Source organism: Rattus norvegicus, chromosome 14, assembly GCF_021556685.1.
Source record: "Rattus norvegicus strain SHRSP/BbbUtx chromosome 14, alternate assembly SHRSP_T2T, whole genome shotgun sequence".
NCBI lineage: Eukaryota > Metazoa > Chordata > Mammalia > Rodentia > Muridae > Rattus > Rattus norvegicus.
The window spans coordinates 20,043,723-20,105,379 of record NC_141547.1 but is presented as its reverse complement, the minus strand read 5'-3'; the positions used below and the strand labels follow the sequence as shown (position 1 = coordinate 20,105,379).

The 61,657-nt window shown below is 38.4% G+C and overlaps 2 protein-coding genes across 2 annotated transcripts; both read left to right on the top strand.

Moving 5' to 3' along the window:
* The first annotated feature begins 2,412 nt into the window (after nt 1-2,412).
* Csn3 (casein kappa) lies at nt 2,413-8,985 on the top strand. Its single transcript, NM_031562.2, is given in 5 exon segments — nt 2,413-2,454; nt 4,362-4,423; nt 5,047-5,076; nt 6,287-6,770; nt 8,807-8,985. Coding segments are annotated over 3 exon segments (537 nt in total). The 5' UTR covers nt 2,413-2,454; nt 4,362-4,366; the 3' UTR covers nt 6,737-6,770; nt 8,807-8,985.
* A 26,455-nt stretch (nt 8,986-35,440) lies between these two features.
* LOC134481833 (mucin-5AC-like) lies at nt 35,441-45,172 on the top strand. The gene is made up of 2 exons (XM_087584523.1): nt 35,441-35,559; nt 40,981-45,172. The coding sequence occupies exons 1-2, from the start codon at nt 35,506-35,508 to the stop codon at nt 42,562-42,564; spliced, it is 1,638 nt and encodes a 545-aa protein (XP_087440649.1). The 5' UTR covers nt 35,441-35,505; the 3' UTR covers nt 42,565-45,172.
* The last annotated feature ends 16,485 nt before the right edge of the window (nt 45,173-61,657 follow it).

The window sequence follows — 61,657 nt, the reverse complement described above, 5'->3', positions numbered from 1 at the left end:
TGATTCAGTCTAGTCCTTACTGACTCCTACACTCTTCCTGCCTCCCCTTTCCTGGTGGTGGCTAAGTCTGAGGGTAGGGGTGAAAAAGACAAAAGGAACTAGTTCTGCCTGAATTAGGAAAGGCCCCATGGGTAACTTTAACTGAACCTTAGTGGATAAATTCCTTATCTTCTCACTTACTTCAAACTGTTTTTCATATTGCTTGAAATAGGATCCTCATAGCAGCCTCTTCCCAACCCCTCTAAGTGAACAGCTAGATGGTTATACACTCTCAGGATCCATAGGAAAGAGTGCTGCGAGCAGACTGAGAAGCTTCCGGGCTCGCCTCTCAGAGTATGAGGTTGCTTTGCATTCAGAGCTTGAGTAGATCGCATACTCACAAACCAAAGGTGGTGAATCTGTTTCAGACTACTAAATATCTACAACTGGGGTCTTACTCAGCAACGTGCTGTTCTCTTCAGAGATTTAAGGATGTGGGCGTTTTATATCCCTTTTACTTTTCATTGAAGAACGATAGAATATCTAGAGAGCTAGCTACACAGTTGAGTTTACTTAGTTCAACTCAGCGATGACAGCTCAAAGCTACTCAGACTTAGATTGCCTGCACATCTTCTCATTTGCTGGGACTGTCCCATGCCAATAGCATTTGTGTACGTGCTGGACTTGACTAGGCGTTGCATAGTAGCAGACGGGACTGGATTTGTTTGAGTTAGCTTTTTCATTCAAACTGCCTGAAACGGGAACATTGAATAATCCATGTGGATCAGAGGATACAGTTGAGCTCTCCAAGCCCCTCCACTTGGAGTGAGTGGACGATCTACTTTAGAAATGCTGTTCTTCCAAGACTGGACCCCCAGTGAACAGGATTGTTGGAGGGAGGGCGGTAATGGGGGGAGGATGGGGAGGGGAACACCCATAGAGAAGGGTAGGGGGAGGGGTTAGGGGGATGTTGGCCCGGAAACCGGGAAAGGGAATAACAATCGAAATGTAAATAAGAAATACCCAAGTTAATAAGGATGGAGAAGAAAAAAAAAGAAATGCTGTTCTAAAGAGAAAGCTTCCCACAATTCACAGGTATTTTGGACACATTCCCCTTCTGAAGTGACTTTTTTTTTAATGTTTGAGTCCCTTTTTGATTATTTTTTAACAAAATAATGAAACAACTTAAAACTTTTATTCTTAATTGATGGTTGAAAAATGACAGAGTGGAATAAAGCGTCTTCAGAATCTGGGGACTGATCAGACCATAAACTTCCACCTTTATCCCCTGACATCCTGAGGCAATAGGATGATTTAGCCATCAACATACACAGGCTGCCAGGAACAAAGAAGAACAGAAACAAACTTCTAAGAAATAGAAAGTCTGGACGGATTGTGGAGACGCTGCACAAGTATCCTCTGGATCAGAACAATGTTCCCAGCTTTCCAAGACATGTAATTGTTCTAAGAAACTGAGGAATACATAAAAATTCTACAATGCTGATGTTATTTCTGACCTACATTCTGGCAGTTCTACATGTGTTCCAGTAAATACCTACCTCCATCTAATGAGGTTTTCACAAAGTGAAGTCATTGCTAACGTTACCCCGGGAGTGTGGGGTGGGCAGGGAAAGCAGGATACCATTTAGGCAAAGTACATGTTTGGCTACATTTTACTAAAACTTTTACAACATTAGCAGTTTTACAATCCACGTTCTAAATCAGAGGGATCTGACCTTAAAACAGAACAATGATTCCTAACTCAATCCCTTAATGTGGTGCATCCAAAATGGGACCCATTAAAGGTCCCATAAAAGCATTCAGTGTCTGAACTGTTGAGGAATCCATACTGAAGCGAAAATGCGAATGCCCAGCCTCCACAGTGATGAAAATTTTCCATGCATGAATTTAATTTACAAAAGGTGCTCATAATTAAGATTGTTAATTTTTTTTATTTTTAAAATAGTTGTGAATTTGGAAGAAAAATGACCAACATGGACCGTACTAAATATAAAGTCATGTAAAAATCATAGTTCTTCATTAAAAATACTTAAAACGTGAAAAATCATTGTGACTATTGGTTTTTATTTTATATTAGCAATAGCTTTAGCATCAGCGAGATGAAATGTGTAGGCTGAGAATGTAATCGGTACATTTTTATACGTGTTCTTATATTTCTATAAAGCACAGAACATACGTTCTTTAAGGAGTTTGGTTGTTTTCCATACATGTGCCTGATTTGCGTCTGTTTCCGGTCTGCAGTGTGCTGACTAAGACTGACCTGCAGGTGACCCTGGTGACCTCAAGTCTTTCCTTTCTGTCATCACCCTATTGGGTGAAAAGTAGGAGGGAAATGGGATCTGACTCCTGCTACTAATACCCTGTAATTAGTCCCGGTTATTTATCTTGGGTCTTCTCTGCCGCTAAAGGGCCAAGCAAACCCTACTGCCAAGCGAGAACTGACTCCGTGTGAAGGTAACTAACGTCTGCCCCGGGCAGTGAGGACGTGGAGTAGCCATTGGGAAACCACCATGGTTATTTTGGAATCACACTTTCTTTCTTTTATCCTTGATTACTAAGCTTAAATACATCTAGGTATCATTTCAATATGAATGTGTAACTTAGACATTAGTCTTTAGATACTGTTGCGATAAAATAATTAACTATGCTTTGTCTTAAAGTCTAGGCTTGATACTGTCAAATTATAAGAGACATTGTTAATTCTAATATTTATAATAAGCCTTACTACTGCTATAGAGAAACAGAGAGGGCTAATTTCCTCAGGAAGCTAGAACTATATGGTGTACTTATATATTATATTATATTATATTATATTATATTATATTATATTATGGAATGTCTTTCAAAGCTGACTTAATCCATAGTTTCAAAAATAATGTCTCCTTAGAAAGCGACAGTAACAAACACAAGTATATACCAGTATGTATCTGATACATAAAGTAAAATATTAGCTTTCTACTGAAAAGGAGCTATTATCATTTAATGTTAATGTATATAATATTAAATATTTATATACTACATAACATGCAATATTATATCTATAACAAATGTTAACATAAAAATAAAATAAATATAAAAATATATTCTTTAATTATTGAAGAGGAGTCTATGATTTAAGCAAAGATATTATTTTTCAAGTAATGATTTGGAAAGGTAATGAGAGGATAATGAATTTAACAAGGAATTCTGGCCTCTCAAGGGAACATTTGCTTACGTTGTTCAAACTTGATTACACATGAGATATTTGCAATTCAGTGATTTCTTAGAAGTGGCTCTGAAGTCAGTTTAGCAAACAGCCTTTCTAATCACTGAGGTTCACATCAGGAGAGGTAAATGGGGTTTGATATGCATTCCTTTTCCCTCCTGCAGAGTGGGGCCATACAGGTGTTGATTCTGTGACACTTATAAAGTTTGCTTTTCCATAACTCACATTTACACAAGTGTATCAGAAATAATAGCTTCAGTAAGACACAGTGTTCACATGACAATACAATATATAGAAGCTTGAAGTGCTGTGTTGCTATCCAAGAACTATTAAAATTAAATGGGCAGATGAGCATTGTGATTCTGTTAGGAAAAGACTAACTGGTGTCTTTAACCAGCTCAAAGTTGTTTAAATTGCCATATCTACAATACATTAAAGCAGCAAAATTAATCATATTTCTATTACTGGAAAAGTAAATTTATATTATGACAAATGCTGCCTCCCAGAAGTTCCATCCCATAGCTGATATATTAATTAAGGGTCACAGAATGTTTGACAAGACCCAGTTTGAGGTCCTGTAACAAATGTAAGGTGTAGAAGGAGGAAATTATTTCCTGTTACACTGCCATGGTAGAGCCTGGGTTTGAACCCTTGTCTTCTCACACTGTATGATTTTCAGTTTACAGAGCCACACCTTGTTCTGTTACACAGAACAGCAAGATCTGTACATTTTAGGCTCTAAACTTTCAAGCTTTATCTTCCTCAGACAGCACTCAGTCAGAGTGTCCATGGATGTTCTCAAAGCTTTGTGTGTAGTGCAAATCGCTCATCCATGAGAGCCCATGTGGTTGGTTGCCAAGGGCAAGCTCTACCCTTACAATCTCAAAGTTTGGCAAAGCACTTAATCCCAGTAGATTTGTATCGGATAAATGAATAATTATGTTTTAATGATGCTTTCATAGTCAAAAATTAGCTTCAAACTAATTTTTACTTCAAGTTCCATGTTTCTTTTATTTTGAGGAGATAGATTTCCTGCACTGGCTAAATCTACCCATAAATTCAGATTTTCCCCACCTCCCCAAGGAAAACATTATATGCAATTACTTCTAACTTGTTATCCAAAGAGTCTTAATTTAATTTTTCAATTTACTTTTAGGTGCAATGATGAGGAATTTTATCGTAGTTATGAATATCCTGGCACTAACTCTGCCCTTTTTGGTGAGTTAATTTCACTTAAATTTTATTGGTAGATGTCAAATAAATTTTATTTAAGAATTCTAGTTATATGAATATTAAAATATAGGTAGTTCAAAAAGCACAACAGCTGGTTACTAGTCTGTTTATTTGTATTATAAGAATAAATAATCTTCTAGGTATTCATTTAGTTACCATAATACATACTTTATTATTAGAGAAATCCTTTCAAAAAGTCTAGAAATTTATATTTAAGTTAGAAAATATAGCCTGGTCTGGCCTCACTGAGAGAAGATACACCTAACTCTGGAGAGAATTGAGGCCCCAGGAAGTGGGAAGGGCTGGCAGGGGTGGGGCAGCCTTTTGGAGACAGGGAGAGAGGAGGAATGGGATGAGGGACTGTGAGAGGGTAGACCAGGAAGTGGGCAATGAAAAAATAAAAGTAATAATATTTTTTTAAAAAGACAGAAAATACTGTAAATAAAATTCATAAACATTAAGTACAGGAATCCTAGTCTAAGATTAGAAATCCTTCTGATGAAATTTCTATTCCTCCGATGCTCCAGTTTCCTTAGGTATTAAATATTTGAAGACTTTAAATAGTTAATTAAATATTTCTCATGATTTCTTTTTCGATAACTCCTTAGGCTGCAGAGGTGCAAAACCCAGACTCAAACGTAAGTTGATATTGTCTCTCTTAGAGACATGAACTCCAAGCACGATATTGTGAAAAACTCAATCGTATCAGAATGCCTCTTGTTTTAAAGCTGAATAAATATTTAAATGTTTCAACAAGTTTAAAAGACCTGCAGGCTTTTTTAGTATTCGAATTCCTATCTTTTGTGATCCTTCGTCCTGTGTGAGCTAGCCAACTCCTTCCCAGGTATCCATGTCCATAATTAGTCCCATGGCTGGTAGACACAGAATTGCATTTTATGTTAAAAAGGTGACCATGTGGAAGGTTCTGTTTCTTTTAAGCTGGTTTTCATTGCAGTTTAGGCTATGCGTATGCTTGGTTTTCATGCTCATTCTGAAATTCCAGGAACTTCATCTGCCAGCAGCAAAATAAAAATATAAACTAAAATAAAAAAGGAGTCAATCTAGAGAGTAGCGTGTACTCTCTTGTCATTGTGATTATAAAATTTTGCAGTGCTGAGCATTTGTTTAATTATTAAATGTAAACAGGTGTCTATTAGGCAATTCTTTAGAGTAAATTCTTGGGATCAAAATTGCCTTTAAAATTACAATGAGTTTTACATTTAGTTACTTTTATTTACTTGCTAATATTATACTGCCTGCTAACTGCATGTTAACTTGGATTTTCTCTTTGAGTAATAGGAAGTAATTTTAAAAACTATAATGAATCCCTCCCTGCTCTTTGAGCCTACTTTATAACAAACGTTCCTTCTTTTTTTATTAAAAATTTTAATTAGCAAATATCAATTATACATAATAATGTAGTTCATGACAGCATTGATACATCCATATGAGTTGTGCACACTATGCGTGTTTGTGTATAGCAGGACAATACTGTCTATTAGACTTTTCTAGGTGCTGTAATTAAATACGTAATGTCTAGTTAGTACTTTCCATATATGCTATATTTCCATATGGGGAAACATATTTTACATTATTAATGACCTAATTTCTTCAAAACAAACAAATATTAGTTCTATGTTGTTACAAGCAATGTTCCATAAGATGAAAATCATACATGAAGTGGGAAATGTGTACATCCAAATTTGATAAAATAATGATGCAGGATTTTGTTCTTTCAACATTCCATTTGCTCAAGACAAAATACTGCACCCTTCCAAAAGCTGCTGATGTTGTTTTGTACCATGCTCAACAATCAGAACCTTTCTATGCAAACTTCTCTTTCTGCAGTGCCGTGAGAAGAACGAAGTAGTGTACGATGTGCAAAGAGTCCTGTACACACCTGTCAGCTCTGTCCTGAACCGCAATCATTATGAACCTATTTACTACCACTACAGGACCTCTGTGCCTGTTAGCCCATACGCGTATTTCCCAGTTGGTCTAAAACTACTTCTACTTCGGTCTCCAGCCCAAATCCTCAAATGGCAACCAATGCCAAATTTCCCCCAGCCTGTCGGAGTACCTCATCCCATTCCAAACCCATCCTTTCTTGCCATTCCCACAAATGAAAAGCATGATAACACCGCCATTCCAGCCAGCAATACCATTGCTCCCATTGTGTCCACACCAGTTTCTACCACAGAGTCAGTGGTAAATACTGTGGCCAATACCGAAGCTGCCACAGTGCCTATCAGTACCCCGGAGACTGCCACAGTCCCAGTGACCTCACCTGCAGCATAAAAGCGCAAAGGAAACATTGAAGAAGACAGTCAAGGTAAGTGAGTATAAGTAAAATGAACAATCCAGGTAACAAGCGTGGACTTAGTCACACGATCACAAATTCTGAGCTGGTACAAGCAATAACTCATATTAAGGAAAAGGAAAGCAGTTAAGTAGAATTGTAACTTAGAATAAATATAGCATTGACAAATGAATTTTTGTTTCAATAAGACATGAAAACAGTTTGCTTTCACAAAATGAAGAAACACTGAGCTTTTATGAAGCATTTTCCTGAAGACTATGACTCTTCTTTAATCTATTAGTTTTATTTCATCCATACTTAGGCAAGCAGTGAAGTAAAATACTTTGTACACTCTCATGTTCTGAGTCTAAAATTACCAAAATGGCATTTCTTTTCTTTTATTTTCATCTTTATCAACTTGAGTATTTCTTATTTACATTCGGATTGTTATTCCCTTTCCCAGTTTCCGGGCCAACATCCCCCTAGCCCCTCACCCTCCCCTCCTCTATGGGTGTTCCCCTCCCCATCCTCCCCCCATTACAGCAAAATGGCATTTCTTTAATCAGGTTGTATACTAGAGTCACATGTAGTTGTGGGCCTATAATCCTAGCTGCTAGAGGGATTGAGGCAGGAAAATCGTAAGTTCACAACCAGCCTAGTCTACACGGAGAATAGGCCAGTCTAAGAAACTTAGGAATATCTTGTTTCAAAATTTAAAAATAAAAAGAGGAAGGGCTGAGGGTATAATTAAGTGTAAAATTGTTGCTTAACATACAGGAGGACCTAGGTACAATTCCCTGTATAGACGGAAGGATGGATGGAAGGAAGGAAGGGAGGAAGGAAGGAAGGGGAACAAAACAGAGAGGCACAGACTGATAATAAGGAGGAACATTAAATCTAAAACAGTATTGCTCACACTCTAATATTTATAGGGTAAAAGAAATTATATATTTTCCATGTAGTTCGTTACTTCAGATACTATTCCTGTAAAGATCCATGAAGTTGAACCTCATAAGTATATTTTTAGTTAAATCATGAAAGAAGAAGATAAGTGCTTAGCTTTGAAAACAAGTGAATATTGACTGGATACTTTCAGAATATTAAACACAAAACAAACAGCTATTGATTACTTGAGTAGGTTACTAAAGCTTAAAATAATTTGAAAACTTCTAGGAAGTTAAATAATAAGAAATATTAATGGTCTTTTTAAAAACTCACAAAGTATGAAACAATTGAGGTACAAAATTATGAATGCTGAGTTCTATTATAAGAAGCATTTTTATCCATAAAACTGAGTGCATGTTCTATGGTCGAAGCTACCACTCAATAAATATAGCTATATATTTATTTTATGCTATATTTATCCTAAGTTGTGATCTGAGAAATTGCTACAGGCAGGAAGAGGAATCGTCTACCTTTTCAGCAACGACCTTAGACCGGTTAATGTTCTCTTCGGATTTTGATTTTGTTGTTACTTTGAGCTCACACTCAAGTACAAATGTGGGTAGAATATATGACGTTAGAGCCTGTTCAGATTCAAATGGGGGCTTACTACTACACTGTGTCTACATCAGGACTAATTCAGAGAACAGAAACCACCTGTGACTTCTTTAGACTATCATCCGCAAACATCTTGGATTTGTTATCTAGTAACATATGCTGAGAAAGAGACGATTCCCAAAGAGAGCTTGAGAATAGAAAATAGGAAAAGGATGAAAACAAGTATCATTTGATATGGAAGTATATGTTTTATTGATCCAAAATCATTGTAAGATTATGCTTTTAATGAAGTAATCAGTGTTCAATAGTATGTTTGTTCGTACTTCATGAATCTAGAATCTTGAATTAACATCGTTATATATCATTTATAATGAAACTAAATGAAGAATAATGTTTTTGTATAAAGCTTACCTCAATTACGCTGCGTGCTATAAGCCAATTTTATGTGTTTGAATTGAAACATTTAATTTATGGGCATAAAAGAACCCCTGAAAAGAAAGAAAATCTTAAATGTAAAAACTGTTAGCATGCTATGCATGAAATTCCTAAACTATCTTTATTTTTTACAGGTCTGAAACCAAATTCCAACTTCAAACTCTTCTTCAGGGATTTGTCTACCACCATTCAAGAGAAAATGCAATTTTCACAGATTCAGATCTTTTTCTTCTTCCTATACATTTTACATTGAAGCCACAGTTAATTTTGTTTTTTTTTTTTTGATTCTTGAAGAATAAAGTTAATGAAATGCAATTAATATGTTTTTTAAACATTATGGTGTGTGTGTGTGTGTGTGTGTGTGTGTGTGTGTATGTGTGTGTGTGTTGCATTTGCATGCATGGCATGGTTGTGGAGGTCAGAGGATAACTTGCATAAGACCCAGTGATGAAAGTCAGAGGTCAAGCTAGGTAGAATGTGCCTTTTCTCACAGAGCCATCTCACAAGCCAATAATGAAATGTCATAAGTGGAGTATATGGACACCCCCAGGGAGCACTGCAGACTTAATGTCCTGAGGCAAATTCAGTGTGACTTGGGGTTTACAGTAGAATTCACAGAGGTCCATGATCTGACACTAAGAACTGCCATACTAGGATAACACTGAAATATTTAAACTATGACAGTGGAACCAGAGAATATCTAACCCATGATGCTTGATTCAGGGGACAACTAAGTGACTTTTCTGGGCATTAAATGCATATGCTCAAACAAAAGTCTAGAGCATACCCCAGGGCACAGGTGTGCTGTAGGCAATCACAACTAAAATCACAGCTACATCATTAAATTCCAGAACTTGATAGACACACTAGATATGCAAGATTCATTTCACCCATGATTCATTCAAAACATTCATGACCAAACACACACACACACACACACACACACACACACACACTACAATAGGATGCTTTAGGATTTCACAATTTTTTCACCCTTCACAATAGACACAAATAATATAAAATATCTTGGTGTAACTCTAACCAAACAAGTGAAAGATCTGTATGACAAGAACTTCAAATCTCTCAAAAAAAAAAAAAAGAAATCAAAGGAGAGCTAAGAGAATGGAGAGATCTCCCATGCTCATGAATTGGTAGGATTAACAGAGTAAAAATCGTCATCCTACCAAAAGCAATATACAGATTCAATGCCATCCCCAACAATATTCCAACACAATTCTTCACAGACACAGAAAGGGCAATTCTCGATTTCATATGGCAAAACAAAAACACCAGAATAGCGAAAATTGAAGACCCAGAAATAAAGCCACACACTTATGGACACTTGATCTTTGACCAAGAAGTCAACAGTATATAATGGGGAAAAAAGCATTTCCAATAAATGGTGCTGGTCTAACTGGCAGTTGGTATGTCAAAAAATGAAAATAGATCCATATTTTTCACCTTGCACAAAGCTCAAGTCCAAATAGATCAAGGACCTCAACATACAACCAGATACACTGAATCTAATAGAAAGAAAAGTGGGGAAAGGGCCTCGAACTCATTGGCATCAGGGGAGGAGGGGGTATTTCCTAAACAGAACTCCAATGGCTCAGGCTCTAAGATCAAGAATCGATAAATGGGACCTCATGAAAAACTTCTGTAAGGCAAAGGACATAGTCAACCTACAGATTTGGAAAAATAATCTATACTAAGCCCACATCTGATAGACTGCTAATACCCAAAATATATAAAGAACTCAAGAAGCTAATCTCTAGGATGTCACATTCCTCTGAAAATATTTGATGAATAACCAGTGTTCGAAAATATAATATAGTTTTCCATTAAACAAATATTACTGAGCCTATATCTATCAGCAAAGTGCTTGCTGTGTAAGCATTGTGGACCTGGGTTCAATTCCCAAAACCTATGTAAAAGCCTGACATGGTGGTACACAGATTTTTTTTTCTATTAATGTATTTATTCACTTTAAATCCTAATCACAGCCCTCTCCCTCCTCGCCTTCCAGTTTTATCCTGCCACTGCCTTCTCCCATTACTCCCTCCTCTTACCTGTAACTCAGAGAAGGGGAGCACCCCCCCCCATGGATACAAACCCTTCCTGGCACATCAAGTGATATCAGAACTAGGTGCCTTCTCCTCCACTGAGGCCACACAATGCAGCCCAGCTTAGGTAAAGGGATACAGAGGCAGGCAACAGAGTCCATGTCAAAGATGGCCCCTGCTCCAGTTGTTAGGGGACCCACATGAAGACCAAGTTGCACATCTGTTATATATGTGTAGGGGGCCCAGACCATGCATGCTCTTTGGACAGTGTTTCAGTCTCAGCCCTCATAAGCCCAGGTTAGTTGGCCCTGGGCAAAAGCCCAGGTCTTTTTGTGGTGTCTTTGATCCCTCTGCCTAATGTTTGGTTCTCTGCATATTTTTTCATCAGCTGCTGAATGAAAAAATGAGCTACTGTCTGCAAGCATATCAGAGTATCATTAATAGTGTCAGGGGTTGGCTCTATGTCATGGGGTGGATCTCAAGTTGGGCCAATCATTGGTTGGCCATTCCCTCAATCTCTGCTCCACCTTTATCCCCGCACATCTTGTGGGCAGGGAAAACTTTGGGTCAAAGATTTTGTAGGTGGGTTGGTGTCCCACTCCCACCACTGGAAGTTTTACATGGTCCCAGGAATTTCGCTATCCCAGGTCCCTGCCTTGTCCCAGAGATGCTGCCCAATTCCTTTACCCTTCTCTTTCCCAGCCCTCTCATCCCCCACTCCCATTCTCCCCACACCTGATGCCTCACCTGTTCCCCTCTTCATCCCCTCCCCTGCCCAGTTCCTTTTCTCCATCCACTTCAGAGGTCTATTTTACTTCCCCTTCTGAGTGAGACTCAAGTGTCCTCCCCTGCACCCTCCTTGTTACTTCATTGTTTTCTTTGGGGAGGGGGGTTGTAGCATGGTTATCCTGTATATATGGCTAGTATCCACTTATCAGTGCGTACATACCATGCATGTCTTTCTGAGTCTGGGTTACCTCACTCAGGATGATATTTTTCTAGTTCCATCCATTTGCTAAGAAATTTCACAATGTCCTGTTTTTAGAAGCTGAGTAGCAATCCATTGTGTAAATGTAATACATTTTCTTTATCCATTCTCCAGCTGAGGGACGGTTTCTGACTATTATGAATAAAGCTGCTATGAACGTAATTGAGCAAATGACCTTGTGGTATGGCACTTAAAGAAATGTTCAATGTCCTTAGTCATCAGAGAAACGCAAGTCAAAATGACTCTGAGATTCTATCTTATAACCAGTCTAGATAGCTAATATCCAAAGCTCAAGTGACAGCACATGCTAGTGAGGATATGGAGCAAGAGGAACACTCCCCCATTGCTGTTGGGAGTGCAAACTTGTATAGCCACTTTGTAAATCAACCTGGCATTTTTTCAGAAAATTGGGAATAGTTCTACCTTAAGACCCTGCAATACCACTCCTGGGCACACCCAATAGATACTCCACCATACCACAAGGACATTTGCTCAACTATGTTCATAGCAACTTTATTCATAATAATAGGACACACTTTTAATCTAAGCAGTGGGGAGACAGACACAGGAAGATCCCTGATACCCACCAGCCAGACTGCTTAACCTAATGGGTGATTTTCAGACCAATGGAACACTGTCTCAAATGAGGTAGATAGCCTAAGGATGTAGGTAGATAGCCTAAGGATGATACCTGAAATTATCTTTGGGCATCTTCACATACATTTACATGACACATTCAGATATGATTGGTTCATCCTTATGACATCAGACCAGGAAACCATGAATTGTCTAGCAAAGTACTTACTGGTTACCATATAATCCATTGCTACAATATTTTCACATATGTTCTCTGATCAAGTCTCTCTGTGGCTTAGTTTTTTATATAATTTCATTTAACTCTGTATCATTCAATCAGTTGAACTTTAATTTTTAAAAATTATATTGTTAATTTCTTTTTAAGGAACAAAATAATAAACAGCAAAATTTTGCTTCATTAATTAAAAACCAAATTTTATATCATATTATATATTATGAATATAAATTATGAATATATATGAATGCATATTCATAAGAGCAGAAATGACGTAAAGAAAGCTACTTCACAAAGGCCACCCCAGCATGGGTGGCAGCTGACAGAAGGTGGAAACCTGTAGCACACCGCACAGCGTGCAGGCAGCTCAACTTGTTGGGGTAGTCATGGAGAGGGAAACTGGTCAGTTTCTGAGATTTCCTAATAATGTTTTATTTTGGGGGGAAGGAGGTACACAATTTTCATTTCTTTTTTATTTTTATTTTTATTTACTTTTACACTCCAGATTCTATTCCCCTCCCAGTCCACCCTCCAATTGTTGCATATCCCATATCTCACCCCAACCCTAGGCTCCACAAGGATGTCTCCACCCCACCCTCCCCACCAGACCTCTAAACTTTCTGGGGCCTCCAGTCTCTTGATGGTGCATCTTCTCTGACTGAACCCAGACCTGGTAGTTCTCTGTGTGGGAGTCCTCATATCAGCTGGTGTATGCTGCCTGCTTGGTGATCCAGTGTCTGAGAGATCTGGGGGATCCAGGTCAATTGAGACTGCTGGTCCTGGTACAGTCGCCCTCCTCTTCAGCTTCCTCCTGCTCTTCCCTCATTCAATGACAGGGGTCAGCAACTTCTGTTCATTGGTTTGGTGCACGTATCTGCATTTGACTCAGCTGCTTGTTGGGTTTTCTGGAGGGTAGTCATGATAGATCGTTTTTTATGAGCACCCCATAGCCTCAGTAATGGTGTCAGGTCTTGGGGTCTTCCCTTGAGCAGGATCCCACTTTGTGCCTGTTACTGGACCTTCTTTTCCTGGGGCTCTTCTCCATTTCCATTCCTTCATTTTTATCACACAGGAAGAACTATGGGTCGCAGTTTTGACTGTGGGATAGCAACCCCATCCCTCACTTGACGCCCTGTCTTTCTGCTGGAGGTGGGCTCAACAAGTTCCCTCTTCCCTCTATAGGGCATTTTATCTAGAGTTCTACCCTTTGAGTACTGAGAGTCTCTCACTTCCCAGGTCTCTGGTATATTCTGGAGGGTCCTCCCAGCCTCCTTCCTCCTGAGGGCACCTGTTTCCATTCTTTCTGCTTCAGTTCTTTTCCCCCACCTAACACCAGATCATGTTCCCCTCTCCCACCCCATTCCCACCCTCTTTCTCTCCCTCCCTCCTTCCCTCCCCCTTGTGGTTGCTTTCTTCTCACTCCTAAGGGGGACTGAGGCATCCTCACTTGGGCCCTTCAGCTTGTTGACCTTTTTGAGTTGTGCAAACGGTATCTTGGGTACTCGGTACTTTTTTGGCTAATATCCACTTACTACTGAGAACATACCATTCATGTCTCTTTGGGTGTGATTACCTCACTCAGGATGACATTTTCTAGTTCCATCCATTTGCCTGCACAACCCAGGATGTCCTCGTTCTTAATAGCTGAGTAGTATTCTCTTGGATTTTCTAATATCTTATGGTCATTTGGGTCATTCTTACATGTTTAAGAGATTTTTATAAACTGAGAATATTGTTCAAGCATATTTATGATATTCTATTTAGCTTCAGGCTGATTGAATATACTGGTTTTATTGCTTTCCTTTTTTTAACTTTTATTGGATATTTTCTTATTTATATTTCAAATGTTATTTGTTATTCCTTTTTCCGATTTCCTAGACATAGCCCCTTATCCCATCCCCTCCCCTTCTTCTATAAGAGTGTTCCCCCTCCCCAAACACCCACCCCGTCTCACCTCCCTGCCCTGACATTCCCATACACTGGGGGGGGGGGTACAGTCTTGGCAGGACAAAGGGCTTCTCTTTCCATTGGTGCCCAACAAGGTCATCCTCTGCTACAAATGCAGCTGGAGCCATGGGTCAGTCCATGTATAGTCTTTGGGTAGTGATTTAGTCCCTGGGAGCTCTGGTTGGTTGGCATTGTTGTTTTTATGGAATTGCAAGAGCCTTTAGCTCTTTCAATCCGTTAATTCCTCCAACAGGAATCCAGTTCTTAGTTCAATGGTTTGCTGCTAGCATTCACTTCTGTTTTTGACATGCTCTGGTTGTACCTCTCAGGAGACATCTATATCTAGTCCCGTCAGCATGCACTTCTTAGCTTCATCAATCTTACCTAGTTTTGGTGGATATATATATATATATATATATATATATATATATATATATATATATATATATGGAAGGCAGGCTCTGAATGGCCATTCTTTCAGTTTCTGCTCCAAACTTTGCCTCCATATCCCCTCGTATGAATATCTTTGTCCCCCTTGTAAGAAGGGGTGAAGCATCAGCACTTTGGTTGTCCTTCTTCCTTTGCTTTATGTGTTCTGTGGATTGTATCTTGGGTAATTCGAGCTTTTTGGGCTAATATTCACTTATCAATGAGTGCATACCATGTGTGTATATCTGTGACTGGATTACCTCACTCAGGATGATATTTTCTAGTTCAATCCATTTGCCTTTGAATTTCATTAAGACTTTTTTTTGATAACTGAGTAGTACTCCATTCTGTAAATCTACCACACTTTTTGTATCCATTCTTCTGTGGAAGGGCATCTGGATTTTTTCCAGCTTCTAGTTATTATACATGAGGCTGCTATGAACATAGTGGAGCAGGTGTCTTGGTTGTATACTGGAGCATCTTTTGAGTATATGCCCAGGAAAGGTATAGCTGCGTCCTCAGATAATGCAATATCCAACTTTCTGAAGAACCTCAAGACTGATTTACAGAGTGGTTATACCAGTTTCCAATCCCACCAAAAATGGAGGAGTGTTCCTCTCTCTCCACCTCCTCACTAGCATCTGTTGTCACCTTAGTTTTGATCTTAGCCATTCTGACTGGTGTGAGGTGGAATCTCATGGTTTTATTAATTTGCATTTCCCTGATGACTAAGTATGTTGAGCATTTCTTTAGGTACTTCTCAGCCATTCGATATTCCTCAGCTGAGAATTCTTTGTTTAGCTCTGTACCCCATTTTTAATAGGGATATTTGGCTCTCTGGAGTCTAACATCTTGAGTTCTTTGTATGTTTGGATATTAGCCCTCTATCAGATGTAGAATTGGTAAAGATCTTTTCCCAATCTGTTGGTTGCCTTTTTGTCCTAATGACAGTGTCCTTTGCCTTACAGAAGCTTTGCAGTTTTAAATTATTTGGGACTATTGTGAAGGGTGTCATTTCCCTAATTTCTTTCTCAGCCTGTTTATCCTTTGAGTAGAAGAAGGCTACTGGTTTGTTTGAGTTAATATTATACCCAGCCACTTTGCTGAATTTGTTTACCAGGATTAGTAGTTCCCTGGTGGAACTTGGGGGTCACTTAACTATACTATCCTATCATCTGCAAACAATGATATTTTGACTTCTTCCTTTCCAATCTGTATCCCTTTGATCTTTTTTCGCTGTCTGATTGCTCTGGCTAGGACTTTGAGAACTATATTGAATAAGTAGAGAGAGAGAGAGTGGGCAGCCTTGTCTAGTCCCTGATTGTAGTGGGATTGCTTCAAGTTTCTCTCCATTTAGTTTAATGTTAGCTATTGGTTTGCTATATATTGTTTTTACTATGTTTAGGTATGGACCTTGAATTCCTGATTTTTCAAGGAATCATGAAGGGGTGTTGAGGGTGGGGATTTAGCTCAGTGGTAGGGCGCTTGCCTAGCAAGCTCAAGGCCCTGGGTTCGGTCCCCAGCTCCGGAAAAAAAAAGGGGGGTGTTGAATTTTGTTAAATGCTTTCTCAGCAACTAATGAAATGATCATGTGGATTTTTTTCTTTGAGTTTGTTTACATAGTGGATTACATTGATGGATTTCCCTTGAAACATCCCTGCACCCCTGGAATGAAGCCTACTTGATCATGATGAATGATCATTTTGATGTGTTCTTGGATTCAGTTTGCATGAGTTTTATTGAGTATTTTTACATCAATATTCATAGGGGAAATTGGTCTGAAGTTCTTTTTGTTTTTTGGGTCATTGTGTGATTTAGGTATAAGCATAATTTGGCTTCATAGAAGGAATTTGGAGGTTGGGCATTTAGCTCAGTGGTAGAGCGCTTGCCTAGCAAGTGCAAGGCCCTGGGTTTGGTCCTCAGCTCAGAAAAAAAAAAAGAATTTGGTAGTGCTCTGGCAAATTCTATTTTGTGGAATAGTTTGGACACTATTGGTATGAGGTCTTCTATGAAGGTCTGATAGAATTCTGCACTAAACCCATCTAGTCCTGGGCTCTTTTTGGTTGGGAGACTTTTAATAACTGCTTCTATTTCTTTAGGAGTTATGGGATTGTTTAGATGGTTTATCTGTTCCTGATTTAACTTTGGTACCTGGTATTTGTCTAGAAAATTGTTCATTTCCTCCAGATTTTCAAGTCTTGTTGAATATAGGCTTTTTTAGTAGGATCTGATGATTTTTTTAATTTACTCAGTTTCTGTTGTTATGTCTCCCTTTTCATTTCTGATTTTGTTAATTTGGACACACTCTCCATACCCTCTGGTTAGTCTGGCTAAGGGTTTATCTATCTTGTTGATTTTTTTCAAAGAACCAGCTCCTGGTTTTGTTGATTCTTTGTGTAGTTCTTTTTGTTTCTCCTTGGTTGATATCAAGCCCGAGTTGGATTATTTCCTGCCTTCTACTCCTGTTAGTTGTATTTACTTCTTTTTGTTCTAGAGCTTTTAGGTGTGCTATCAAGCTGATAAAGTATGCTCTCTCCTGTTTCTTTTTGGAGGCAACAGAGCTATGAGTTTTCCTCTCAGCACTCCTTTCACTGTGTCCAATAAGTTTAGGTTAGGTATGTTGTGCCTTCATTATCATTAAATTCAAAAAGTCTTTCTTTCTTTATTTCTTCCTTGACCAAACTATCATTGAATAGAGAGTTGTTCAACTTTTATGTTTCTGTGCGTTTTCTGTCATTGTTGTTATTGAAGACCAGCCTTAGTCTGTGGTGATCTGATAGGACGCATGGGATTATTTCTATCTTCCTGTATCTGTTGAGGCCTATTTTGTGACTGATAATATGGTCAGTTTTGGAGAAGGTACCATGAGGTGCTAAGAAGAAGGTACATTCTTTTGCTTTAGGATGAAATGTTCAATAAATATCTGTTAAGTCCATTTGCTTCATTACTTCTATTAGTTTCTCTATGTCTCTGTTTAATTTTCTGATTTTTTTTATTAGGAGCTTTTTGCATTTTGCATTATCTTTGACAGTTGTGTTGATGTTTTCTATGGTATCTTCTGCCCCTGTGATTCTCTCTTCCATCTCTTGTATTCTCTTGGTGATGCTTGCATCTATGATTCCTGATCTCTTCCCTAGGTGTTCTATCTCAAGGGTTGTCTCCCTTTGTGATTTCTTTATTGTTTCTATTTCCATTTTTAAGTCTTGGATGGTTTTGTTCAACTCCTTTACCTGTTTGGTTGTGTTTTCCTGTAATTCTCTAAGTGATTTTTGTGCTTCCTCTTTAAGTGCTTCTACTTGTTTACATGTGTTGTCCTGTATTTCTTTAAGGGAGTTATTTATGCCCTTCTTAAAGTTGTCCATTATCATCATAAAATATGATTTTAAATCAAAATCTTGCTTTTCCGGTGTTTGCTTTGGTTGGACAACTGTGTTCTGATGATGCCAAGTAGTCTTTGTTTCCATTGCTTAGGTTCCTGTGCTTGTCTCTCACCATCAGTCTGTCTCTGGTGTTAGCTTGTCTTGCTGTCTCTGACAGTGACATGACCCTCCTGTAGGCCTGTGTGTCAGCACTCCTGTAGATCTGTTTTCTTTCAGCCAGATCTGGGAACAGAGAGCTGCTCCTGGATTTGTGTGACCTGAAGCCTCCAGGCCCGTTGCTTGGCACTGAAGAGTTGGTCTTACCTCTGCTCTCAGGTGTGTAGGTGCTCCTGGCTCTTGACACAGGCAGAAACCTGAAGGGTCCTGCCCCTGACTGCTCCTAGGTCCCTGTCCCCAGAGGGCACAGATGGTACTAGGCAATTTCCTCTTGGGTCAGGAATGTGGGCAGATAGTAGCTGTCTCCTCTGAGTTCTCAGGATTGTCCTCAATTCTGAGGGTCCAGCTCTCTCCCCTCTGGGATTTGAGTGCAGGGAGCTGTGGGATCGGTTTACTTCAGTTCAGGATGCAGGCAGAAACCAGCAGGTTCCTGGCACTGACTGCTCCTATATTCTTATATCCAGAGGCACTATGCAGTTTCCTCTTAAGCCAGGAATATAAGCAGAAGTGGGCAGAAGTGGCAGTCTCCCCTGAGGTGTCAGGATTGTCCGCACTTCCGGGAATTTAGCTCTCTCCACTACAGGATTTGGGTACAACAGATATACTGTTAATATGCTTACTTCAACACATATTGTGAGCATATGATCCATGTGCTAATTCCATATTGTTTATGAGACAACTTAGAGAAAACAGGTAACTTTTGTCGTCTAATAATTCACAAAGAAGGTGAGGAACATGATGTATTCCTGGAACTGGCCAACTAACTCCAAAAATAGAAGAGACAGTATTTATAGACTGAGAACCCCAGGGCAATATTTAACAGGGAAAATGTTGTAAAAAGGGTAATGCTTGAGTAATAAGTGGAATTTTCATTTTGTGGTTTGAACCATATAATTAGTCACCACTTTAATAGCTGAAAAATATTTTGTTTCCCTTAGCCAGTCTGGAGAAAGTCCTAAGTCCAAGAGCTCCCTCTTTAGGCAATTTTGAGCATAAAGATGTTGGAGCTCTGATTGCCTGCAGGTGTCAGACTATCATGTTACTTTAACACAGATTACAAATACATGAAAGTGGAAAAATCACACTGACATCATCAATAATACATAATAATAATAATGAATAAAAAGGCAAGGAAGAAAACTAAACATACATAGAATATTACCTTAACACAATTAATGAGAAGTTAGGAACAATATGTTAACTAGAAACTTGCCATGTAAAATGTTTTATAATGTGTAACATAATTGAATGCTTATATAAAACCATTCATTATCATAATTAAAGTGAATAATTAACTAACTTATTCCACTTTAAGGAAACAGCAAATTTATATACATTTTTACATATTTTTAATAGTTTTTGTTTTCTAATTTTCTATCAGAAACATGAAGTTCTATGCAAAACAGATAAGTTAACATGTAAAAACGTGTTACTTAATAAAATCTGTTAGATAAAAATAGCTAGAAACAGGATTCTCACGAGTTTTTAAAAAGTCAATGCAATTTTAATAATGTTCTACCTATTACAACAGTAGCCATGCTCACTAACAGTGGATTGAGAAAATATTGTTAGTACTGCAAGCATTGGAGCCATGTTGAGCCTGGTTTATTTTTATCTATAAGCCATATCATACCTTAAAAACATGGTGCTTTTGATGGTCTCTATTCTATCAAGCCTCATACCAAAAATATGATGGTTTAGTTCTGACTGCTTCATGACCTAGGTTTTCTACTCTCTATCAGTGATATATAATATATGTATAATTATGATTATATATACTAAAAGATATGTTTCAGAATCAGTCACATTTCCCAAAGAAATAATGCTATTTTCACATTTTTAATACAGAATTTAGCATCAAGGAAACAAAAGCTAATGCCAGCATAAATAGGCAAGTTCAATAGTTATGAGTACTGGCTGCTCTACCAGAGCCCCAAGTTCATTTCACAGCACGTACACTGGGTAGCTCACAGCTGCCAGTAACCCCGACTCCTGAGAATCCAACACCCTAATCTATTATCTGCAGGCACCTACATTCACATGCTCAAAATGCTACACAGATACATGCAAATATACAAAATTAAAAGAAAACAAAACTAAATCTATTTTTAAGTGTTAAATGGGGATCATAGAATGGTTTTTGAAAGAATCAAAAAATGGATATATGTAAAGGCTAACATTGTCAATGAATAAAAAAAATAAATAGGTTTGTGATTACATAGGCTGGAAAGTTGATAGAGATGCAAGAAATAACAAGCCACTTACTTCTTTAATTTTGGGCATAAATTATTAACTACCAAAGGATTCAGTCTATAACCTTGAAGATATTAATAACAGTCATTCAAACAATTGCTTATGTTTTCCTTATTATCTTAAAACCAAGAATTCGACTTTGAAGTTAAATTGACTAGTAGGTCCATGTACTTTTAGCTTATTTAAGATAGATGAACCTATTATTTATTAGAAATACTCAAGATCATAAATATTTATCATTTTTTTTAAAAACAAGGCTATTAAAGAGTCTAGTCACAGCATAGAGGTTTATAAAGGACATAATCATGAAGTTTAAAGAACACAAACTATAATACAATTATGTTACCTCAGAAATCGTCTTTGCTTTAATGCATTTGCAAGCTCAAGTGAGCATTTTTTATATTTGATAAGTATTTCTCAGAGGCTCATCAGAGCTGATCATCAAGTTGAATATATGATATGTGTAGAATCAGGCAAATTTTACCTTAATTTTGTCAAAATATTGAAGATTCTCAAGAGTAACCACAGTTCTTTATAAAACTTTATGAAAACTAACCTTTGAGTAAAGCAATTTTTAATAACTGGGCTAAATTAATACCATATTTAATAGCATTGGGGTTTACATATTAAACATGATATAAATTATATGTTAGAAAAGTGATCCAAGTTTGTCTTGAAATTTTTTGCAAAACAGAAGGAAATAATCGATCAACAGCAAAAGCACCCCGAATCACTGTTTTCTTCCCAACGAGGTAAAATTTGGTCTTGAATTCAAATAGATACACACCATGTTGTTATCTTCTTTTGTTGACTTAGAGAGATGGTGTATAAATCATTGAACTGTACCAAATACTAAGGCATCATGTTACGGTTCCTTTATAACTTATATAGCTGATTATGAATTGGTGGAATGTGTGTTTTCTTTAATTGTCTCCTTTTTTCTAAACAGATCTTACAGACATTATTCAGAGATCCAAATCTTTGCACAGGATAAATCCCTAGGTATGCAAGGAGTGAGGGTAAAGCAGCACTAAACACTCAGCTATCTGTCCGCAGCAACTTCACAGGGGACTGTGTAACCCGGCTTTGGAAAAATCAAAAAGGACAAGGATCAAATGTCGATCATAAAGCGGATGACACCCTTGCTATGAGGTTTATATAGTGGAGACCAGCGAGTCCCATTTAAATAGTCCATGTGAGAGACGACTGTTTGGAAGAAGGAGGACAAAAAGATAGAATCTTGAACGCTTTTAGAAGTCTCTGCTGTTTGTCAACCAAGCATAAAGGGTGAAAAGAAGAAGAGATAGGAGGTCAGATTGATTAAAGATTTCAGACAAAAGCTACACAAAAACCAAACAACGATAACAAACCCACTAAAGATGGCAAAAGGTGCAGCTAGTGATTTTAGTGAAACAAAAAATTTAGATTGTCTTTTAAGAATGTTAAGATTAGTACGCCTATTCATTCAGTAATGTAGCAGAAAGATCAAGTAAATTCTGGGATAAGTCAGCCTGAAGGGTAAAGCATATGTCAAGGTCAGCAAAACAATGTATTTAAGACATGGTACGATGGCATCTCACCTATATGAAAGATGTACCCAGTAATAACTCACAGTAATAACTGGTAGTGAAGAAGATCAAGCATCAAGCCCTGAACACCCCACTTTTTAGAACCACTCTTCTAAATAAAACCTTATTTGACATTTTTCATCACTTTAACCCAATTAAATATATTTATTCTCCTTGGCTAAAAGAGAAATGTCTTATATTCACATGAGAGAAGAAACAAAAGTATCAGCAAACATATACTGTGAACGAACATGGGTGACTGTGTTCCACAATCATTGTCAGCCATCCAGGCCCCAGGAGGAAGATTCCATATGAAGACAATGGCTAAACCAGAGAACCGGATGCTTCCCTCAGAAGGCCATGAAACTGAACACTTTTTTTCCTCGTGTCATAGGACAAAGAGCCTCTCACCCCTTCTTGGCTACGTCCCCTTACCTAACAAAACAACGATTTTAAATGTCATGAAGGAGCATATAGGGTCATTGTTCTAAAGTGAGTGGAAAACTTCCAGAAAGAAAACAAATCAGTACAAATTGGATCCACAGGACACTCTGCAGCACACATGGCCTTTCAGCCTGAAACAAATGGATCTCATGAGAAGGTGGCATTGTGTATTGTTTTGTTATTGGCATGTGTGTTACAACACTTCAGCCAAGTGGCTCAGAAGAGATATCACAGCAATGATATCTGTACTTGAAGTGTGAATCTGCTTAGAGGACTCCACAGAAAATAAGGTCACCCCCCCAACACACACACACCATCTGGTTTTCTATCAGCATAGATATTATCATTGTAGTGATGTGTCTTTAGTGCTAAGAACAGAGCCCACCCCCCCCCGGAAAATATGTTAAATGTTTTCAATAAATGAATAAATGAAGGTTATCAATGATGAACATATAAAATGTAAAGCTAAACAAACATCTTCCTTACAAATCATTTTGTTTTGAGACAGAATCCCTCTAGACAGCCCTGACCGTGTGGGAACTCAACGTGTAAACTAAGCTGGCCTGCAACACACAAAGATCCAACTCCCTCTACTTCCTAAATACTGGGATTAAAACCTATATATTCAATTAGCCTTCAACAATATGCACAACTTCATTAAGACACCTTTTTTTTGTGTGTCTTCCCTATCTCATAGAAAATTTATTTTTACACTTTAGACCTAGTGAAACTCAGTGTAAACTTTGAAACTCAATGTTGTGAAGTGACAACAAAAATAATTTCATGGTTAAGAGTCACCATGAAGGGGGCTGGGGATTTAGCTCAGTGGTAGAGCGCTTACCTAGGAAGCGCAAGGCCCTGGGTTCGGTCCCCAGCTCCGGGGAAAAAAAAAAAAAAAAAAAAAAAGAGTCACCATGAAGAACTGTGTTAAGGGGTTGTAGCACTAGGAATGTTGAGAGCAATTGCTTTAGAATTTAGAGGGAGGCAGCAGACTTGTCAGACTGAATCAGACAGCAGAAAACAGCAATCATCAGTTAGCCACGCCAAAACTTCATTAGCATAGAAAAATTTCTTCATCCCCCTCCCCCAGCCCAATGCAAGTCCTGTTTGTTCCATGTCAACAAAGGGCTCTCTGCTCACATGTGAGCATCCAAAACCAAACCTTGTATCTGCCAGATTCATGTCATATTTCACTGTAACTGAAAAGACAACTAGTTACCTGCAAATTACAGCTGAGAGGTGAAATTAGTGGTTTCAACTATCCAACAGTCATTGTCTGCAATCTAGGGCAAAGAAAGGCTACTGTATCATTTGCACCAAACTTACCCATTCTTACTGATGAATGATAGTCTCTAAGATATGCAAAATTGTACAAATCACACTAACAGAAAACTTCTGACAAGGACCATAGGTGTTCAACCAACAGCAGATATCCTTGGTAAGCACTACAGTCCCCGGCTCTTTAATGTATTATCAGCAGTGTTGTGTCCAAAGTAAATCCCCTGATGCTTGACACAACTAATTCAATAGGTACTGTATCTCAGACTTCCAATGCTACATCCAAGGCACCAGAAACACCAGAAACACTATCACCACTATGCCATTTGTATATATGGCATATGCACACACACACACACACACACACACACACACACACACCACACACACACACACACACACACACACACACACACCACATCCTCAGAGCCTGTTTCTCCTGCAACCACCCCACATTCACAGCAGCTTCAGCAGTACCTGCATTAGAATTCATGCATCAGGGAACTGCCGCTTCATTCCACAACTTGCTCAAATGCAGGGCTAACTCTACATGCTCTTATTTCTACTGCTGTGTCTGATTCTAACAGAGAGGACTTAGAAACTGATACAATCACAGTAGACACCATCACCCAGTAAGCCACAGATGACCTCTCCACTCAAACTGCCCCTGCAAATGTGTAACTTTAACATATTTCATTAGGTTTAGTAGAAATTTGTTATTTTAAATGGCAAATATTTTGAGGGCTGGTATTCTGTTTACTGCTGAACACGATGGCTTTTCTTTCTTACCAAGTTGGCCAGGGTAAGCCTTAGAGGAGTACACCTCTGAGTATATCTATCTCTATCAATGATTTCCTCATCACGACTCTGGCCATGTGACTGGGCTAGTTCCTTGATGTATTTATGTAATACAATAGCACTGTTGGGAAGAGCTAAAGGTCAGGGAGGTAGAGCCTAATTATAGAAAGGAAACCACTTGGGTTTAAGACCTTGGGTGCTAATTTCTTTTTCCTTAGCCTCATCCTCTATTTCCATATCTCTGCTTCCTAGCCACGTAACATAAGCTACTCCATTCTACCACTTGCTCCCTTTCATGAAGGACTGACATCTGAATCTGTGAGCTAAATTTCTCAGGTAATTTCCCACATATTGTCTCAATGCCAAGAAAAGTTCCCAATATAAAAAACTAGTACCAAAGGCCTGGGTCATGCTGTGACTAAACTCAACTTAATATATGAGGTCTGGCTGAACCCCTAATGAAAGGATTGTTGGGGGGAGGGCAGTAATGGGGGGAGGATGGGGAGGGGAACACCCATATAGAAGGGGAGGGGGAGGGGTTAGGGGGGATGTTGGCCTGGAAACTGGGAAAGGTAATAACAATTGAAATGTAAACAAGAAATACCCAATTTAATAAAGATGGAGAAAAAATATATGAGGTCTGGGCCTTTGAAACAGATTTGCAGGAAAGACTTAAAAATATGGAGAAATAGTTAGGAAAACCCTAGAATACAGAAAACACAAGTTCATAGTGACTTGGAGATTTCAGAAGAGCAGAAGGCCAATCGAAATATAAACAGTGAAGGCCAGACCTATAAGGTTTCAAGCAAGAAGAGGGAGGGTACTGGGAGGGTGCTGTAGTCCATGCCTAGCACATCGTAGCAAAAGTGTGTCTACATTTTTTTTCACCAGTGTTGAGAGTGTGTGGGAGGATTTCTTGGAAGCCTACTTTAAAGATGACAAACTAAGTTTGCGAAAGAAATCTCAGGCAAAATAGCATTGAATCTGAGGCAGGGTTGTCACTGGCTGGTTTACTGTGAGAATCACAAATAAAGAGCAGAGAGAAGAGTTTGAAGATAGTGTGGTTTGTCCAAAAAAGAGGAAGGACATTTAACGTCACAGGCAAAGAAAGCCCAATTGTTAGAAAGATATGTAGCATTAAAAAGAAGCCAAGTACAGTAAAAATCCCTCAACAGAACACCAATGGCTCAGGCACTAGGGTCAAGAATTAATAATGGAGCATCATAAAACTAAAAAGCTTCTGTAAGGCAAAGGACATTGTCAATAGGACAAAACAGCAACCTACAGATTGGGAAAAAGATCTTCACTAACCCTACATCTGTCAGAGGGCTAACATCCAAAATATATAAGAAAATCAAGAAGTTAGACTCCAAAAAAACAAATAACCTAATTTAAAAATGGGGTACAGGACTCAACAGAGAATTCTCAACAGAGGAATCTTGGATGGTTGAGAAGCACTAAAAGAAAGGTTCAACACCCTTAGTCATCAGGGAGATGCAAGTCAAAATGATAGGTGGGAAATTCCACCTCACACCAATTAGAACAGCTAAGATCAAAAACTCAGGTGACACCATATGCTAGTAAAGATATGGTGAAAGAAGGACAGTCCTCCATTGCAACCTTGTAAAAACTACTCTAGAAATCAACCTGGTGGTTTCTCTGAAAATTAGAAATAGTTCTACCTCAAGACCTAGCTATACCACTTCTGGGCATATACCCAAAAGGTGCTCCACCATCCCACAAGGACACGCGCTCATAGCAGTTTTATTAGTGATAGCCAGAAACTGGAAGCAATCCAGATGTCCCTCAACCAAAAGATGGATACAGAAAATGTGGAACATTTACAGAATGGAGTAGTATTTAGCTATTAGAACAAGGATATCATGAATTTTGCAGGCAAATGGATGGAACTACCCTAAGTCAGATAAACCAGTCCCAAATGGACATGCATGGTATGTACTTACTGATATGTGGATATTAACCAAAAAGTTCAGAATACCCATGATATACCCCATAGGCCCAAAGAAGTTAAAGAAGAAAAGCCCAAGTGAGGATGCTTGAATCCCACTTAGAAAGGGGAACAAAACAGTCACAGGAGGCAGAGGGAGGGAGGGACCGGGATGGGTGAAGAGAGGGATAGGGGAATAGGGGGCCAAGATCAGGCGTGGAGAGAGACAGGAATGAGCCACAGAGGGCAAAGAGAATGAATGGAAATATGCAGCTTCCAGGGACCTGGGACTGGGGATTCTCTAAGAAGTCCCAGAGACCCGGATGAGGGAAGTTCCCAGAAGTCAATGCAGGCGTCTTTAGCAGAAGTGCCCAAAAGTTAAGATATGAACCTGAAGAGACTACCTCCAATAGCCAGACAGGACCCCCACTGGAGGGATGGGGACTGATGTGTTCGTAAAAAGATGAAGAGAATGAGGATATATTTTATGGATGAGTGGTGAGGTATAGGGGAGGGGGTTCCTCCGTGGGCCCATGATAAGGCATGATGAGGTCCCTTCCCCGTGAGGGACCAGCCACAGAATGGTATAATATAGAGTTTATTCAAGGCATGGGGAAGGGAGTCAAGAGAGTGGTAGAAGCAGAGAAAGGCAGAGAGAGAGAGAGAGAGAGAGAGAGAGAGAGAGAGAGAAGGGGAGGGGAGGGGAGGGGAGGGGAGGGGAGGGGAGGGGAGGGGAGGGGAGGGGAGGGGAGGGGAGGGGAGGGGAGGGGAGGGGAGGGGAGGGGAGGGGAGGGGAGGCCTGCCATGAGTACATAGAGAGAGGGGAAGGGAATAGGGATGGAGGGGGAAGGGGCAAGAGGACAGAGAGGGAGCAAGAAGGCAAGAGCAAGAGAGACAGAGAAAGGAAGGAACAAGCAGCCCCTTTTATAGTGAGTCAGGCATACCTGGCTGTTGACAGGTAACTGTCAGGCAGAGCTTAGACAAAATGCTTACAGGGACACCAACACACCTACAAAAATTTTGACCCAAAATTAGTCCTGTCTAAAAAGAAATTCAGAGACAAAGACAGAGCAGAGATTGAAGGAATGGATGGCTAACGGTTGACCAGCCTATTTTGAGACCCATCCCATGAGCAGGGAATCCCTCACACTACTAATGATGCTATGCTATGGTTGAGGACAGGAGCCTAGGATAGTAGTCCTCAGAAAGGCAAACATTGGATGAAAGTCAGAGACCTCTGTGGAAGAGTTAGGGCAAGGATTGAGACCCACAAGGAGAAAACAACCCCACAGGAAGACCAACAGTATCAACTAACCATTGGGAGCTCCCAAAGACTGCGCCACTAACCAAAGAGCATACGTGGGCTGATCTGAGGCCCCTGATAATATGTAGGAGAGGGCTGTCATGTCTGTCCTCCATGGGAGAGGATGCACCTGATCATGCAGAGCCTGATGCACCAAGGCAACCGGGAGAAGGGATCTGGTTGTCAGCTGCCCTCTCAGAGGCAAAGGGGATGGGGGAGGAACTCTGCAAAGGGAAGTGGAGGCAGCTTTGTGATGTAAATAAGTTAAATAAATAGCCAAGTACCTTCCACTGGGACAACAGAAAAGATTCATTGAAGGCATCTTAGGAATTTACTACCCATCTCAGGCATTAAGGGTTCAAATAAAACACTCATTTGAAACACCCCCCAGCCCCCACCTTGAAAGAGAGCTCCTCCTACTGGGACACATCAAGAAGTATTTTCTGAGGTTCCTTCATCCAGACATTCAGAGCCACTCTCTAGCTAACAAATAGAATTGGCTGGTAACTCTAGCACTGTTCATGTAATGTTACTGTTTTGGAAAGAAGCAAAGATCACTTTACTAGAAAATGAAGGAAGCTGTTTCCTGAACCTCCTGGGAAAGCAGAAAATCATTGTCTTCACCCTTCATTAAGGAAATTTCTCTTTGCAACACAAACCACTAAAGGAAACAACAACCAATCAAAATGCAGAGTTGTATAAGGCAGTCACTGTGGGTGCAACTCCAGTCGCAATGGGTGAATCTACAAAATATTCCCTCAAGAAACCTTGTGGAAGAAGCAGTGGAAAGACTATGAGAGCCAGAGGATCAGGGAGTTTGCTGTGAAATTGTGTCTACTAGTAATGTCAGAAGATACACCCAGAGTCTCGACATTTCTGCCCAAACATGAGCTAAACGACAGGGAACAGAGCTCACCAATTCGTTATCCCACATCAAATGCTCAACTCTGAAAACATAGACAAGTAACAGTATACAGACGAAACAAGTCAGATTTAGGAATATATGAGTATATACATGTACATAAACGCTTGCAGTAACAATTAATGAATAAAAACGTCATGAGTTTGAAAAAGAGCAAGAGGGGTACATGGAAGGGGTCGCGGGAAGGATTGTAGTTATTATATTCTCAAAAGTAGGAAATGAATGTTAAAATGTTTAAGGGGCACTGGGCAGGGGTCCATAAATACTTTGATCTTTACCAAACAGATTGCTATTCAAATGCAGTGGAAAGGGCATCCTAGTCCCCGGAGATGCATATGTTTAAACATTAACCAGAAATTGAAGATCTCTCACTTTGGCCTGTGCCATATCGGAATGACTCTTGGCGTCCAGGGCAAAGATGATGGCTAGAGTCTAGGAAGGGTAGTGAGAAGAGAGAAATGGAGAAAGATTGGACAGGGAACATTTAGTTAGACAAAAAAAGTCTGGTAAGCTGCTATGAATTAGTTCAGCTACAGACTGGCATAATGTAGTTTAAAAGAGAGAGAGAGAGAGAGAGAGAGAGAGAGAGAGAGAGAGAGAGAGAGAGAGAGAGAGAGAGAGATTCCAAGATAAAAGCCCGAGTGTGGGCCTTGAGAGCTTGTTTGGAGATTCTAACAGGGAGCACAGCTACTACTATACCCTCAACCAAAGACCGGTCCTCCTCTATTCCTGGAGGGCTATCTTCGACCAAGCGTGCAGCTTCAAGAGGGAAGCACACGGAGCGGTGAGGGAGGAAGGGGGCACCCGCCTAGTCAGTCAGAACGGCCAAATCAACACTGGTAATCAATGGGGTGACAGATGTTGCAGCCAGATCGCCCTCGCATCTATCAACCACAGGGTACACATGGAGGGACCCATGACTCCAGCCACATATGTAGCAGAGGATGGCATTGTCTGGCATCAGTAGGAGAAGCCCTTGGTCCTATGAAGGCTAAATGCCCCAGTGTAAGCGAATGCCAGGGTGTTGAGGAGGGAGTGGGTGGGTGCCAATGGGAGAACCTTCATAGAAGCAGGGAGTTGGAGAAGAGGGTATGGGAGGTAGGGAAAGGGGATAACATTTGAAATGTAAATACATAAAATATCCAATTAAAAAAGCCTGAGTGTGGCTCAGTAGTAGAGTGCTTGCATAGCATGTTCAATCTGAAAAACCTACAGAGAAAAAGCATGGTGAATTAAGAGGTGGTTAGGGTTAAGTTGATTTAAATATCATACAATATATACGTGTATCAAAAGATCACCTGGCACCTAAAGAATAGATACAGTTCTTATATTAACAGATGTGTTTCTTATTTTCATCATTGGCCACACTATGATTACTAAAATAATAAATTGCAGTTACTTTGCTGTATGAAAGTTTTAACCCTTGGGATAAAATTTAACAACACATAATCTAAATATTTCTAATATCTAAGCCAAACCGCTTTGCTTTAGTACTTCAGAAACAACACTGATATGTTTACATGTTCAAATTCTGATTCAACTCTTAATTCTGCATCAAATGACATATTAAAACTGCTAGAAGAAAGATGTTTCTCTGAATCTCAGAAATATTATAATCCAAAGCATGATTGTGGTGACACACCAAGTTCAGCAACGGTGAGCGAAGAGACAGGATTCTCAGACAGCAGTGAATGCAAAAGGGATTTCTTATTTTGGAATTTAATCCCTTCTGTTAGTGGATAAAATTATTTTCTAGCATTTCAATATGTATTTATGTTATAATATAAATATCTAGATATTCAGCACATATACTTATTCTTTAAATGAATCTGAATCAACACATTCTTCTTTCTGAAGAGGAAAGTTCTTTCTGAACGGCTCACCTACTCTTCGAAGTCGACCTAAAATTGTAGGTTCAACTTCTCCAATCACTTTTATTCTTTCTTCAACAATATATGTCATATATTTATCTTTCCTTTAAACTCTACTATTCCGTTGTTTCCAATGCCTGTTTTTCTAAACATGGTGTTTGGGAACCTGTTGGCAAGCTGTTCTAAAATGTTCTTCTCTGGTTATCAGATATTAAACTGCACAGCAATATCATTCCCATTGTTGTTATATTTGAAGCTGTTTAATTTTTCACACGATCTTGACTAATAGGTTTGAGTTAGTGTTTTCCATGTAAATAATATGTTAATAATTCCGTGATATATTTTTGTTAACAACAAACTAGATTTATTTTCTTAAAGCTTTCTGAATATTCTTGAAATCACATTGATGAATGCATGATTAATTTTAATATAAACATTAAGCCTGTAATATGATAAGGTGCTACATAAAGAGTTTCTTCATGAAATTGTCAACTATAAACTCAAATGAGGAATATGTCACCAAAGTCCTTAGCTTCCAACATCCTCTCTCCTATTCCAACATTCAGTCAAAATGAGAACCATGAACCTAAAATAACACTGGCTTTAGAGATATCATTTGATTGGTCTAAGAGAAAAGGGAGGTAAATTTTATTATGACTGAAATCAGTGGAACCGTCATAATTATATGTAATTTTTCTCACTTGCAAATTCTTACCTCAATTCTCAGGAAAGACAACACAGCTTATACACGCTTTATTAGAGTGCTTATCAAACACATACCCAGTGATTCAAGTGTAGCCAAACTCTGTCTTCCAACCTCCACACAGTCCTTGAAGAACAAGATAATGGGGAAATTTTATCCAAGAGAAATAGCTGAGTGGAAGCACACACACTTGCTGTGTAAAGTGGAAATGCCCTTGTTTGTCCTCCATTGCTTCCCCTCCTCAACAAATCCATCCACAGTCACCCAATGCAGAAATGAGTCCTATTTCTTAATCCATAGTGAAGGGTATAATAAATATCTGTTGAATAACTAGATTTCCTTCTAAATCTAATAATAATGAAATTGAATGTTATGTTTAATATATATAACAAATATTATTAGGAAAATTAAATGTGCAAATAAACTAAATTTTAAAATAACAAGTATAATAATGGCATTTAATTTTACAACATATTTCCATAAACCTTTTCTTTTGGTTTTGCAGGTAACTAGCACAAGGGTGATAAGAAAAAAGAGTATTTAAAAATGAATTTAGGTTATAGAATAATTAAAACAATATGTGTAAGGGCTAGCACAAAGCTTCCTGATTCTGGGGCTGGTGTTCTTATAATATAACATAATATAATATAATATAATATAATATAATATAATATAATATAATATAATATAGTAGTTTAATATAATATTGTTTTACAAAAGCTATTATACTATTTCTCAGTTACAGATAAAAATCATCTATATTTTCATATACATCGTAACAGCAATTGAATAATGATTCAGAAAACAGAATAGTAATTATTTAATATACACGCTTAAATTTTGGGATTATCTGTAACTTTTAATTCTCTAAAACAAACACTTTGGATTTAAAAGCTTAACCATGTATTTGTACCAATGGAGAAGAGACTACATACTCTTAGGATGTTATTTTTAACAATGATCTCTTCATTTATATTATACTTCAGAAAACTGAAACAAACTACATAAATGTAACTGATCAAGTTTAGAATCTTTAACAACAATTAAAAATGTCTAGAACAATAATAAACAATAATAAATTAAACTAACCAATGAACATAAAGGCCTTTGTGCTAATTTATGATGTTAATGATCATGTTTATTCTTATGACTTCCAACAAAAATATAGATAAGAGAGTTTGTAGTGTTTCTGGAAGAAAAAAATTTAAACAGCAAATGATTCAAGGATAAGCTGATTAATACACACACACACACACACACACACACACACACACACACACTAATTTTTCCTAGACTCTACTCTGCACCATAGCCAATAGATGGAAAGTAGGAGGGACATAGGGAAGGCAGGCTTGCTTTATTAGAGACAAGACTCCATTGGTTCTTCATCTGAAGACATCCAATTGTTGGAACTGGATGAACTCAAAGTAAACCAAGGAGTTTACTGCACCAAGGTAACTGTATGAACAGTTCTAGTTCTTCTAGGACACCTTCAATGCAGAACATGCTTTCTTTGACTAATGTCTGTTTTCTAACCAAGATGAAGCTGGGGGCATTAATGAGTTCAATTCTAGACAGTCTTAACTAAAGGGGAAATTATACTATTGGACATTGTCATAGAAAACAGTACCCAGAATCTATCAAAGAAAAAAAAAGAAAATCTTTGAAAGAAACTCAGAATTTAAAAAATGTATGAAGCCAGAATGAGGAATGGAGGCACTGCTGCTAAAGATTAGAGAATCTCTTTGACATCAAACCAAATTAGCTCACTTGATTGGGTCTGAACCAATATATAGGCAAAGCCTTACTGAAGTGATTGTGATAGGATATCTGAAAGAGTTAGAGAAAGAAAATATCATGAATACACACACACACACACACACACACACACACACACATGCTCGAATACACACAGTGAGGCATAAATGAGTATTATCAGGTAATTGTTAAAAATTCCTTTAAAGCCACTTATAGACTTTTTTATTTTTTCATCTATAGAATAAACATCAATGGGAAGCAACAAAAACTTTTAACTTGGAAACTAGAATAATCAGGTTTGTATTTTCTACTTTATACAAATATTAATTGCACAAAGTAATTTTTATGACATTTCCATAAATATGTATGTGTATATGATATGATGTACTTTGATTATATTCCTTCCTTTGAGTACTTTGTTGTTATTCTTCCTGCCCTCACTGGTCCCCTTCCTATTCCCAAAGAATTTCTCTATTATTTTCATGTCATTTTTTTCAATCCTAATTTCACATGTGAGTGGAAACTTGATATTTGTCTTTCTGAATCTGATTTACTTAGCGTGATACTCACCAACTTCTTCATTTCCCTACAAATGCCTTAGTGCGTTCTCCTTTCTGCTGAATACGAACCTATTGTGTATCTGTATCCCATTTTCTTTAGCTACTCACCCATTGCTTGGCGTTTGGGGTGATCCCATAACAGAAGAGTAAACAGGGGTGTGCAGGTATTTCTACTGTATCCTGTATGCAGACTAAGAGTCCAGAAGTTGTATAGCTGAATCACATTAATTAATCAATGTAAATTAGATCAGGTACTATCAGGGGTAGTATGGAGATTCCTCAAAAATTAAAACCAATTTTACATTTCATAAAATTCACTGTGGCTATCATGTCAGTTGAAAGTAGGACTCTGGGTGAGTTCAGAAAGAGTCTTGTTAATCGTGAGAATAAAGGTACCTATAATGTAGGGGCATTGTATCATTTTTTCTAACACCAATGCCTCCCCTTAGAGTGCGTAGTAAATATTAGGAAATCAAAGTATTTGCTGAATTACATAATGGCTCACATGACCAGTAAACTCTTTTCTTTAGGTTCATCTCTTACACTAAGGGCAGGGAAGCCGAGGGCCCAAAACTGTGCTCACATGCCTCATACTACCTGAGGTAAAGCTACACCAAGATAGACATAGATACAGACTGCTCTCATACCTCATTCCCATTTTCCATTTACTAAATTCTAATGCCTGTTGCTGTGCATATACATGCAAGGAATGTGACATTGTAGAGGGAGACACTGGACAGCTGTATACATTCCATCATATACCTCTCAGTGTTAGGAAGAAACAAATCCTTAGAAATTAGACTAGCACAATCAGAAATAGATGTGATTCTTCAGTACCTTTCAGTGAGAAGTGTATATCATTCAACATGAGTTTTCAGCACACAAATATTGGATAATGACATAAAACGTTTTCAGGAAATTATATAGAGGAACCTAAAGAAGAAAACTTATGTATTGAGGAAAATAAAAGGTTAAATAACTTAAAAGAGTTTCTTGATTTTACAAGTCTGTCCTGACATAAAACATGGAGTACCATGCCATATGCCACACGCCACACATAGTCCTCCAAGCGAAGTTAAATGAAACTGAATTCAGAGGTTAATAGTACATCAGATGAGAGTTATCCATGAGCTCATTGAAAAGAATGACGGTGTCTTTAAAACATGTGTGTGAAACAAACTCAACAGTGCTTTTGTAGACTTTTTGTCCCCTTTTTGCTTTTGCTTTTGTTTGTGTTATCGTTCTTTTTTCTCTCATATATTTGGTTTCTCCTTTTTTTTTTATGTTTCTGTGGGGTTTTTGTGTGTATTTACAGTTTCTTGTCATTTGATTGTGGAATTTTGTTGGTGGTTGATTTTTGGAGAGAGAAAAAGAACATAAGGTTGTGCATACAATGGTGAGGAAATCTGGGAAGAATTGAGAAAGAAAAAAACATAATGAAAATATATTGTATGATAAAATTATTTCAATAAGAGAAACATGTGCTTAAATTTCACAACTATTTATAATCCAACTCAAGGAGAAAAAAAGTACTTGTTCTTAAACTGTCCCCCTTTTGAAATCACTGGGAGGGACTTTAAAGTCATCATAGCCTTGTCAAGAACCTGGCATACATTTTTCTGATTTTTGCCCCTAAGGTGTTAAAAAGACAGGATGAAGACTTTGATTCTACCAGGACTCATTTTGGCCTTCGCCATTTGCTTCCAGGTAAGTTCCCAGTCTCTTGAAAAACCATAACAACTGCCTAAAATTAAAGGCTATGTAAAATTAGGGTTGGGTTAAAAGTAAGATGATGGCATTGTTAGAAGCCAGGATAGATTAACACAAGATAAAAAGGAACAAGAACAATTTTTCTTCCAACGTTCATGGGCATTAGTCTATTTGAAAACATGTGGTAGCGCTCACCTGCAGCAGATGAATCCCAGGTAGCAGGAGGACCGCAAGTTCAAGAATAGCCTAGGCATCAAGTGTGACCCTGTCACAGAATGTCTGAATGAATAAATAAACAAACAAATAAATAAATAATCAACTGGACTTTGGAAGGGGAGAGCTAAATAAAGGGAGAGATAGAAGGAGAAAAAAGAAGTTAGAGTATGGAAAAGCAGACTGTTGTGTGAGGAGAAGGAATGAGAGAAAATACTCTGAATAAACATAGAAGATATGGAATTAAATTTACAAAGGAAATGTGAAGTCTCCTTAATGTCCACACCATGCTCCTCAGTAGCCACGTCCTGCTCCTTAGTGCCCCTGCTGGGCCAGCATCTCCAGGTGAAGCAAGTTCTCTTCTGAATTGCACCATCTGTTTCTGCTATCTGCATCCTTAGGATAAAAAGCTACAAAGTATTTTCCCATTTAAGACAAAGGTGATTTAAGACAAGGGGAATAGCCCCTTCAACCAATGTCTTCAATTGACCCTAGATAAAGAGAAATCATGATGATTATAAGCTCTCACTTTCAACTCATCTGAAACATGACTTGTAAAAGTAGATTTTGATCTTGATGCTCTGAGTGAAACTGTGCTTTCGATTTTATGCCTTTCTGTTTACTGCTGTTCTTTCACAGGGTTGGTAGAGGGCTTTCTGTTCCGATTTAATTGGAAAATATTCCTTTGTTCCTTATGCTCCCCTTTGGAAACATTTTTAGAATTACAGTTGGTCTTTACATATTGTCAATTTTACTCAACTATAATTTATTACAAAATTTTTTCCACAGCAGTCAATAACCCCCAGAGAAAGCTGCTTTTGACAGTAGAACTTGGATGTTTAGGTCTTGGATTTTTTTTCCTTCTATTGAAAGTAATTTTTCTTATATACTATATCCTGATTAAGGTTTCCCTTCCTTCTCCTCCAGTTCCTCCCCACCTTGGCTCTCATCCTAATCTAACCCCTCTCTATTTCTTGTTAGAAAACAGACATCTAAGGGATAATAACACATCAGAATAGTACAAAGCAAACAGAAGGAAAAGAGCCTAGGAAAAAAAGCACAAAAAACAAATATAAATGCAGAAACCTACACATTCACACACTCAGAAAGCTCATAAAAACACTAAACTGGAAGCCGTAATATATACATACAAAGGACCTGTAAGGTGAAAACACAAAAACCATTGATGCATAAATGAAACAAAATTAAATTAAAATTAGATTTAAGATATTTAAAAAGTAAAACCTTGACATTATGAGACAGGGAACTGTAAAAAATGACATTGAGTTCTTTCATTATGAGCCACCTACTCCTAGGCATGCACTCTACCCCTAAGAGTAGGTTGTTTACCCAATAAAGATCCCTTAGAGAAAACTAAAATTTCATTTGCAAGTAGTTTTCAACTAGAGATAATCTATGGGTTAGAGATAATGGCATGTGTCTACTTCTCCTCTCAGCTCTAGGAGCCAACCTGATGCTGATCCATGTAGGCCCTATGCATGCTACCTCAGTCTCTATGAATTCTTGTATGTCAAACTTATTCTGTGTAATAGGCCTTGTTTCTTTGGTGTCCTTTCTGCGGGATTCTCTGAGCCCTGAGGAGAGGGATTTCATAGAGACATCTTGTTTAAGGCTGAGTGTTAGGAGGTCTTTGACTCTCTCTGTACAATGTCTGAGTGTGGATCTCTGTATTTGTCCCCATCAATTCCCCATCTTCCATGAGGAAGCTTCTCTGATGATGGCTAAGCAAAGCACCAATCTATGAGTAGAGCAGAAGACATTAGGAGTCATTTGATTGCTGTGGTTTTTAGAAGAACAGAGTTGTTCAGGTTTTCCCTTGGTCCCTGGGCTCTCTAGTCTCAGGTTCTCAGTCATATAAGCAGCCTTGGGGGTGGGCTCCACCTCATGGAGTGAGCCTGAATTCAAATTAATTATTGGTTAATCACTCTCCTCACAAGCTTCATGCCATCTTGTTCACATATCTTACAGGCAGGACACTATTATAAATCAAATGATTTGTGTAGCTAGGCTGGCGTTTATGTTTCCGTCTTGCTGGCATACCTTTCTGTAACAAAGATGAGAGAACACAGCATTATGAAGTTAGACAGAAGCTCAGCTTCCCCACTTTCAATATGTAACGTAGGTGAGGTTTCACGTCAGTTCGTGAAGAGCAACCTACACCCTTGGCAACAGTCTGAGTTGCCTAATACCATATTTGACTTCCTGGGGCTGGGATACCTTCCTCAGAATGATTTTGTCTAGCTCCATTCGATTACTTTCAAATTTACTGATTTCATTTTTTTAAGAGCTAAGTAATATCTCGGTATGTAAATAAATATACTACAGTTCTTTACAGGTTCTCCTGTTGAGGGACATCTAAGTTGTTTTCAAATTCTGGCTATTATGAATAGAGCAGCAAAGAACATGGTGTCAGTGGGAGGATGAAGCAACCTTCAGGTATATGCCCAACAGTAGTATAGCTTGATGTTGAAGTAGATCAATTCCCATCTTCCTGAGGAACTCATTGCTGAGGAACTCCTGGGGAACACTGATTTCCATAGCGGCTGTAAAAGTTTGCTGTTCCACCAGCAGTGGAGGACTGGTCCATTTATTCCACATCCTCATCAGCATGAACTGTCATTTGTTTTATTGATCTTAGATACTCTTATAGGATGAAAGCTCAAAGTAGTTTGATTTGCATTTCTCTGAAGGCTAAGGATATCAAAATTTCTTAAGTGTTTCTCAGCCATTTGAGTTTCCTCTTTTGAGAATTCTGTGTTTAGATCTGTACCCCAGTTTTTAATTGAGTTTTCTTGATATCTAGTTTTCTTAATTTTTGTTTTTTGCTTTTTAGTTCTGTATATGTTTTGGATAATAACCTCTATCAAATGTGTAGTTAGCAAAAATCTGTCCCTTTCTGTAGGTTGCTGCTTTGTCCTAATGATAGTTTCCTTTGCTGTACAAAAGCTTTTCAGTTTCATGAGGTCCCATTAGTAAATGTTGCTTTTAGTGCCAGCACTAACCACACTGTGTTCAGGATGTATTTTCCTGTGCCAATGAATTCAAGGCTATTCCTTACATTCTTTTCTGTAAGGTTCAGTTTATCTGTTTTTGTGTTGAGATCTTTAATCAATTTAGAGTTGTGAACATTATGAATGGTGATAAGTATGGATCTATTCATATTCTTGTACATACAGCCATCCAGTTTGACCAGCACCATTTGTTATAGATAATATCTCTTTCCCAGTGTGTGTTTCTGGCTTCTTTATCAAAAATAAAGGGTGTCAATAGTATGTGGATTTATGTCTAGGTCTTTGATTTGATTCCATTGGTCAATATATCTGCTTTTGTGCCAAGGCCATGCTGTTTTTATTACTATAGCTCTGTAGTATAATCTGAGGTCAAGAATGGAGACACTTCCAACAGCCCTTTTTATTATTCAACTTATCTGCTTCACTAACCTACTTGCTTCTCTGTCAGGTTTAACTTGAGGCTTCCTAGGAAATGTTTGCTGAAGTTGGAGTCTGGAATAATAGGATAAGTAGGAAGGAAGGTTGGAGGAAATCTATGTGATCCACTAGAGAGAAGGGCATCGAGGAAGGGGAGGCCACAGCAGATGATCTTCTACAGAGCTGGGGATAAGATTGGGGGATTGAATTTGGAAGAGAGAAAGAAGGGGTAAAGAGGTGCCATTTGACTACTTCTTTTCCTGGCTAGAGTGGGGCTGCAGGGAATGCCTGCTGAACTTGGAAGCTGAGATAAAACAATGAGTAGGGGGAGGGAAGTTTGGAAAGTAAGATCTGTGTGATTGACGGGAGGCAGGGGCTGAGAGGAAGAGGAGGCTGCAGCAGGTGATCTGCTGTAGAGCTGGGATGAGACTTGGGAGTTGGATTTGAAGGACCGGAATGAGAAGTGAAGATTTAGAGTTATCCTATCTGCTTTCCAAGCAGGAGTGTTCAGGCTTCTTTCTAGTGTCTGAATACAGACATCTGTATTATTAGGGCAGAGATATGAAGAGATTTTATGCATTTTAACTTTCTTGGTTAAACAGATTTCTTCCTTTCTGTAAAATTTATAAAAACAGTCTGTACAGTCTGTCTTGAAGGCAAGAGGGGAGCTTTAAAGATTGATTCTAGAGACTAGTTGTCTATGAACTCAAATCCCATCGAAATCCCATCACGTTTTCTGAAAGCAGCCAGCTTAGCTTGGCAGGTACTGCAGGCAGGGTATGCAGTTGAGTGGCATCTACTCAGACACTAAGCTGGAGAGAAACGTTGGACTAACAGTGTCCCATGCTGTGACCTGCATGGATTGGTCCTGGAAACCTGATTGAAATAATATGGGAATGAAGAAATGGCAAACACTGCAGAAACAACAACAACAACAAAACAAAACCTACAGAAAAACTGGGATTGGGTGAGCTATGCCCATTCTCACAGAAGGCACAACCCAGAAACTCAGCAAGTTAATTATGAACAGCACTAAAAGGAAGGGTTAGATGGAGTCTGTGATAGACTATAGAAGAATAGTCTTAAGCTGTAAACATTTGTAAGGAGCAAGCTGTGGCTAATAGTTTCTGGACCAGGTTTTGCCAAGTCCATGAATAAAAAGTATCAAGGTCCTTGACATTATTCTATCCACATCAACAATACACACTCCGTCAGTGCTTTGCCTACTCCTCACAGTGCTGGCTGCTATGATTTTTACCTTGCTTCTGGTTCTACCTAACTGAAGGTGTCTAGCAATTCCATTTCTCCAAATGTTCTCTATAAGGTGAGGCTGGAGCTTCATAAGAAGTGTCAAGGAATAATGGTGAAGTAGGAGATTACTTCCAGTTCTTTTTCACCATGTAGAAACTAGTATCCCAGGGAAATCTGTTTAGTGCTGTGGCAACATGGGGAAGGATACATGTGGTGCTGTCAAACTGAGACCATTATTTTAACACTTCATTCATTTCTAGAACCACTTGAAAGTGTCAGACTTGTTTTGGAAGTTTTCATAAAGATTTTCTGAGATACTGGTAGCTGCTAATTGAACTTTATGAGGAGTGGCTCTATATGCAATACCATGTTTCAGGCTATTCTGTAGTTTTAAAAAGGCCATACCTCCTCCTAAAATGAAAGAGTAGTCCAATTCCTGAAAGGAGAATGAAATGACAACATTTATTCATTATCTCATTTGATAATATCTTCTCTTTGCCTGCAGTTCAGTGACAGTCAGAAATCATGGAAGCAGACAATAGAAAAGGCATTCAACAGTCAACCCATCCAAAAGTCAACTTCCAAGACATCACGAAGCCAATTTTCATCTACACAGCTTGACAAACAACGTGCATCCTTGTCTCATGATTCTGCCTCACTTACCAACAGATTCTCCCGAAGGGCTTCTTCATCACCCTTCAATGCTCAGAATGTAAAGACTTTATTTTCTAAAGTTAGTTCAGAGATTAAAAAAGGAGCTGACAAGTTATCTTCAAACCTTAGGAAATTAATTAGAAAGAGAAGATCTGACCGGTCCAGGCCAGTTAACAGACAGGTAAACCAACCTATGATTAGATCAGCTACTCGAATATCTAAACCTAGAATGAGATCTTCAGAAACCTTGAAAAGGACCCAGTCTAAGCCATGCAGAGAACAACCATCTAAGTTACAAAAGAAAAGACAAAAGATAAAGGAAAATTTGGCTACTAAAAGAAATCTCAAAAAAACTAAATTATCACCTAAGAGAAGGCAAACCTCATCCTTAACACAACAGTCCCGTAAGTCCAGAAAGGAAAGGCAACAGCAAAGGAAACAGCAGAGAGCCGCTAAAAAGGCTGTAAAGAAAGAGCTTAGGAAGATTAATTCCAAAGTGTCACTTCTGAAAAGGCAAACCTCATCTCTAATAAACAGGTTAGGCAAATCCAAGACCAAACACCCCAAACTCAATGAGGAGAACACACTTAAAACCTTTGAAGAAGCAAAGAGACTACTTTCCTTAGCAGAGGAAATATTCAATGCATCTATGAGGGGACAACCAATACTTACTCAGAAATTGTTGGCTTCACCTAACCCAACTATTTCTAGTACCAGTGCGAGAGCCTCTTCCACTGAGAGATCAACTTCAGCTCTGGTGATTGGCACTACTACTTTAGTACCATCAACCATTAACTCAGCAATAGAGGCTACATCCACAAATCCTTCAGAAGAATCCACACACCCAGGTACTTCCCCTAGTCCTACAACTTCCAGGGACACAGTGGTTAGGTCCACAACTCATTCAGCCTCTGCCTCTACCACTATATCTGGTTCTACCTCAGAGGGCTCAGAAACTGAAGTAAACACCGAAGATAAGACCACCACCCCAGCCATGGATGCTTCTACCACTAAAGCTGCCTCTACAACTTCAACAAACATAACTACCACACCTCCCATTACCACTACAAACACCACCTCTGTGCTTACTGGAGACAAAACAAAAACAAGTTTCACTACTCTGGGCATTGAGGCCACCACCCGTGGTAGCACACTGTCATCAACCAGTATGGCCATACCTCTTGCTCCTGCCACTACAAAAATACCCACAACTTCTGCCTTTGTTCCTGTTGGTTCTACCAGGAATGCATTACAAGGCACCACACCTGTAGCACGTTCTACTAGAAGTGTACCTATCACTGTGACAACTGTAAAAAATGTGACTAGCACATTAGTGACTACAGCTGTCACTCAAACAGCAGTGAAAACAAACAATGAAACTACAACCCAAGTGCATGTGGGAACCACTAAATCAACAATTGGCACAACCGTGTAGCTTATATGATATCACTCAGTGCTGTTACAAACGGATTCCATGATCTCAAAGACAAACTCTGTGTCTACAGTTATCACCACAGCTACTGGATCCTTAACCACAATACTTCCAAGAGCTATTGTCCCAATATCTAGAACAGATACAACCACCAGTGTGGCTATAACTTACCCCAGAAACACAAATGCTGCTGCCTATACGACCCATGTGGGTACCTCCACTTTCATGTCTGTGGCTCCCTTCCTGACCCCTAAACATGGAAATTTGGGTAAAAATTCCACCCAGGTTTCTGGAACTACAACAGCAGGAGGCCTCCCCATGAACCAGAGAAAAATAGAACTTCTGAAGAGATATCACAGCTCCACCACTGATGACCCAACTTCTCCACCTGATTCTACAACCTTAGAAATAGGCACCACAACTATAGCTAATATCACATCTGTGGAACCACTGGCCACGACATCTGGGGTTACTTCATTAACAACCATAATCCCCATAGCAGCCACCACAACCTCTACATCTTCAGTTTCAGATGTCACAATTACTGCCAGAGCCATGTGCCCATCACCCCACCACAATTTCAGTTACTCCATTAAAAGAATGATTGTTCAGCTGATGAAACCGTGGCTCCAATGGAACAGACTTTAGTCACCAAAAACACAGCCTCAGCTTAAGCTACCTCTGCTACTAATAGCACAGGACACCATTCCTACAACTACAGACAAAAAATTGTAAGTGGCATTAGCCCTGCATCATGGTAAAATCAATGCAAACAATCTTTTCAGACATCTCAGTGAGTGCAAATTATCTCATGCCAAGGAAATACACAAAGAAATTCAGTATGCTCTATTTGTCCTCAAACACCTTGAATCACTTCTAGTTACTATTTACATTTTACTTTACTTTTGACAAAGATTCATTATTCTGAGTTTACACACAAAGATGTAGAGGTGTAGGGTGTGTGTGTGTGTGTGTGTGTGTGTGTGTGTGTGTGTGTGTATGAGAGAGAGAGAGTGGGGGGGAGAGGAGAGAGAGAGAGAGAGAGAGAGAGAGAGAGAGAGAGAGAGAGAGAGACACTGCAGAATATGTGGTAGCAAAACAAGGCTAGAATACACAGGTTTTAATACTTTCACCAGCTATCAGAATTTAAGGAAGGTGATCTCAGAGATGGTTGAAAAGATTGTTGAACCATAATCACTTGGTTTTTGTCTTAAAAAAGTGATCACTAAGTTCAATCTACATTTCAGAAACTATACTTTGAAGACTAAAGAATGGATCAGCAAGAAAAACATTTATCTCACAAACATCAGGACTAAAATTCAGATCTCCAGCACTCATATACAAGTTAGGCAGATGTGATGGGTGACCAATAATCCCAACACCAAGGAGGCAAAGTGAGGGATCCCTGTAGCATGCTGGCTAGCTAAATTGGCAAGCTCTGAACTCAGTTGCCAGACCCCCACCTCAATATACATGGTAGAAAGCAATCAATGAAGATGACATCTAACGTCAACTATAATGTTTAATATCTACAAACACATGTACATGTGCACACATCCCTAAAATGTGGGCACACATACGTACACACACACACACACACACACACACACACACACACACACCCTCTACTTTTCAACAAGGTTCCTAGTGAATGGACAATGTTGTCTAATAAACTACTAAATATAAGTCCCGGTCCCCGGGTCTTCTGCGGTTCTTCAGGCAGAGAAATAGTCTTGTATATATAAGCTCAAACACAAGCATGAGTAAATCACAATAAAGAATTATAAGTAGTTATTCTAGACAACTTTATTGAGGATTAGGCCAAAGTCAATGTCAAAATTAATGATGATATATCATTATTAATAAAGAAAATCTGTGCAGAAGAAAATACAATCTAGAAAAATTTGTAGAACCAAGATAAAATATAATGAAGACCTATTCATTATGAATCCATAAATGTAAAATACCTAAGCTGGAACTACAGGTGTAACTCAGTAGTAGAGCATTTCCCAAGAGGCATAAGGCTTAAGTTTCAATGCCTAACATTAAAAAGATAAAAATTAAATATATTAAGATTAAGCTAGCAGAAATAGATTACTTCAAAAAACTGCCGTAACTCATATTTGCAAGTTTTATTTAACGTTTTGTAGTTTTTAGTGCTATATGGATAAAGGGATTCAAGACAGCAATCATAATGGGCAAAGCTATTAATATAGTGAAGTAGAAGTGACATGCAACATTCTAAATATATAATGTAAGAACATATAATATACTCTAATATAATTAACAGCAGCCAGGAAGGTGGAGGGTCTCTCAGGGTGACACAAAACAGAATGGATAAGAACTGGAAAGAGAAGAAATAGAAACTAGCAATTCTGAAACACTTGGCTATGGTTATAGTACAAAGAACTAATCTGTTCATTTTTATGTCCTAAAACTTCTCTATATTTAACTGCCTACCCTCATAATTGGCAATATTGATCGAGAACTTACTGCTGTCCTCTGAACTATGACATCATTCTAGAAATCATGCTACCTTCATTCTCTAACTTTCTAAATGTATTCACTTTTATTTCTTCAGCTTTTGTTCAATAAATCATTTTTAAACATGTTTTTTCTTACAGTATTTGTGTGTGTGTGCGTGTGTGTGCGCGCATGTGCGCACATGTGCACACGCGCATGTACACGCACACACACGTATACCCTATAAGGCAAGAATGGAAGTCAAAGGTCAGAGGACCCCTTCTACCATTAAAACTTCTCTTGAAGCCTTTCCCTTGCAATTTTGTCTCAACCCCACTGACAGTATAGAAACAAGCATAGTATACATGCTCAGAAGGTATCCAGGTAACTCAGGTACCCTAACACTGCATAGTGCTAATGGACTCCCTCTCTCGTCCTCATCCTACTATAGAATGCTGCTTGGTGAGCCAAGAGGCTTGAAACAACTTCCTCTGTCAGGAGCCATAATGGGGCAAGCTAATAATTAGCAGGTGATCTTCCTGAAATGGTCTACTTCAGATTAGTATATAATCTGCAACAGGTTTGCTCTTATGCAAGGCTGCAAGAGAATTCATTTTAGGAAAGATTCCTGCACTTACTATACTTTTCCTGTTATTATTAAACATATATAACAATAGCTAGGTATTAGCCCACCCTTTTGGAGCAGATCTCTGCAGATCTATGAAGATGTACTGTCTTATAGTGATGCTGTATAGAAAATTAGATGACTTCTTAAGTCTTAATGATGATCCTATAAGAATTGCTAAAATTATATCAGGGATTATTAAGCTCTTTTATAGTGGGACTGCTATTAGTCCCAATAGTGAAAACTGCAGTGAGAATTCTGCCAGTCTCCCATGTGTCACCAGTTAATTGCTCTCAGATGGTAACTAGACCTTCCCCTACTCAGAGCGCATTCCAAGAGGTTGTAAAAAAATTAACCAAAGGTCATAAAAAGGGAACTAACAATTTATTATAGGTGCTAGGACAAAAGATTAAATATTGACTGGGTTTCTCTATACAAAACTTCACTAATAACTTAGTTACGGTTTTAAACCTTCAGTGAACCTGTGGGGTTCTCTGTGGTGTTCTCAGAAACAGCAAGTGTGGGCCAAGGCTTGTTTAGCTTCCTACCTCTTGTTTTCCTGACTCATGTTGCCTTTACAATGGTTCTCTTTGAGTTTCTAGGCCCAGGGTGAATGTGGCAGTGGAAGTTGAACTTCTCCATTAAGGTGCTTCCAAGTCCTCCTGACACCCTTTCAGTTCCCATCCCTGCCTTTCTCAATAATCGATAATTGATAATGTATTTCTAACCCAGTTCTTTATAGAGAAAGACACTAATCCATTCCCAGTAGCCTTGGATGAGCCTGACTGCAGGGTGTGCATGGGGTGGGGGTTCTTTTTGTCAATTGTAGAGTCTTATTCTTTGTTGTTACTGAAGATTTCTCAGGAAGAAAGGATCCATGCCATAAAAAGCCATTTCTCAGCTGTGCACAATGTGATCCTTTTAGTAATGGGATACTTGAAGTCCGCTGTGTTCCTGGCTTGTCTCCTGTGTGAGGAAAAGCAGCTTCTCTATCATGTACAACACAGGGATAAGGAAAAGGAAGCTTTTAATTTTTTTATTCAATATTTTATGTATTTACATTTCAAATGTTATCCTATTTCCTGGTTCCCCCTTTCCAATCCCCCATCACCCTGCTTCTATGAGGGTGATCCCCCTCCCAACCACCTACCCTCACTTTACCACCCTGGCATTAGGGAAATGAGCTATCCTCTGCTACATATGTGGCTGGAGTCATGTGTACTCTTTGGTTGGTGGCTTAGTCCTTGGGAGCTCTGGGAGTCTGGTTGATTGATATTGTTGTTCTTTCTATGGGTTTTCAAGCCCCTTCAGCTCCTTCAGTCCTTTCTCTAACTCCTCCATTGGGGTTCCAGTACTCAGTCCAATGGTTAGCTCCAAGATTCCTCATCTGTATTAGTAGGGCTCTGACAGAGCCTGTCAGGAGACAGCTATATCAAGCTCCTGTCAGCAAGCACTTCTTGTCATCTGCAATAGTGTCTGGGTTTGGTGACTGCATATGGGATGTATCCCCAGGAGGGGCAATCTCTGGATGGCCTTTCCTTCAGTCTCTGCTCCACTCTTTTCCCCTATATTTTCTCCTGTGAGTATTTTGTTCCCCCTTCTAAGAGGGACTGAAGCATCCACATTTTGGTCTTCCTTCTTCTTGAGCTTCATATGGTCTGTGAATTCTATCTTGAGTATTCCGAGCTAAGTTTTTGATTAAATTAAATGCAAAGAGAGGAGGTCGATTGTGTCTACTGCCCCACCCTTACCCTTCCATTACATTTAGAAATAAACTAGGAGTCACTCCCAATCTTTCAAAAGAAACATAATATCAAAACTATCTGAATTTCTGAAATGCACATGTAGCCCTTGGCCGTATGTACATTAAAAGAGGAAATGCATCTGATCAGTTTTTAAAAGTGAGTAGTCCAGGTAAAACCAGCTGCCCCTATAGGGAAGAGTCAAAGAGAGCACGCAAGCATTCCAGAAGTATTCTCCATGCTTCCTTCCAGTTGTGGCCCCTCACAAAATGTAAACACCATAGTGGTATGTGTCACTTCATTTTTCCTCTCCAGAGTTTCATTTCCAGCTGACTTATAAGCGGAAGATGCCTGGGCAGACAGAAACAAGGATCTCAAGTGCTATGTATTTTAAGAGGAGTCAGTTCTTTGTTCCCCGCGTATCCACTCAACTACAACCCCTGCAAATCTCAAATTATCTTATATTCTCCTTTTTGTCATTGGTTGCTTCTCTTTTAACTATTGTATTTTGACCTTAATATTGTTTTGCTTTTGTATTTAAAAAAAACATTTTATTTTTTCATCAAGTACCTATTGAGATAGTTTTAAATTTTTGGAGATTACAACATAATTATAGCATTTCTTCCTCCCCTGTCCTTCTTTAGCCCTCCCATAAATGCTTCCTTGCTCTCTTTCAAATTCATGATCTCATTTTCACTCATTATTATTACATGCCTACTCAGTCCATGTAATGTTACTGGTATGCATGGTTTCAGCACTGATCATTTGGCAACGGACAAGCAACTCTTCCTTGGGGAGGACCATCTCTCCCATTCCCAACTGCCCTCAGTTTCTTGCAGTTCTTTGTGTAAGGTTGAGGCCTTATAGGAGTTTCTCTATTCAGGTTGTCATATCCATTTGTGTCTTACTTGATCTGGTCATGCTTGGTAGGTATGGTGGTAACGCTTTTTAAGTGTGGCTTCTGGCATTACTAGGAGACAAATTCTTACAGCAAACTTCCTAATCCTCTTGCTCTTACCATCTTCTGACTCCACACTCACCATGTTGTCTGACTATTGATGAAACTAAAGATTTTCCAAGATGATCTGGGCAATATATGCAAATATATGAATATATGCATACATATGCATGTGCAGGCAATTCTCCACAATCATGGTGGTTATCTAATGGTTATCTGCTAATCAGGCAGTCAGCATCATATAATCTTTAACATGGGCATGGTTAGTTTTATGGAAGCCTCATTTTACATTGTCAACAATTTTATTGAGTCATTATGGAAGGTACCAGTGGAAATACACAAACAGAAAATATAATACTCATTTTCAAAGAACTGACAGTTTATTCTGGGAATAAAGTATATATGTCCACATTCCATCATCCTCATGTATTTAAGTATTAATAGGTTCACCAATTTTTCAGTTTTAGGAATAGAATAATGAAACTAGGAGCAAGATGGGTAAAATCTGAGTAATAAATTAAATAGTCAAAAGAATATAAACTTCATAGCTTTAACAAAAGAGAAATCACTTATTGGGAATGTTCTTGGACTTGTAATCTGGGTAAGTAGGTAGAGCTAAATTAAAGAGAATTTTCAAGGTATAGTTAAAGGAATGAAAAATTCATAGAAATATAATTTTAAGGTTTTACTGAGGTAATATCTGATTCTACGTTTTCCCCTTAGCATCTAAATCTTTGGGCCATGAGTAAGACCAGGAGAGGACTCAAAAAGACCCAGGCACTGTCATTCAAATAAAAATTTCTCCTTTCAACGTTCCTATAACCACAATAGAGTCTGTGGTACATAGGCAAGACTGACTGTTATTAAGCCTTCGAATCTCATTATATACAGGATGCACTCAAAGTTCTATGATTGCCACCCATTCCTAAGCCCAAACTCAACATCAATATCTGCCTAACTTCCACCAAGCTAACAGCTATGGATCCCTTGGACAGCATAAGTGAATTCTGTCAAAAAACATGTTCCCACTTTTCAAAAGCTTTCCTAATTGATGCTCCCACCAATGTATTTCAAAGTGCCTTGGCTTATTTCTTTTGTTCTATATACAAAACTTCATCAAACTATGAATTGTTGAAGTATGGTATTTTGGGGAGCCTGAGTCCACGAGTCTAGGTTGTGGTCATTGCTATTGGCATCCAGAGTAACCTATCTACCTCCTCTGGAAAAGCTACACTTTCACACAAACAACAGGAATGGAACTTTGTGCTGCCAACAAGAGTAGAGTGCTAATAACATTCAACAACCGTCCTTTGGAAATCAATTTGAGTTAGAAATGATCACCATACTGTTTCCTAATTTATATCTCCTCCTTCAACATGATCTTTTGGTCTATAAAATGTGCTTGTTTTAGCCTCCACAAACATTAGGAAAAGCAAATTCTGGAAGCTGAGTATTAGTATCGTCTGAAAAGAAAAAAAAATGAACCATTCACCTCAATGAAAGGAGGCAATGGATTCAGACTTCTTAGACTACAGGAAGAGAGAGAGAGAGAGAGAGAGAGAGAGAGAGAGAGAGAGAGAGAGAGAGAGAGAGAGGCTATTTTGACGTGGAGTTTCTTAATATGCAATGCTTTGGTTTCATTGTTCCAGGTTCAACTTTTAAAACATAGGCAAACTCTTAGTTGTTTTAGATCTTAAAAGATGAATTAGTGCCAGCCAGGGATTCTGCATCTGTGACTATCGGCTTCCTTGAAATGAAAAACCTGTACATATAATCTCCAGTTGAATCCTCTTTCCATCCATAAGTACCTTTTAGATTTCCAAACAATTACTTCATTTCCATTGAAGAGCAATATTGATGTCATGAAAATAGTTCTTTCAAGCTCCAAAAGTGATAACATTACAATTGTCCTGCTCACTATGCACGACTTTTGATCTAAAGTTAATTATTATGTTTGCAGATCCTTTGAACACCAATACTTTTTGATTAAAAAAATCCAGTCTTGAACATAACTGGGAGGATTTGGTACTTGTTCAAATATGTAACAAAATACTATTAAGGAGAGCCGGAACATAGAAAACTTGAGAATGCTTCCCCAAAAGATTGATAAGGAAGTTGGATTAATTTGTTTTTCTAATGATAAAGACTTTTTCTATTATAGTCAATATGGGACTTCATAGATGTATTATATGAAAATATATATGAGTAAAATGTATAATTACAAATATAGAAATGTCAACGTGCCTAGAATAGAAAAATATTGCCTCCCAGCAAGTTCAGACTAAAGGTTTATCTTGCCTGACAACAGACTCTTGTACCACTCCCTGGAGAAACAGATGAAATCGAATATACATTTAGACTCACATTTTTAATGGAGTTTTCAGTACATGGCAACAAATAACTTCATCAAGTAGCATAATAGGAGTGTTGTAATTTGTTCATTATATGTAAAATATAGTTTCAGCTTCAGAAATTGGATAGCAACTATTGTCAAGTTTAGTGAATGAAACAGATATCCAAGAGATTGGCATGGTATTTACATATTTTAGGAGAGAATCATTTTTATTATTTATTACTCTGTATTTTAAACATATTTTTCAGCTATTGAGCAAATCACAATCCTGTCCTTAAGAAAACAACAGTCTATAAGTTAAGAGTCTATTAAAGCATGTAAACTATAGCACCCCTAAAATGCCACTATGGTGTATTAAATTTTGTCAAGGACAGAGAAAGAAACAATTTTTAAAGAGGCAAGTGGCATTAGAAGCCAGGGAATGCTATTTTAAAGGTTTCATAGTGCTTAAAATAGGAGCACTGCCTCTTTAAATTTAAGATAAGCTTCATTCTGTGTCTGAAAGATGAACTTGAAAGCCAGAAGGTATTTCCTCTCCTTTCTTTTGTCTCAAGATTAGCTCAAAAAAAATCTCTTAGATGAGACCCAGCCCAGCTCTCACATCCCACCTCCACTCTCCACTCCACCCATCCTGACTGCCCAATAATAAAGATGAAGAGGCCTCTGTTTCTTCCTTAGAGTTGTGCTTTCTTTGTCCAGATTCATTTTCATGAATTTACGAAAAGCTAAAACCAGAAGGCAACTGAGAGGAAAAAACAAGGTCTTATAAGGTAAATACTGAATAAATCATAACTTTTAGATGAATTCTTTCTTCAAACATCCACTTTTCTGATAACCCTTTTGTATGGACTTTAACACTGACTGAATATTTATTCCTTAATTTCTACCTAAGTGGTCTAGAAAATTCCAACAAATAGAGAGAAATCAACATGAAAACAAAGGTTAAATAATGTGATTTCCTTGCTGAAGGATTCTGGGGAAAATGTGTTTGGGAGCTGTACGCTTGACTCCCTTGCTATTTCTTTCTTTTTTTTTTTTTTTATTAACTTGAGTATTTCTTATATACATTTCGAGTGTTATTCCCTTTCCCGGTTTCCGGGCAAACATCCCCCTACCCCCTCCCCTTCCTTATGGGTGTTCCCCTCCCAACCCTCCCCCCATTGCCGCCCTCCCCCCATAGACTAGTTCACTGGGGGTTCAGTCTTAGCAGGACCCAGGGCTTCCCCTTCCACTGGTGCTCTTACTAGGATATTCATTGCTACCTATGGGGTCAGAGTCCAGGGTCAGTCCATGTATAGTCTTTAGGTAGTGGCTTAGTCCCTGGAAGCTCTGATTGCTTGGCATTGTTGTACTTTTGGGGTCTCGAGCCCCTTCAAGCTCTTCCAGTTCTTTCTCTGATTCCTTCAATAGGGGACCTATTCTCAGTTCAGTGGTTTGCTGCTGGCATTCGCCTCTGTATTTGCTGTATTCTGGCTGTGTCTCTCAGGAGCGATCTACATCCAGCTCCTGTCGGTCTGCACTTCTTTGCTTCATCCATCTTGTCTAATTGGGTGGCTGTATATGTATGGGCCACATGTGGGGCAGGCTCTGAATGGGTGTTCCTTCAGTCTCTGTTTTAATCTTTGCCTCTCCCTTCCCTGCCAAGGGTATTCTTTTTCCTCATTTAAAGAAGGAGTGAAGCATTCACATTTTGATCATCCGTCTTGAGTTTCGTTTGTTCTAGGGATCTAGGGTAATTCAAGCATTTGGGCTAATAGCCACTTATCAATGAGTGCATACCATGTATGTCTTTCTGTGATTGGGTTAGCTCACTCAGGATGATATTTTCCAGTTCCAACCATTTGCCTACGAATTTCATAAACTCGTTTTTGATAGCTGAGTAATATTCCATTGTGTAGATGTACCACATTTTCTGTATCCATTCCTCTGTTGAAGGGCATCTGGGTTCTTTCCAGTTTCTGTCTATTATAAATAAGGCTGCGATGAACATAGTGGAGCACGTGTCTCTTTTATATGTTGAGGCATCTTTTGGGTATATGCCCAAGAGAGGTATAGCTGGATCCTCAGGCAGTTCAATGTCCAATTTTCTGAGGAACCTCCAGACTGATTTCCAGAATGGTTTTACCAGTCTGCAATCCCACCAACAATGGAGGAGTGTTCCTCTTTCTCCACATCCTCGCCAGCATCTGCTGTCACCTGAGTTTTTGATCTTAGCCATTCTCACTGGTGTGAGGTGAAATCTCAGGGTTGTTTTGATTTGCATTTCCCTTATGACTAAAGATGTTGAACATTTCTTTAGGTGTTTCTCAGCCATTCGGCATTCCTCAGCTGTGAATTCTTTGTTTAGCTCTGAACCCCATTTTTTAATAGGGTTATTTGTTTCCCTGCGGTCTAACTTCTTGAGTTCTTTGTATATTTTGGATATAAGGCCTCTATCTGTTGTAGGATTGGTAAAGATCTTTTCCCAATCTGTTGGTTGCCGTTTTGTCCTAACCACAGTGTCCTTTGCCTTACAGAAGCTTTGCAGTTTTATGAGATCCCATTTGTCAATTCTTGATCTTAGAGCATAAGCCATTGGTGTTTTGTTCAGGAAATTTTTTCCAGTGCCCATGTGTTCCAGATGCTTCCCTAGTTTTTCTTCTATTAGTTTGAGTGTGTCTGGTTTGTTGATTTCTGTCTATAAAGATTCAGAAATTTCTCTGACTGAGGAGAGGGTGTTGATCTCCACTGAGAGCACTTTCTTTCCATGTTATCATTTCTAACAATGGACCCAAAGTAGCTAGATATTGTCCATTTATTAGTTAAACAGATGTATTAACTAAACATCAGAAATAGTAGAACATACATAAGTTATTTCTGTTTGGGAATTGTTTGTTTCTTTGTTTTAATGGTAGTGGAATTATATTGCTTATTTGGGTTTTTTGTTTGTTTTGTTTTGTTTTGTTTTTTTGCTGTTGTTTGTTATTTTTGGTTTCTCTGTGTAGTTTTGGTTGTCTAGAATTCATATGTAAAACAAGCTGGCCTCAAAGTCAAATTCCCCTGACTCTTCCTGCTGCTGGGACTAAGGGTGTGTACCCTAACCTCCTGACATATTTCTGGCATTTTTAAGTTTCTATTTATATATGACAACTCAATGGGCAACTAATAGAGAAAAACTTTGTACCTTCCTTACAGGGAATTACTAGCAAGACAAAATGAAGTTCTTGATCCTGACTGTGACCACCTTGAATTTGGTGATTTTCTTTCCAGTAAGTTTTTTGTTTTCAGTATTTAATATAACAGTAGTTTTAAAGAACTAAACATTGATGAGGGAAAATGATCTTAGAAGATAAGTTTTCATAAAAGAAATACTATAAATAAAACATCATTGCATGTCACATGCACATATTTGTTAAAATTACTTATATAAAAATTTTAAATCACTTATATAAGCTAGGCCAGGTAGGGCACACCTAAACCAGAGCTACTCAGGATGCTAAGACTGGAAGATTGCAATTTCAAGTCCTATCTGGGCACAGAATGAATTTAAAGCCATCCTATGCAACTCAGTGAGATTCTATTTCAAAAATTAAAATCAAAAGTAGACTAGGGATGCGATCAAGGGGTAGCTCTCTTACCTAGCATATGTGAGGTCTTGGATTTAATCCCTAGTACCACAATTAATTATTTAATTATAAAGTTGAACAAAATATAGCAGAAGACCTTGCATGGCAATATAGCTTTAAAGCTTCTCATACCCTTTTCCATTGTAAGAGATTAGTTGTTAAGACTTTGCCATGCAGGGTACTTAATTCTAACATCAGCTTCTCCTCACAGTGGTATTGTATATTTTTGACTTAATTAAGATGAAAACAGAGACTTTCAGAACAGTGTCTTATTTGATAGAATTGGTGTTATAAGTTGATATGTGTTTTTTTAGTAAAGCATGTACAAGGGGAATGTCATCAAGAAATTGCACTTCTTTCCCTTTAGTATAATGGAAGTCAGGAACTATACAGTCAGACAAATCAACATTTTTCTGCCAATCCACCTTTATGCAAGCAAACGGCAAGTAACCCCTCATATACCCCCAAAACAGAAGAATATTCATCTACAGAAGATTCAAACAGCTATCCTTCACCTTTCGATGGGATGGAAAAGATGAATGGATCTCCCTCAGAGGGAAACCACTTAGAGATGGTTCAAACTGATGTGTACAACTTCCCTCCATTGGATAATGATGTGCTACACAGCTTGTTCACGGATCAGAGTTCAATCAGATTTGCTTATCCCAAAGAGACAATAGACAATCCAAAAAGCAATGCTTTGCCCTCTGCTGGTATCATTCACATTATTCCTGCTATTTCCAGCTTTGCACCTAATTCCCAAATAAGACCAAGAAGGATAAGGAGGCCTCTTTCTAGTGAAAATGGCATTTCATCTCCCATGCCAGTGACCTACTACCAGTACGAGTTTGATCTCTCTGACACTCCTCACTTTGATAGAGACTCAGAAATAACTCAGAGTCTTGAACATTTCTCATCCACTGGCAGAACTAAAGCATTGTTTGCCTCTGATCCTGCTATAGACATGCAAAATTCTTTGGAGAAGCTCACTGCCTTGGCAGATGAGAGTGCCCTTGTCACACTAAAGGAACAATTCTTTCCTGAAGCTGGTACCACTACTAATGAGGAAGCAGAGCAAGATGTATTCTTTACTGACTCTACACCTCCCATAGAAGAAAGTATACTTATTCCAAGGAAACGCTTTATAAGTTTGATAGGTAAAGAAAAACCAGCTCTCTACACAGAAATAGAGTCTGAAGAAGAAAAAGATCCAACCTTCCAGGAAATAGAAGATATTCCATTCTCTCATAATTTACAGCATTTTGAAAAAGATGGGTTCCAAGATAGATCCACCACAAACTCTTTTTCCCGATTTATTGCTGTACCTTCTACTAAAATAACAATAAATGAAGCAGAGGCAGAGGATGATGCTGACTTTCAGGAAACAGACGATATTCCATCTTCTCATAATTTACAGCATTTTGAACTAGAATACAAAAACTTTGAAAAAGATGGGTTTGCAGATACTGACACTACAAAGTCTCTTTCCCAATTTACTGTTGTACCTTCTACTAAAATAACAATAAATGGCAGAGACCTTATAATTCCTGGGGAAGAATATGTTGATGGCCTGTATGTCACTAACCCTACAAACAAGAAAATGTACTTTAAGCCAATGGCCACCAGAGTGAAAATTAATAGTTTAGATGAAAGTACTAAACACAATGTAGAGACGGAAGGTAGTACTGAAGTCCCTACTTCCAGTAATTCTATTCACCAAATTGAAAGAATGGGTTATTCTAGACCACTTAATATATATTATGATGTTATCTCCAAACCAATTTCTGATGCTAAAGAGGACCCGTATATGGCCTGGAACACCATCAGAAATAAACAACTACCTTCCACAATGTACAGCAGAAACATCATTGACCTAGGAGATGGCTATCAAGCCCATACTGACATCACTGCAAAGAAGAATGACAGACTGACCAACAAAAGACAAACAGCAAGCAATGAAGGAAGAAATAACATTCATGTAATGACTGATGCAGTAAATGATAACTTCTATAAAGATAAAGACGACAGTAAAATAGACTTGGCTTCCATAATTGATACCTGGCCAGTAAAGAAATATATCGTCAAAAGTAATGATATTAACACTCTGAAAAAAAATCCTAATGACCTAGGAAAGGCTTCCAGTGACCATCCTAAAGTATCTACAGATGAAGAGACTATATCAGTTGATGATTTAGCTGTCCCTTTCAATCCTTCTCAAGGAAAAAATGCTGTTAAGGAAATCTCCTTGACAACTATTTTGTTACCTCAAAATTATCTTCCTAATAAGACTTCCAAAACAGCATCAGAAGTAGCAATGACCACAGATTCTCATGAGGCTGAAAACATATTTTCTAGCCCACAACATGAATCAGAAACCTCTTTTAAGGAAGATGCAACATTGAACTATGAAGCTGATCTCCAAAGAGCAGAAAGCATGAAGTCAGAAGAGGAAGAGGCATTTGAAGATGAAATCATCAGGGATTACATTGAAAACAGCCTGGCTAACACACAATATTCAACCAACCCTGATGCATATGACACTACAACTTTCAGGAGGATCATCAAACCCAGGACTGATCAACCTGGATTGGAAGTTCTGGAAAATATGGTCTCAAAACTTCCACGCAGAAGTTCTAATCCTGAAGTTCAAGGAAAAATGACTGCAACAGATGGTAATCGTGACTCTAACAGTGATGAAAGTTTTAGTGATAACATTTACACAGTGATGGAGGAAAATGACCCAAACATTTATATCTTTACCCCAGAAACAATGCCTAGCTTTATAAGAAGAGGGTCCAGTATTCCAATGAAAGATAATACAACTCCCAGCAAAGCTAAGAATCATATAAGCAAAACAAACTTAATGGCAATTTTGAATCAGTTTAATGTCGCCAAAATGCCACCAAATGCCACCATACTTTCTCCTGACATTTCTGCCCTTGAATTTCAAGAAGGCAATGGCCACAATAGCAACTTGGTTCCTTCTGTAGAAGAAATCCGGCCCACAGGACTGAGATTTCTGTTAAGGCCCAATCAGAGAGTGTCTAAACGTCCAGTTTTCCTTGGGCACAGTGGCATGTCACCTGATACACTAGTGACATCAGACGTACCAGAACCAACAAAAGAACACTTGGCTTCTATTGACTGGGAGATCATTGATGAACTGAGTGCTGTTAAGCCCTTTCCCCAAGTCTCTTCTGTTCCTCAGGAGGATCCTATGACTTTTCCAAAGAAAGTCATAAGGGTAACCAACCTTTTCGCCAGTGAAGATGGAGACATCAACAGTAAAACTGATGGCATGACTCTCTCAGCTAATAGAGCCCTCCAAAAAGCAACCTATGAAAGCAGAGGGATAAACAGAGCAGCTGAACTCTCAAGCCGCCATGTCCAACAATCAGCTATCAGTCCATCTGCAAATGGAGGGGCCACCCCAGGAACTGAGGCTAGCTCATCCTTCCGTAATGACAAGGCTGTCGAGGAAGAAAAATTCTACACTTCTGGAGATAGCATTCCAGTGGACTTAGAAGACTTAAATATAATGAAGGTCACTCCATTCATTCCCAAGCCACTAGTTACTTCTGCTCAGCGGAAAGGATTTGGAAGTTCAAAAACACCATTTTATCCTGGTTCCACAATGAGCACAACAAAGTTGACAAAGGTTCAGGCTAGAGATCCACTTCTTGATAACTTGGAGCAGCCAGCCATAAACTCTTATGTTAAAATCTATCAACTACCCAGGAAAAGAACTTTTTCTCCTAATGACTTTATTGAAAACAGCAATTCTAAACCACTAACAAGTAAAACCGTCATTCTTGTTCCTGAAAACTTAATCAACAACTTCGGTCTCATAAGTGACAGATCCTTGACCCATTACTCAGAGATAGAACCTATGGCATGGAATATCATTGAATCCTTTGATCTTATTAATGAAACTGATGATCAAGAAAACGAAGCCATCGAACTTCAAAGAGACTTTCACCCCCTTACCTTGAAATCAATTGTTCCTTCTAAAACTTCAGCAAATGTTATCAGAAATTCTATAAATTATGATACAGGCTCATCATCTACTGTGAAGAGAAAAAATATTATTGCAAAGGTGCCACATTCACAGAACAGCAATATTCCTTTGGCAGAGTTTGGTTTCATCTCCAATGATGAATTTCCCTTAGTTGATGATTCCGAAGATTTAAGCAATAAGGTTTCACTCCCCTTTTTCCCAGTGAATACAATGGACCCTAGGGAAGGCACCGTTATGTTTGAGATAGACGACAATTCTGAAGGAGAGTCTGTGCTGACTGAAGAAGGTGGGTACAAAATATTTCTAGCTCTAAAAAAGCCTGCAAAACCTTGGTTAATTCCTGATCCCTCCACTGAATATCTTGAAACACCTGGTCCACTAACAAGTATCTCTTGGAGTAATTCTCCAACTGTGTGGCCTTGAAATAAAGACTGATTATGCTGATTTTATTCATGCTATTGCTTACCTTAAGAGTATATATCTTAAATCCAGCTTCTCAAACTTAATTTATCTTCCTTTTCATTTCATTGTATATATGGAAAGAATATAGATGCCATTTCTTTTTAGGAAAAGTCCTCCTGGTACAATATATTCTATAGCATAAGATATGTACTATATATGTCTGAGGATAGTGATTGTGAATGTGTTTCACATAATTATGTTTTTGAATTAATAGATAAAGCAAAAAATCCTTTATTAAAATATACATATTCAGATATTTCCCCAAAGACAAGTGGATGTCATGCACAACACACCACAACCGATGCTTTACATCGTCTCTCTAACCCAACACCTTCAGAGGTACAAACCAAAGAAAGTTAGTAAGCTGTAACACCCAGAGAAAAACCAAGAGCTTTGATATGGATACCATTCCTTTCCAAAGATCTGATGACTGTGACAGTACCAAAGCTATGGACCCACAGATCATCTCCTAAACAATGCAAGTCAGAATTTTCCTTCTATAGTTTAAATAAAATATTTTGGAGAAAGTAAAACAGATGTCAAATGTTTAAGGGGCATGCAATTCTCTTGGAAAATCACCAATAATTTTCTTTTCAGACACTGAATCACAATGGATACTTAGAATCTTGCTATGAAAAATAGTTATAGCTTTCTTAGGAAAAACAAAGTACTAATCCTTTATGCCCATAAAGCGAATACTCCTCTCTCCAGTATATCTGCTTTAACTGAAAACGAAGCAAATTATTGTATAATACAAGGTTTAGTGGTGCTTCTCTTTCAACTCTGCTTCTTCCTGATTTCTATAAAAACATAGAATTTTTAATCGATACAGATGTTAATTCCTCTTTTTCTGAAAGATATCTTACATAAAACCAAAAAGTTTATTCTCTCAATTGGGACAAATAGCAATATTAACTATTGTTATCTTTTATAATCATCTCCCCGCCCCCACGTGTATGTGTGTGTGTGTGTGTGTGTGTGAGAGAGAGAGAGAGAGAGAGATTGATTGATTGATTGATTGATTGATTGATTGCCTGAAACTCCCATTGTAACTGCTAATAAACTACTGGAGAGGATGTAGTCTTAACATTCTGAATGTTGGAAACCTACACCACTAAAAAACGATAATATCAGCAGCACTGGAGTCTGTTTTCAGATCCAGTTTTCTTAACTGGGTAACTGTCTCAGCAAGAGAAAGCATAGTATACATAAAACATTCTTGAATGGCTTTCTCTTGCTCTACACTGGTTGCTAAAGTAACACCACTGGGTCTTCCAACAACAATGCTCACATTGAACCTAACATATCTTTCACTGCTGATATCAGGGACAAAATGTTTGATACTGATCTTCTACCAATCGTAAGTCAAAACCAAAGCAAAATTTCAATTCATTTTTCTATTTTTTTATCTAATGAACAAAATGAACAGAATTTCTTTTATAACATGAGACAACTTTGGCTTCTACAGTGGAAGACGCAACTTCTGACACGTACTGTTAGACATGTCGCTTTATAGATGGAAATGTAATAGGAACGATAGTTATCTAAATGGAAATAAAGCTTCTAGAAAACACTGAGTCCATATCTTGAGACTAAAGATAGTATTGCTGATGTTAAGTCAGTCAGTGAGGACCCTATCCATGCATCTAAAGCTGTTACTCAAGCTTCTACATTCTCAAGGATCCCTTCTAGCTAGATCTGTTTCCCCTGAAACCAACTCCATGAGAAGATTCACACTTCCTATTAAAGAATCTTTATCTTACCCAAGAGAGAGAAGATTCTCAATAGGAATTTAACATAGCTAATCTTGAAAGAGAAAGTACTGAATTTCAAGCACCAGGAAGTAAGATTATCATCCACAAACCCATTTTTGAGAAAGAAAAGCTACTGACCATTTTTAAATTCCTTTTATACTTTAAGCTAACAAAGATTTGTGAGGAAGCCACATATTAAGAGATTATGTTCATTGCTTATACATAAAGACAATTGCTATAAATGTTTGCACTGCTGTAAATGCCATTTTTCCTCTGAACAAAGAAATAGTGATGGCTGAGAACACAACATCCTTCCTAAGAATAGGGCCCAGCATCTCAACCACTGAATAGAAAGAAGACAAAACCACAGGCGTTAGCAGACAATTCTCCAATTAGCCTTTCCTAGTGTCTCTAAGATAGGAATTGTTTCTGAGTAAAGAAGATATTGAACATGTGACTTCTTTAGTGACTTTATATGAATGAGAGTTGATTCAGGTAAAATTAGTAATTTAGTTCAGTGTAGTAGTCCATGTCTTTAACCCCATCACTTGGGAGGCAGAGATGGATGGATTTCTATGAGTCAATACCAGCCTGGTCTGAAGAGTGAGGTTCAGGACAGCCAGAACGACACAGTGAGAAGCTGTTTTCAGAAAAAAAAATTACTCATTTTTTTCTTTGCTTGCTCAAAAACTGTTAAAATGTTTAAGCTCCTTATGAACAGGCATTGTGGTAGCTAGTTGATATGCTGCTTGTTGGATAGTTGATTCTTTGAAAACTGTGCGTGCCACACTTCCTGATAGCTCTCAAGATACTCTCTGCACAAAGTAAGTGTCAACAATGGGCATCACTCTGACGGCAACCTTTTCAAAGTTTCTAAGTTTGTTATCCCTGAAAACCATAAATGTACCTTCCTAAGAACTAACTAAGGAGCAGTCTCATTTTTGCAAACAGAATTCATTTTTCACAGAAGAAAAGAGTTTTTTTCATGAACCCAATGAAGTTACTACTTAGAAAAAATACATAATCACTGAGCCTAATACCTCAAAATTCAAGCAAGTAGAAGATATACATGAGCCAAGCAAGCTTTTGCTAACTACCAAAATAAAACTTGATAGA

What these genes read in the sequence shown, in the direction of transcription:
- LOC134481833 (XM_087584523.1), top strand. Translation starts at nt 35,506, where the DNA reads ATGAAGACTTTGATTCTACCAGGACTCATTTTGGCCTTCGCCATTTGC. An exon ending in CCTTCGCCATTTGCTTCCAG is followed by an intron (nt 35,560 to 40,980) that starts GTAAGTTCCCAG and finishes CTTTGCCTGCAG; the next exon opens with TTCAGTGACAGTCAGAAATC.